This window comes from Salvia miltiorrhiza, chromosome 6 (genome assembly GCF_028751815.1).
Source record: "Salvia miltiorrhiza cultivar Shanhuang (shh) chromosome 6, IMPLAD_Smil_shh, whole genome shotgun sequence".
Lineage (NCBI taxonomy): Eukaryota > Viridiplantae > Streptophyta > Magnoliopsida > Lamiales > Lamiaceae > Salvia > Salvia miltiorrhiza.
Window position 1 is genome coordinate 23,179,508 of NC_080392.1, and position 72,089 is coordinate 23,251,596.

At 39.1% G+C, this 72,089-nt stretch overlaps 3 protein-coding genes and 1 long non-coding RNA gene across 6 annotated transcripts; all 4 read right to left on the minus strand.

Annotated features, from left to right (window-relative positions):
* Positions 1-771: 771 nt before the first annotated feature.
* LOC130990656 (uncharacterized) lies at positions 772-12,015 on the minus strand. Its single transcript, XM_057914883.1, has 4 exons — positions 12,005-12,015; positions 10,379-11,924; positions 9,358-10,302; positions 772-843 (listed from the first exon to the last, which is right to left on the minus strand). Exons 1-4 carry the CDS (start codon positions 12,013-12,015, stop codon positions 772-774), a joined length of 2,574 nt encoding a protein of 857 aa, XP_057770866.1.
* Positions 12,016-20,570: 8,555 nt separating this feature from the next.
* LOC130988953 (uncharacterized) lies at positions 20,571-22,624 on the minus strand. The gene is made up of 4 exons (XR_009090336.1): positions 21,643-22,624; positions 21,457-21,564; positions 21,188-21,326; positions 20,571-21,049 (listed from the first exon to the last, which is right to left on the minus strand). It is a non-coding gene; the product is annotated as an uncharacterized LOC130988953 (long non-coding RNA).
* Positions 22,625-25,385: 2,761 nt separating this feature from the next.
* LOC130988949 (ABC transporter B family member 26, chloroplastic-like) lies at positions 25,386-31,993 on the minus strand. 3 transcript variants are annotated; one of them, XR_009090334.1, is made up of 19 exons: positions 31,463-31,987; positions 30,970-31,097; positions 30,814-30,856; positions 30,682-30,726; positions 30,459-30,581; positions 30,271-30,374; positions 29,668-29,722; positions 29,512-29,582; positions 29,300-29,402; positions 28,950-29,160; positions 28,217-28,290; positions 28,061-28,117; positions 27,903-27,977; positions 27,734-27,808; positions 26,973-27,257; positions 26,831-26,895; positions 26,713-26,773; positions 25,832-25,962; positions 25,386-25,544 (listed from the first exon to the last, which is right to left on the minus strand). XR_009090334.1 is itself a non-coding variant. In XM_057912942.1 (18 exons), exons 1-18 carry the CDS (start codon positions 31,904-31,906, stop codon positions 26,041-26,043), a joined length of 2,106 nt encoding a protein of 701 aa, XP_057768925.1. In that variant the 5' UTR covers positions 31,907-31,993; the 3' UTR covers positions 25,768-26,040. The 3 variants fall into 3 exon arrangements, 2 of the variants coding, with proteins under 2 accessions (XP_057768925.1, XP_057768926.1); XM_057912942.1 differs by lacking the exon at positions 25,386-25,544 and having other exon boundaries at positions 25,768-26,127; positions 31,463-31,993; XM_057912943.1 differs by lacking the exons at positions 25,386-25,544; positions 28,061-28,117 and having other exon boundaries at positions 25,893-26,127.
* Positions 25,463-31,906, minus strand: LOC130990657 (ABC transporter B family member 26, chloroplastic-like). The gene is made up of 18 exons (XM_057914884.1): positions 31,463-31,906; positions 31,242-31,368; positions 31,040-31,097; positions 30,970-30,979; positions 30,682-30,726; positions 30,459-30,581; positions 30,271-30,374; positions 29,668-29,722; positions 29,512-29,582; positions 29,300-29,402; positions 28,971-29,160; positions 28,217-28,290; positions 28,061-28,117; positions 27,903-27,977; positions 27,734-27,808; positions 26,973-27,257; positions 26,831-26,895; positions 25,463-25,544 (listed from the first exon to the last, which is right to left on the minus strand). Exons 1-18 carry the CDS (start codon positions 31,904-31,906, stop codon positions 25,463-25,465), a joined length of 2,043 nt encoding a protein of 680 aa, XP_057770867.1.
* Positions 31,994-72,089: the final 40,096 nt, after the last annotated feature.

Sequence of the window (72,089 nt, forward strand, 5' to 3'; positions counted from 1 at the left end):
AGCTCCTGCTGCGTCACATGAGTGTTGTCCTTCCGTGCAAGCACCGTATAAGCCAAGATGCGGTGTGCCATCCTTAGGACAGGATTTCTGATATCCGCCGCATTCGATGTCCCCGACTCGAATGCACCAGCGCTCGGCAGGGCTATTTCTCTCCAAAATGCTCCAGCATTGAACTCGGTACCAATTGTGTGTACGGTGTAGCCCCCTATCCTGCAGTTGAGTGCATTGGTGATCTCGTTCACCGAAGTATCCGCCTCCCAAATATTATTGAGTTGGAAAGAGATGGTTCTCGGTCTGTTTTCCTTGAAGACCGACTGATCCAACGAGCTCAGAATCTCCAGCGTTGCTCGTTCATAGGTGGGCCATCCACCGTTGAAGATGTAGACCCACCCCACATGGTAGAACAAGTCTTTCACGTCGTCATAAATGCCCATCTTCCGGAGAAGGTCATGATCAGCATACCGTGTGATTTCGATCCCCTTCTTGGCAAGCTTCTTAAACCGGACCCTATCATCGTCGGATATCAGGACTACCCCATGAAACTCGGGGTCCTCCCGTGTATATTCGCCCGGTTGGCGTGAGCTTTCGCCCGGTTGGCGTGAGCTTGAGGCGCCGGCGGTTCTACGCTTCTTTGGGGCCATTGTACCTGGATTAAGTGCTAGTTAGAGATCATTTAAACATGTACAAGATTGTAAAACAAGCTAACTAGCACCCCCTTTCCATCTCTCATTGACAAAAATCAACTTCGTGCGTCTATCATAATCCCCCACATCATGCTAAATCTTTCAAAAGATACAAAGCCTCATGAATATTATCAATGCCACAATCAACATCACATATAATCTTCATATAAAGACCAATCAAAATCAAAGCAAAGACAATATCCCCTTGAGACTTAACAATTCTAGAACTAGCATGCTCTTGTGGATTCCATCACTCATCGACACCAACAATGATCTATCAATAAGTTCAAACACTAACACAAAGCAATTGATTCAAACTCCCTAAACAATTAAGCTCATAAAAAGTTCTAGCCTAAACCCTAGCTCTACTAACCCATCAAAAATTTCACAATCAAACCAAAGGAACGTAGTAATAGCATAGGAATGAAACTAGATTAAGAGTTAGAAGCACATACCTTGAGGATTTAGGAGTGATTTTCGAAAATTCAAGTGTTCTTGAGCAAAAATCCCAAATTCGTGAATCTCCCGATTTGGTGGATGAAAACCCGAAGTAATCGGATGGAATGGAAGATAATGATGTGGGTTGTGGATGTATGGAAGGAATTGTGAAGATTCAAAGCTGTTTGGGAGTAATTGGATGAAGAAAATTCGAAATTCTTACTACTATGTGTGCTGAGTGTGTGTTTTAGGTGAAAAGTGGGAAAAAAGGAGAAAAATCGCAACTTAAAACCTACCTGGGCAACTCGGCGACCAACTCGGCGATCGCCGAGTTGGTCGCCGTTTTTCGGAAAATTTGGGAAGTAATTCGGCGACCGCCGAAATTCTGCAGCATGTGTATTTTTCATCCAGGACTTTCGGCGACCTGGCCGGCGATCGCCGTTCTGGTCGCCGTTTTCTGAGCTGGGTCGTCGATTTCCGAGTTTAGTCGCCGTTTTTCGATTTTTCCTTTTTTTTTTTTTTTTACTGCAAAAACGAAACTCACTAGGAAAAACATTAAAAACGAACATAAACTGACAAAATAAAAACTAACAAAAGTGAGAGGAAAAACAACGACAAACGAAAAGCAATAAAAAATAGCAAAAACTAACAAAGCAATAAAAATTGGGTTACCTCCCAACAAGTGCTAAAATTAACGTCTATAGCTTGACGATACCTCCAATCATGGATCAATGAAATTTACCACTTCCACGTCGTGGTCCAGCTCTGCTTTGAAGTACGGTTTGAGGCGATGTCCATTAACAGTGAAAGTGGACCCATTCGATGCAAGCAACTCATAAGTCCCATTCCAATTGCTCTTGTGAACCACATATGGACCTCTCCATCTAGACTGCAGCTTGCCAGGAAAAAGTCGAAGCTTGGAATCATACAAGAGTACCTCATGTCCCGGCTTGAATTCCTTTGTGCGAATGCTCAAATCATGAAACTTCTTCGCCCTTTCTTTGTAAATACGGGAACTCTCATACGCTTCATTTCTCCACTCATCCAACTCTGTCAACATATCTCGCCTTGTATAACCGGCCTCCTTGAACTCCAAATTGATTCTCCTCGTCGCCCAATATGCCTTGTGCTCTATTTCAACAGGTAAATGACAGGATTTGCCAAAAACAAGTTGATAGGGAGACATACCAATTGGAGTCTTGTAGGCGGTGCGATACGCCCAAAGAGCATCATCCAAGTGTTTGGCCCAATCTTTCTTGTTGGCGACACTCTTCTCCAAAATCTGCTTGATTTCTCGATTTGCCAACTCTGCCTGCCCAGTAGCTTGAGGATGATATGGAGTCGTCACCTTGTGCTTTACTCCATACTTCGCCAAAACGCTTGCTAGCAGCTTGTTGTTGAAGTGCGAACCCCCATCACTAAGCAACGCTCTCGGTGCTCCGAATCGAGTCAAAATATTCTTTTGCAAGAATTTAATGACTACCTTTGAATCATTGGTGACAGTCGGGATCGCCTCCACCCATCTAGACACATACTCAACCGCAAGCAATATATAGGAAAAACCACATGAAGGAGGGAAAGGACCCATGAAGTCAATTTCCCAAACATCAAATAGCTCTACCTCCACAATGATGTTTTGCGGCATCTCATCCCGCTTGGTAATGTTGCCCATGCGTTGGCATCGATCACAAGACTTCACGAAAGCATGGCAGTCTGCAAAAATTGAAGGCCAATAAAATCCACTATGATTTACCTTCATGGCAGTGCGGTTGGCAGCAAAGTGGCCTCCACTAGGTGAGCTATGGCACTCCTCAATGATCTTCGGCCAATCATGCTCCCTAACACATCGCCGAATAAAGCCATCGGCGCATCTCCGGTATAGGTAAGGATCCTCCCAATAATAGAACTTGACATCATGGAGGAACTTCTTCTTTTGATAGTGCGATAACCCCTCGGGAAGAGCTCCAATAACCAAGTAGTTGCTATAATCGGCATACCATGGATCCTTAAATAGCACCGCCCAAATCTGCTCATCGGGAAAAGACTCATTGATGGCCATGTTCGGATCATCTCCCTCAATCGAATTCTCCAATCGAGACAAGTGGTCAGCTACCACATTCTCACATCCCTTTCGATCTCGGATCTCCATATCAAACTCTTGCAGCAATAAGATCCAACGAATCAAGCGGGGCTTTGAGTCCTTCTTTGTGAACAAGTAGCGGATGGTGGCATGATCAGTGTAGACAATTGAATGAGTTCCAATCAAATAAGAACGGAACTTATCAAAAGCATACACCACAGCTAGCAGCTCCTTCTCCGTGGTAGTGTAGTTCATCTGTGCAGAATCCAAAGTTTTACTTGTGTAGTAAATTACCTTGAACAGCTTATCTCTCTTTTGCCCCAACACAGCTCCCACGGCCCAATCGCTAACATCGCACATCAACTCAAACGGGGCACTCCAATCCGGCGTGATCAAAACTGGCGTAGTGGTCAGTGCAGCTTTCAACTTCTCAAAGGAGACGAGGCACTCATCGGTGAAGACAAACTTCACATCCTTCTCTAGCAAAGCACAAAGCGGCTTGGACAGCTTGGAGAAGTCTTTGATGAATCGCCTATAAAATCCTGCATGCCCCAGAAAACTCCGCACCGACTTCACAGACGTAGGAGACGGCAACTTCTCTATAGTCACTATCTTAGCACGATCCACCTCTAAACCTTGGGCAGAAACCTTATGCCCCAAAACAATGCCTTCTCGAACCATGAAGTGGCATTTTTCCCAATTGAGCACTAGTGCCGTCTCCTCACAACGCTGCAACACTTGAGCAAGATTGTCCAAACAATTATCAAAGGAGGAACCAAAAACAGAAAAGTCATCCATGAATACCTCCATAATGTTTTCAATCAACCCATGGAAAATCGTCATCATGCAGCGTTGAAAAGTGGCAGGAGCATTGCAGAGACCAAAAGATATCCTCCTAAAAGCAAAAACGCCATAGGGACAAGTAAAAGCGGTCTTATGCTGATCCTCCGGGGCTATCATAATTTGATTGTAGCCCGAGTACCCATCCAAGAAACAATAGTACTCATATCCTGCCAAGCGGTCAAGCATCTGATCAATAAATGGCAAAGGAAAGTGATCCTTACGTGTGGCTGCATTCAAAGCTCGATAGTCAATGCACACGCGCCATCCTGTGATTAGCCTCGTAGCTATAAGCTCATCGGTTGCAGCTGCCTTAACCACAGTCATGCCTCCCTTCTTAGAGACAACTTGAGTTGGGCTCACCCACTCACTATCAGAGATGGCATATATGATTCCTGCATCCAACCACTTGAGCACCTCCTTTCTCACAACTTCTTGCATCGCCGGATTCAAACGTCGCTGCGGCTGCACCTTAGGCTTGTATTCCTGCTCTAGTAAAATACGATGCATGCAAATAGAAGGACTAATTCCTTTGATGTCAGAAATAGACCATCCTATAGCAGACTTGTATTTCCTCAATACTCGCATCAACTTTTCCAACTCCAACGGAGATAAATAAGCAGACACAATAACAGGAAACGTTTCATTCTCACCCAAAAATTGGTACCTCAAGTGCTCAGGAAGCGATTTCAGCTCAAGTTTGGGTGCAGCTGCAGCTGCAGCTGGCGCAGGAAAATCAGCTTTTTTTTTCCGTGGACTTGCTTCCCCCATCAACAGGTTTGTGAATATCCATGTAAGGCACAGGATCGATGGGATGGCTCTCTACGGCTTCCAGCTCTGCAATATAATCTAAAATCTCATCACACGCCTCATCAAGATCGGAATAAGGATATAAGGACTGTGTGATGCACTCCTCCAAAGGATCCTCTACAGCTGCAGGAAAATCCACCATAGTATCAATTAGGTTGCAATCCTCAACTTGTGGCTCAGCTGGCTTCTTCATCGCATCATAGATAGACAACGTCATCTTCTCATCATTGACACGGAAAGTCAGATCTCCCTCCTGAACATCTATCAACGCACGGCCCGTAGCTAGAACGGACGCCCCAAGATCAATGGAGTATTCTTGTCCTCCGGCATGTCCAATACTACGAAATCTGCAGGAAAGATAAACTGCTCCACCTGCACTAGAACATCCTCCACAACTCCCTTGGGATAAGTAAGGGAACGATCTGCCATCTGCAAAGCAATGGATGTAGGCTTGATTTCTCCAATCTCCAACCGGTTGAAAATAGAGAGAGGCATCAAATTGATGCTTGCCCCTAAATCACACAGAACACGTGAGAAATTCTGCCCTCCAATCACACAAGCTATAGTAAAACTACCAGGATCCTTCTGCTTCAATGGTAGCTTTCTTTGTAGCACAGCACTGCATTCCTCGGAAAGATTGATCGTCTCATATTTCCCCAACTTCTTCTTGTTGGAGACTGCATCCTTGAGGAACTTGGCATAGCCTGGCATATCTCTCAAAGCATCAAGTAAAGGAATATTGATGTGTAGCTTTGAGAATACCTCCATAAACTTGGCTAACTTCGCATCCATCTTTGGCTTTCCCAGGCGATTCGGGAAAGGCGCTACAGGCTTGTACTCTGGCCTGGGAAACGTAGGAGTAGGATTGGGCTCCTTCACAGCAGCAGAACTCGATGCCTTAGAAGTAGGCGGCGAATCGCAAACAATCGTCTCCAAATCATCCTCCTCCATGATCTCTACACCTTTTTCCTTTCCATCCTGCAGCTCTGGATGATTCTGATACTGAGTCCCGCTCCTTAGATGAATCGCATTACACTGATTTTTAGGATTGATCTCAGTGTTGCTAGGAAACTTTCCTGGTGTGTGCTGCGCAGCTGCTTGGTTGGCAATTTGACCAACTTGAGTCTCCAAAATCTGCACTTGTTTGGACAGTGATGAAACATGATTTCCTATTTGACTCACTTGGTTCTCCATGTTGGTCTTCCACGCACCTACATTCGTTTCCAAACCACCTATCTTTCCCAACACCTGCTTCATCATGTCTTCCATCGAATCTTTCCTTGGCTCATTGATAACTCCTCCGCTAGACACAGAAAATCCAGGTGGAGGCTGCAAAGCATTGTTCGGATTGCCGTAAGAAAGGTTAGGGTGTGGGCGTGCTCCTGGCTGGAATTGCTGAGGACCCTGCTGAAACTGTTGATTTCTGCCATACATTCCTGGCTGTCCTCGCTGGAAATTCCCATAATTTCTGCCATTCACAAAATTTACATCTTCCATGACTGACGGATCTATCACAGCTTGCTCAGGACGTCCAACATTCAATTCACCAAGTTTTGTAGTCAACTCTGCCAGCTGTGTAGCCATTGCTGACTGCTGCGTAGCCATCGCTGACTGCTGCGTAGCCATCGCTGCTTGTTGAGTGACCATAGCTGCAATAGGATCAGAACTGGAAGCAGCTGCAACCTTCTTCAATTGTATCCGCTCAGATGGCCATTGGTAGCTTGTAGAAGCCATACTATCAATAATGTTCCATGCATCAGAACTGCTCTTCTGAAGTAGAGAGCCACCTGCAGCTGTATCCATGTGCATCCTTGTACGCTCCCCGCAGGCATTGTAGAACATTATTACTAGCGTGCCTTCATCAAATCCATGGCTTGGGCACTTTCTGAGCTTCTCCTGATACCGCTCCCAAGTCTCCGCTAGCTTTTCTCCATCGTACTGTTGAAACTGCACGATGTCCATCTTCAACTTCAATGTAAGGCCAGGCGGATGGAACTTGCGTAGGAATGCATGAGCCAAGTCCTCCCACACGACATTATTTCCCAGCTGCAGCGTATGATACCACGACTTCGCCTTATCCCGCAGTGAAAAGGGAAAAAGACGAAGACGGATAATGTCGTCAGGGACACCATTCATCTTCACCGTGCTACACAGCTCCAGGAAATGCGCCAGGTGCGCATTAGGGTCTTCGATCGCCTGTCCACCATATTGGCTCTGTTGAACCATCGTGATCAGACCCGTTTTCAGCTCAAAGTTGGTAACGTTCACACGTGGGGGCTCCTGGTACACATACTGTGGTATGAACGCTTCATTGATGGCTGGTTGTTTCGGAGCCTCTCTCGTCTCCTGTGCGTCAAGCAGCTTCTTCAACTGCTCTTGCAGAGCTCGAATTTGGATTTGCTCTGGAGTAGCCATCGTATTATCCTCAATTTGATCGTTCTGCTTCTTTAGATTGCGCAAGGTCTTGTTGATTTCAGGGTCTAACTCAAAGAGAGGATTCCCGTGAGATCGTGTGTTCATATGTAACCTACAGAAACAGCAAAAAGATCAGAAAAGAAAAATAAAAACAATAAAAAAAACTTGCAGTACTATAAAGTCCTATTGGAAATATTAAAGCAAAATCTAAACAGTCCCCGGCAACGGCGCCAAAAAGTTGATCACTATTTTATTAGCGACAAAAGTACCGCAACTAACACGGTGTAATCGTAGTATAAACAGCAATCAGATATCGTATCCACAGGGACTGTAAGACGAAATCACTCTATCTATCTCCTACACAGACTCTCACAATATGCAAGTAAAACGATTATGAAGGTGAATATTAAACTAAGATTAACTAAATAAAACTAAAGAGCATATAAATAACAATTACTTAACTCAAATATATGGAAAACTCTGACCCTAGAGATGTACTTTCACTAATCAACTATATGTATTTAACCTATTGATTCAATTACCAATTTTAATCCAACCCTGATGAAAGATCACTATATTATTCAAAAGCGTCTCTAACGACCACCTATGAACGTAGATTAATAAATCCCTTTTCGCATTCAAGACTCCAAGGAATAGATTAACTCCCAATAGCACATAAAGAATAGCTTCCTATAGCTTTACCTATCGCATTCAAGACTCAAGGCTAACACTATATCATGCATTCCTGAATCGGCTGAACAATTATCGCATTCAAGACTCAAACTGAACAGCTAAACATGTAAATCATTGATCAGATAATTCACAAGAGATTAAGCACCAGGAATCATGAATCATAAGTTGGAGGGCAAATTGATATCAATAAATCAAAAACACATAATCAATCAGCTATATACAAACCCTAGGTTCAGATTAAAAGACTAGCCAGACATAATATAATCAAACATAAACATAATTAAATTGAACGCAATTGTAAAAACAAATTGTATAAAAACCGAATTGAAACGATTGTAGCGGCTTGAATCTTCAATCTTGATCCAAGCCTTGAAAACTGGAAAGCTAAAAAGTTCTAAAGCTATAAAACTGAAATATGAATGTTGGAAACTGAAAAACTAAAACTGGGAACCCTAGATAGGTCAAAAGAAGACCTATTTATAGTCTTAGGGTGAAAAACCAAGTTCTAAACCGAAAATAACTTGAAAAAACGTAAAAACGCGAAAGGAAATAAAACACGCCACCAATTCGGCGACCCGTTCGGCGGTCGCCGAATTGATCGCCGAAATATGGCCGTTTAACACACGAAAACGGCGACCGCCGTTTTTTCCACCGAAGGCCAAAATCCATCCAGGTAATTCGGCGACCTGGCCGGCAATCGCCGTCTTGGTCGCCGTTTTCACCCTTTAAATCACCGAAATTCGGCGGTCAACTCCCTTTGACCGCCGAACTGCTCCTTTTCCGTCCCGACTCCAGAATCTTCGTCTTTTCTCGACTTTTGGGCTCGATTCTCTCAAAACTCTTCTCTTCAACATGTTCCTTACACTCCATGCTCCAATATCACTCAATTCTGCATCCAAACAGTCAAAACTACACCCAACCGTGAAATCACGAAATAATAGTAAATGAACTCCAAACAATAATTAAACGGGTGTAAAATCGACTTAAACTACAGAATATAAACCATAAAAACCATGCAAAATGAGTGTTTATCACTTCCCCTGCCTCTGCCCCTAGCTGGAGGTTGAGAGGTGCTTCCTCGAGTGATTCTACGCCCTTGGAAGTAGACATTTCCAGTTGGTAAGTTCGTGTACACTCCAACTCCTTTCTTGGAGAAATTTATTTCCCTTGAAATGGTGGCAGCTGCAACACTACTTTGAGTTGTGGATGGTGCTTGGTTTGGTGCTTGAGAGGTTTCTTGGGCTGGTGCTTGAGAGGTTGCTTGGGCTGGTGCTTGGGAGGTTGAGGGCTTGTTCTTGCGTGGCCTTCCTCTTTTCTTCTGTGTTATTATCAAGTGCAAAAAGTTTAGACTATATGTTGTATGTAATGGAAAGAATGATGCAGAAAATAGGAAGCTACCTTGTCAGGTTTAGGCATCTCGACTTTTTCATTCTTGCAAGTCTTGGAGTTATGGTCTTCCATGCCACAGTTCTTGCATCTTATCACTTGACCATGTCTTCTCAGTTTATGGGGGTTCTTGGGGTCAGATTCCTCGGCTGCTCTCTTCCTTTTTAACTTAGGTCTACCAGCCATCCTCCTAACCACTGGAGGCTTCACAGTGAACCCCTCTACTTCTGGCCACAACAAATGGCCATTAATAGGCTCTACCCCAACCTTATATGCCTCCAAGTATTTACCCACAGAATAGTAGTCATCAACAAAATCACTCACCTCTCTCCCCATATATTGGATGGCACAGATGCCATGTACACAAGGCAGACCAGTCAACTGCCACACCCTACAAGCACAAACCCTTTCTTCTACATCAACTACAAATCTATCCGCATGCAATTGTACCTCAAACTTACAACCAACAGCTGGAAATGCTATACAATTCCTGCTCTCAAACCTAAGTTTTTCAAGCTTTTTTCTCACATTTGGACAGATTCCTTCAACACTATCTTTGACTAACTCTAGCTTCTTCACTTGTCTACTCATAATATAGGTCCTAATCTCTTCACACATATGGATTATGTGTTTACCCCTTGCATTTAATATGAAACCATTAAAAGTTTCACTGATGTTATTATCAAGTGCATCAGACTTAGGGGTAGTAGAGAAGTAGGCCTTACAGAATTTGTGAAAATGCCTTGAGATGAAATCTTGAAAAGCCTCTGCACTCTCTTTCTTCATTGCAAGTAGTGCCATCTTGAAATCTGCAACGGTGGTAGCCCTCACTGTCCTCCACAAAATACTCTTCAAGGTTGAGCCTTTATGAATTTTTTTCCAATTCATGTAAATGTGCCTTGCACAGTTTCTATGAATTGAATTTGGAGCCAGGTTGGCTACTGCATTTTCCAACCCCTGTCATGTGTAAAGAGATGATTAAATGAAGATGATTAAATGGTAAAGTAAAGAGATGATTAAATTGAATTCTGACCTTTTGCTGATCAGAGATGAAGGTCCAACCTTCACCATCTTGAATACCCAAATCAAAGAACAAAAGTTTCAGAAACCAAGTCCAACATTCTTGGTTTTCTATCTCAACAATTGCCCAAGTAATGGGGAACATTTGGTTGTTCCCATCCTTGCCAACTGCCACCAAGAGGATACCTCCCAAGTATGTCTTTAAAAAACAACCATCAAGACCAATTATTGGCCTACATCCCCTTATAAACCCACCTATCAACTGTGAAATGCCAATATACAAGCCCTTGAAAATGTTTTCTTCCCCAACAAGCAATTCATACCTGTCATCCTTGTCAACCCTCCTAAGTTCAGCTAAGTATCTCCTTAGCATACCATAGTGCTCATCCACTGAGCCCCTCACCATCTCTCTAGCTAAAGACCTAGCTTTATACAGCCTATCAACACCAACTCGGGTACTAAACCTCTCCCACAAGTCAGCCTTCAATTCTTCAACTGAAATGTTGGGCCTCAACCGAAAGATATTGAGATACTTTGTGGCAATCCACTTCGAACCCACCAATTTGTTGTTCATATCCCTACTGCAAGAATGTTGTTTACCCAAAGTTTTTATCTTGAAAGTCTTTGTAGCACCAACAATAGACCCATAAACTCTCCATTTACAGGGAGGTTTGCAGATGGTTTCGCATTGATCAGCACTCACTCTCTTGAATCTAATATGCTTTCCATTCTCTATAGCCCATGTCTTCAATGCATCTCTACAAACCCAACCATTGTCAAACCTCATGCCTAGTTGGAATTCTAAGGTTTTATGATCACAAGTAGGATCATAAACCTTTATCTTAGACTTAAGCTTACTGGTCTCAGCATCACCCTCACTCTCATCAGTATTAACATACCCATCACTCTCTTCATACTCTGAAATATTCCCACTCACCTCTAACTCATTGAAATTTTGCTCTGGATCATCAATGTGACTAAAGACAGGATCTTTCTCTCTTATCTTCTTCCTACTCTCCTTTAACTTCTTCCTACTCTCATTTAACTCATCATCTCCTGAATTTGTGTCACCTAAACTGACTTCAGTATCCCCACCACCCTCACTCTCTACAGGATCATAGTCATCATCCTCACCACCCTCACTCTCTTCCCCATTATAATTGTCTATCAAGATCTCATCAGGGTCCCTGCCCTCACACTCCCTAGTTACATTTTCAAACTCTCTATTAGCAGCACTAACACCAGATATATCCCCACCCTCAATGAAAACATCTACGTGCCTGTAATCATCACTAACATCACTTAACATTGACATGACTCCTTTATCATCTACAATCTCTTCCCGGGTACTATTTTTTAGTTTCACATACCACAAGCCATTCCAGTTTTTTATACCTAGCTTATCTACTTCATCCTTGAGGTCAAAATAGCCGAATAAATCTAAGTCTAAGCCATACCTCCCAACTGCAAAACCTCCCACGTAGCAATCGATTCCATCCTTACCGCCATTGATTTCTTCAAATTGACCTCCATAGTAGAGCAATAGGTCGAAGGTGCTGCTGCAAAAAAAGGGGGGAAACAATAATAAAAAATCTACACCAAACAAAGCAAGGTAAAAAAGAATTCAATGAAGCCCTACCTATTTGCCATCACTCCAACGACCGAGAGAGAGGAATTCTCTTTGAGGGACCACCAAGTGACTGTGTACTTACAAATTAACTTAGTCAATGGTAAAAATTTAAGCTTTTACAGTGGTATTGACCTTGAAGATGAAATCTTGTAAAAAATCGCAAGAAATCCAAGAATTTTCGATGCTTAGGTGAAAGCTGAAAGCTGTGAGGGTTTTGGGTTGAGGTGAGGTGGAAAATTAGGTGTTAGGGTGAGGTGGAAAATTAAGGTTAGGTGGCAGCCACGTTGGATCGGACCTCCATCGGAGATCGTCGGAAAACGGACGCGGGGGAAAAATGCAATAAGTTGTTCAATTCATGGATTTCTGTTCAGGTTTTTTTTGTCATGGGAAAAAACCAAATTTTGAAAAAGTATATGGCTTTTCCGGCAATTAACCCTTTTATTTTTATATTAGTTTTCAAAGATTTTATATTGAAAAGTTTATGAAAATTGGGGTGTTACAACAAGGGACCGAGACTAGTCTCACAAGATGTCAGCTAAGTGAAAATTATAAGAGTTCAATATGTTATGATTCATTACACAATTGGTTATAACTGCTTGCAGTGTTTACCCCACTGAGTGTGCTTGTATACTCATACCCTATTGTTTATGTTTCTTTTCAGGTTAAGGAGTTGGCGGCGAGACGGCAGACATGGAGCTCCACATTCTCCCGTTCTATTTATATGATGAAGATATATATATATATATATACATATATATATATATATATATATATATATATATATATATATATATATATAGGGGGAGGTTCAAATAAGAACCACTAATAAAATAAGAACAGAGAACCATTTTAAGCCATTCGATCATCAAGATCTACGGTGGATGCATCATCTTGGTGGATGGATGCAGATGCTGGGTTCGAATCCTGAAGGGAGCAAAAAAATTATTTTTTTTGGATGCATTAAATTTAATAGCGGATGCATTAATTTGTATAGCAGATGCAGTAATTTTATTGGTTCTTATGTTCTCACGATAATTGTGGTTCTCACTATAACCGCACCATATATATATATATATATATATATATATTGTTATTCTGGTAAATATATCTTGCTAATAACCAACTTAGTCTCTTCTAATTTTTGGTGGGTCGAGACTTTATATATATTGGTTTATGATTATGCATTTGGATGACGGCTAAGACCGAATAATATATATTTTGTTTATCGTATGTGTAGTTACGAGCTGTGCCTCGAATAGGTTATGATGGTTATATTTTGTACGTATGTAACGCCCCCATCCCTTGCGAATAGGAGAAGCTACCAAAAAATATTCATTTCCTTTCATTTCTCTAATATTAATTTAAGTATAGGCTAATAAGAAATAATAGAAAAAGAATTTTTTTTTTTCGATTATCTAGTAATATAATAAATATTACTATCAAAAGTAATAATACTTAACCAACGAGTCATTAAAATATATATATGTATAATAGAAAAATTAATCAAAATTTTATCTTTCTCTTTTCCATTATAAAAAGGTATGTAACAGAAGCTGTAAAACTACAATAATAATCCTGCCAAAACACAATAGATATATATATATATATATATATATATATATGTATATCAAAGGCAACAGAAGCTATAAGTTAAATAAACGACATTTAATAATAAATTCATCTAAGCATCATATTTATATATATAAAAAGGTGGAGCACGTACAAAATCTAACCATCTGGTGAATTATAATTGAACGTATATAGATTTACTCGGTGGTTTGTTATCGGATTACGAATTATACCTAGTGTTGTTTGAAAAAAAGAGAGAGAAAGGTAAAATTGAGAACACCAGAATCTGATTGATGTTGTACTGCAAGTGAAGTAAGCGTGTATTTACAAGGTACATGGTAATGGCTATTTATAGATTACACGTTAAGGGTAAAAGGGTAATTTCATCGCTGGAGCACGCATCTCGCGTGGTCGGGGGCATAATAGTAATTCTGTCCTCAAGCGGGAGATTTTTCCGCTCTTTTGGTGATTCCTCTGGCGAAAACCATTTTTCTGGCGAGAATGACTTCTCTGGTGCAGACCGTTCCTCTGATAAGGCCCATCCCTCTGACTTCTCTGCGCAAGCCCATTTCTCTGATGAAGCCCGCTCCTCGGGCTTATATCATTTCTCTGCTCTGCACATATTACTCCTCATCACCATCATAATAACCTATTCGAGGCACAGCTCGTAACTACACATACGATAAACAAAATATATATTATTCGGTCTTAGCCGTCATCAAAATGCATAATCATAAACCAATATATATAAAGTCTCGACCCACCAAAAATTAGAAGAGACTAAGTTGGTTAGTAGCAAGATATATTTACCAGAATAGCAATATATATATATATATATATATATATATATATATATATATATATAACTTCAAATAAATAGAACAGGAGAATGTGGAGCTCCATGTCTGCCGTCTCGCCGCCAACTCCTTAACCTGAAAAGAAACATAAACACTAGGGTATGAGTATGCAAGCACACTCAGTGGGGTACACACTACAAGCAGTTATAACCAATTGTGTAATGAATCATAACATATTGAACTCTTATAATTTTCACTTAGCTGACATCTTGTGAGACTAGTCTCGGTCCCTTGTGGACCTGACCCCTTGTGGGCCGTTCAGCTCTTTGATCCCTTATGGATCCGACCCTTTGTGGGTCCCATTAGTTCATGTGAATGACGCACAACACAACAATGATTATAACCATGTAATAACTACGCTTACAGATAAAAGTAAACCCCACCTTAAGTGATTGAATTCAAACCTCTTCAAGCTTGCTTCGGTTGTCCTCCTCGAGCCTTGGATGCACCGCTCCTAGCACTTGAAACACTTTAAACTTAGTTTCATTACAAGCACTTATTCTTGAATAAGCTCTCATTTCTTTAAACAATATTTTTAATCTCTCTTGAATATATTCTTGAAAATTCTACAATACACTTGAAGCTGAAGACCATACTTGAAAATTTTATGAATCTACAAATTATAAATCCATAGTTTCAATTACTAGTAAAAATTATACTAATCTAACTTCATTATAATCATATAATTTAATTATATAATATACTAAGTTTAGATCACCATAATCCTTATAATTTATTTCAATTCTTGGCTAATAATATTAAAAGCAAATGTCTTGATTATCTATTTATGTGTTCAAGGTGAAACAATCATCAAAATCTAGTTCAAATTCCCAAATAAAAATTAAAATAAGCATAATATATTAAAACTCATATTCGACACATATGGAGCTACATCTCGACGTCTATTCCAGCCAATTCAACCTTAGATATCAAGAAGAAAACCTATGGTTAGAACGTCTACGACATGAGCTACAAAACCCCTAAACTTATTCTCCCTCACAGCATCGATTTGACGCCGGAAGGTTGACTCAAACTCGCGCAGAAACCTTCGCGCACAGACCCGACACCTTGACTTGATTGGCTCATAACGGATTGACAATCCGAAGGTACCGTTGGAAAGCCAACGACGATAGCTTTCTAATGGTACCTATATTGATGGGGTTTGATGAAAGAAAACCGATAAAAAACGGTCTGCAAGGTACGATCTTGCTGCTGTCAAAAACAGGGGAAATAAAAACACAGCAAAAGACATGCCGGCAGCCACCACGCCGCCGGAACTACTGTTCCGGTAATCCCTCCTCCTCACTCACACACAACAGACTCCATCCCACCAATATCTACTCAAGACCTTTAGCCATCGATTAAGAAGAACAAGAATGGAAGAGAAGTGCAAAACCCTTTCAAATTCAACAAGCAAAATCGAAGAAACAAGAATTAGGAGAAATTACCTTAGTATGCTGCTGGGATTTGAAGACGAAGAGAGGGATGAAAGAAAAGTGGTGAACACAGAGAAGATGGAGGTGAGCGAGCGAGAGAAGATAGAGATAGTCTTCTGCAATCTTTTCTTTTTTAGTTTAAGAATATTTAATTCCCTTTTGTATTTATATGTAACTATTACAATTAAAATAATCTAGATATTTAAATTATTTATTATTGTTTAAGAAAAAAAATCTTAGATATTAATTATTAAATCAATTCTAGAATATTCCATTTACTTATACTTTTATTATAAACAATTTACATATTAATATCTAACATATTCTAGAGTTTTCATGTATTTTATTTTACTAATCTTACTCTTTAAGATTTATTTATAACTAAATTTCAACTTTGCTAGGGCGGATCCTTGCTCTAAGTCGGACAACCTATAAAACATTTAAAAATCAAATCCGTTAGTTTTAATGACATCATAAAATAATTAATTTAAGTGTAAACATTTTTAATATATAATAAGCAAATTTTAAATAAATTAAAAAAGGTTTGAGGTATTACAGCAATGGTAGAGTTGTATCGACAAGCTGCCTTTGCGTATAAGAAATCTGACTTCACTAGGACCATGAACGCCCTAAGGGTTATGCAGATTGATGCGTATGATAAACTAATGGAGCTTGGACAGGAAAAGTGGGCTCGTTCGATTCGTCTGTATGATGGTACAGTTATATGACGTCATATCTCACAATATAAGAGGCAATAAGACTTCATATCTCACAATGTCAGAGGCAATAAGACTTGTTATTGAGAAATGGTTTAGCGAGCGACTGAGAGTTGTACAACAAAGTGAGGAATCCTTGTCTGTTAAGGCTCATCGAAGGGTAGCCGTTGAAGTCCAAAAAAGTCGTCGATACACTAAACAAAGGTTGAGTGCTCGATAGTATAAGGTGCAAATTGGGGTCAGGACCTTTAAGGTAGATTTGGAGAAGAAAAAATGTGAATGTCGAGCATTTCAATTAGACCAACTGCCATGTTCTTATTCAATCGCTGCAATAAGGTACGAACATTATTTCCTTGGTAGGTTCATCTAATTATAAATATGTTTTAATGTTCGATGTATTGACTAGTCTTGTTCTTATTTATAGTGAGGCAGGTGATACTGTTGTGGAGTATGTAGATGATTACTACACAAATGAATTTCTTATCGAATATTACTCTGGTGCTGTTAATCATTTTCCGTCGAGAGACCAGTGGTCGATTCCTGAGTACATCCTTAAGAGTTTTATATTACCTCCGATTGTCACTAGACAAGTAAGGCGCCCAAGACAAAGTAGACATCGAGGTGATGGTGAAGGCTGTAGCACACTAGCTGAGCAGTCTTCTAGTATCAGGCGTCGTGCACCAAAGAAGTACTGCATCTACGGTCAACCGGGACATACCCGTAGAACGTGCATTAGCAGGGCAAGTGAGAATATGGGGCAATGTTGAATTTGTGTGTTCTAGCATTGGATGATATAGATTGAATTATGTTATTATTGGATAATATGAAATGTTCAATTGGAATAAAGTCTTATTACTAAACAAAAAATACGACAAGAATCCAATATAAAAGACACTAGACAATTATGTTCTAAATCAAAAAACAAAAGAGATAAACAACACTAATGACCACAAAGTCTAGCGCGTTCATGTTGTCTAGTTTCACACAATCCAAAGATAGATCTAGCGATCTTTGTCACGACCGGACCTAATTAAGGATAATTAAGCTGGGGAAATCGTGACTAAGAGAGAAAAATTAGAAGCGGGGATAGAAAGGGGTAAATAAATAAGGAAGGATCATATTTAATCGTTGTTAACAAAATGAACATTTATAATATAACAGAGGTTTAGTCAAATTGACTCAAATAAACTAGTAAGTTCAGATAACTCCAACTTAGCCAAAATAACATAAGACTTCTGAGTATGCAGCGGAATAAGGGTTCTAATTACATGTATGAAGACATGTATCCCCAGAGTTCATTAATACATAAAACTAAGACAAAAGAGTTCCACTCGTCACTTCATCACCACCGGCAGCTGCTCAACCTGCACATTTAGAAATATATATAGGGCTGAATACAAAAATACTCAGTGGGCACGTATGCCTAAGTATAAAAAATACATGCTAAATAAAACTGTGAATTGTCATGCCATCATAAACAATACATCAAGAGATTTTTTGTTAAAAGGAGCCCAAGCCTACTGAAATCATTTGTGATTCTTAAAGTTCAACTGCAATCTAAGTTCTCTTGTAATCTATCATATCTGAAGGAAACTCTGTGCTGAAGAGGTGGCCACCTCTCACGGACACTTGACCAGCCAACCCGCTCGATGACTCACGGTCACTGGTGTACACTAGCCCTGATAGGATAGCTATCAACTGCTCAGGACCCGAATTTGATTACATAATTGCAGATAGATATCATACTAAAATTTAAACATTTATGGCAAGACAATAGTTGAAATAATTTTCAATTCAAAGATTTTGCAATGAAATAACTTGCTCAAATGTAACATTGAAATCATTTGATATATATAAAAATAAACTAACCTGATCCTCGGTGTGGGAGAGATGTGATCTTAAGTTGTGGTACCGTCCTATGAACCAATTTCTACGAGACGAATTCTTAACACTTAGCACATACCATAGATAACGAGAACCGTTGTATACTTAGGGTCTCCGGGTCAACCTATTCCCGCACTTACAATACATAATCAAGACTAAAGACTATGCATTCCTCATACATTAGCTTATCTTGATGCCTTATCTAGGTTAACTCACTTGTTTTCATGAAAATTATGCATAAAACATGTTTTAAACTCATCATGCACATATACATAAACATAATATTTCATAAATATCCCTTTCTAAAATCAACTTTCATACTTAGAAAATAATTCAACAACTTGAGCTCTTAAAGGGCTGTTTTGCAACAGACACCAAACCTGCCTCGGATCTTCAAATGAGGCTCCAAAGGACATTCTGGAAACTAGGAATTTCAAGGATCATTCTCCAATTTGAATCGAATGAAACAGAGTTCAAACGAGCAAGATGTGCCCTCTCAAAGATGGGTATTTAACAAGCAAAAATCTGGAAATTTCAAATTTTCCAGATTAGAACCAAGTCAGCGAACATTCTTTAAAAATTCATATCTCCCTTCACAAAAGTCCACTGGGAACCCCAAAGGTCAATCCGAAAACTAGGGAGATAGTGTAACACTCTCCAGTTGGATTTACCCCCAAAAGGTTCATGGTTTAGGAGATATGAGTGTCTAAAGTTCAGTGCACAAATAGGGTTCAAGTTCGACAGATTCAAAAAATAAATCGAAAAAATCATTTTAGACTTCACCAAAAATTCTAAAAATGAACACATAAGTTCCAACATGTCAATGAATTCAGTACAAAAATAAGTTTAAAACTCAAAGGTTTAAGTTGGCCTTTGCCACCTCAAAGTTGTAGATTTGTACAGCCTACTGGAGGATATATAGAATAAGAACTAAACTTCAAGGATTTATACCGGACATTTTCCTCATCCAAAAATAGTAAGGCTAGTGTCAAAAGAAAGTTAATGGAGTCTAGAGTAACATATTCAAGTTTCAAAGGTTTTCACCGATTGAAACTTAACTTATGTTCTCCAAAATATTGTTTACTAGAAATGTATTCCAGGCGGTCAATGATGTTTAAAAATTCATAAATAAATCACAAAACTCCAAAAATTCTGAAATTTTAACATAGTATAGAAAACATATGAAAGATGATACACAAATAATTTGGAAAATTTTGGGCACCGTTTGGATGGCAGGAATCGCCTTGCAAAATACTGCCGAAGCAGTGTTCTTATGGCAGATTCGCAGCTTTACCTTATGCACGATAATCATAAAACATATCCTCACACAATATAGCACACATATGTGTAAAAATCCATGGTCTTAAAGCATTTTCAGATGAGAAAACCAAAGAAAAACTCACCCTCGAAGCACAATCTTCGCTCTAACTTTACGCCCTAGGTTTCCCACGCTCTCCCTTGCTTTGATACTTCTCTTGGGGCTTCAAGGGATTTTATGGAGTGTGATAATGGTGGGAGAAAAGTTGTGGAGTGGGGGAAGAGAGGAGGGACGAAAATGGAGAGAGGAGAGAGTGAGAGCTTCTTCTTGCCTTAGCACTTTCTTGAAGTGAAAAAAATGAAGGGAATGGAGAAGTTTGCAGCCACTTTTACTTTATGGAGGAGGGGAGCACGAAAATGAAGACCTAGGGGAGGTAGGGTGGCTGCCACCAATCCATGGGTGCATTGGTTGTGTGGCTCTTACACTTCCCATACTTTTTGGTAATTCCCAATGCATGTAATGATCACTATTGTCTCCATTTAGATTTAAAAAGATGGCTGATGTATTAAGTGGGTTTTGGGGCTGAATTGGGCTTTAAAATAGGGCCTTAAAATCGGCCCAAGTCCCTCTAAAAATTGTCCCACCCTCGGCCCTCTATATGGGCCCGTAATCGCTCAAACCCGAACTAAAAATAAACTTGTATTAAAATAAATATGCACTTTGCTATTCATACTTTGAAATGAAAATATACATATATATATATATATATATATACACACACACATTTTGATTTAAATCAATATCACATGAAAAAATAAAAATAATAATAATCTCCTCAATAAGATCTATTTTCCGTTTTTCTTAAAAGAAAACCTTGGCATCAAGTCTTATTAAGTTACCGCAAGGATAATTATTCTTTTTAACCGGGAATTAAGGACCTATCACATCCTAATAATATCAATAAAACCATATGAATCCTAGGATCGAAAATCCGAGGTATTACAATCTTAGTCCTATCAGCCAACACGTTTTCATTACCCCACTCCATAGATAGAGAGCCAGATATCAGTCGTTTTGCATACACGCAGATGAAATCCCCACAACTGATGGCGTCCTGCTGTTGAAACTGTACCTCGAGGGGAGAGAACACCAACTCCATAACTGGCCACTTCATAAGCGCCTTTGTCGCATCAACCGACGAGCCTTCATACCATCTAGTGTGAGCAAGGATACGCGGCAACAATCTCAAAAGAGGATGTAGCTGCGTCACTCTCTGTAAGATCGACCAGCGGCATTAAGATTGTGTGATACTGGGTCATACACCTAGCAAACACCTTCGCCCATCCGAATACGACAGAGGAGAAAATGCGAGTCAACGAGATAAGGGATGATAACCCATAAATAATCACAAATAATTACTTCACAAATACGATATATCACAAATAATTACTTTATATTTATTTAATCATTACCTGTGACGCCTTCAACCATCCACTCTAACCGGGAGCAAGTGGTTAATCTGGAAGTGGAACTCCACGTATTACGAAGATCCAGTCTATGCGAGGCTGCCAATTATAAGCTGTATTGGGATGGGTCAATACATGATACTCCCTGGGAGTAAATTCACACATGAGTTCATGTAATAGAACACCCCGGCCCACTCCTTCCAGAAGTATATATGCAGTAATGACTAATTTATATACATATTAATTGAATTATAAAAATAAATCGATTCACTTACAAACCAATCTGAGTCTACTATGATTGTGTTATTACTATTGACTCCATCAAGTATGTCCCGGTCGTTGACAAGCCTATTTCTCGGCGACATCATGTATAAGTCAATAGCCTACAACAAAGTTAAAATCAATAGGTTATTATGTAATAATATAACAAAGAAAATACTTTATGCGTGTAGATTAGTTACCCCGGTCGTGAATTCTTTTCGCGGATTTTCCACTAGCTCGAAGTTCGCATACTCTAGTATGCCACCGCTCTCCTGAACAATCACTTGAAGCTTCCTCCCACCTCGACAAGCATCCATCCACTTGTCATATGCAAGGCTTGTTGCTAGAGGCACTGGACGTGCCAATAGGATATATTAACCCAAGGCGAGCTTTGGAAGGAAGACGAACGACGCTACTTCTGGCTGCGACAAGTAGCCTCCTCCGCCTATGGCGCTCAAATGAGGAGCCTCCTCGGTCTCTTCCACCTATGGCGGTTCCATAATACTCAAATGACGCTCATAGAACTCAATAGACGTCTGGGCCGCTCGTGATGAACTAGATTCACTCCGCAACAATGGTGGAGCAAAACTAAGAGGCTCAGCAAAGTAGACCGGACCATCTGGCATATACTCCGACATCGTTTATTGAGGTGGGTCCATCGTCAGTGAGGTGCTTTAACTCGAGCCGTAGCCTTGGTATGAAGAACGAGGATGGACAAAGGCAGATCCATCAAAATAGTGCAGAGACAGCGTCTAGTAGCTCTGACCTGGCCCATAGGTCGAATAAGAGGCATAAGAATTTCGGGCACCAAAATCGAGGGCACATAAATCGTGGGGACCATCTCTGTCCTCATCATCCGCTGTGTTCCTTGGTGCAGACTTGGCTCGACGGTAATCATCGGGTGGACCGTCAAGAAGATTTTCCCTTGCCCTTACATTTCAGTTTATCAAACATACTGTTAAAAAACTCCTTCATATTCTTGTGGATTTCCTTCCGGCCTAGCGTCTTCACCCATTTACGGTCGACCTCATCCTCGCTGGGACTGAATACTGGCCGAGACCCACTTGATGATAAAGAAGTTTGCACCCTAGGCTGTTTTCCCGGATCAATAGAATGACGAGGCGGCTCGAGCATCCCGCACAGTTAACTTCTGGCTGCAAGTCGTACGAGGTTGACTAGCTACCTCCTAATCTCTTGAGTCTTGTGATTAGGGTAGTATTTGAGCATGAACTTCTCACTCGCCTCCGCCCATGTGGTGATGGAGTTTGGCGGCAAGGACAGTAACCACGTTCTCGCCCGGTCCTTGAGTGCGTAGGGTAAGCACTTGAGTCTCAACTGATCCTCGGTGAGTTCCAGCAGTGGGAAGGTTTGCACTTGGGTGCAGAAATCACGGATGAACTGCAAGGCGTCCTCACTGGGCATCCCATAAAAGAGCGGCAACAGGTTTGAATCGTTAGGCTTCAGATTGTAATTCCGAACCGCAGTGGGAAGCACTATCGCTGAAGTGCTAGTGTTCCCAATGACCGGCCTGGAGAAATCCCCCATGTATTGGACATTCTGCTCCGCCATGGTTTCTTGGTCAGGATTAGGCCGAGCTCCTTCTTCTCCGTCAGAGTGCACAGAAGGTGTATCCTCAACGGCTTCCAGAATGGGGTTGGAAGCGATTCTCTCTTCACAGTCTCCCTCTCGAGACTGTGATTCCACAAGGATTCTCGAACTGGACTCGGACTCCACCTCCAGGCTTAAAGGGACCTCACGAGGTCGGTGAATGTTGTCGTAGTAAGGTGCAAGCTTTCTCTTCAAGCTTCTACGTCCTTGCATACACAACACGAACAAACAAATCAAACGCACCGGAGGGAGAAAAATAACCGAGTTAAAAGAAATAAACAAAAGTAAACACGGAAAATAATGCAACACAATCAAATGCCTAAAGCCTTCCCCGGCAACGGCGCCAAAATTTGACTCATCCAAAAACACCTAGCGGATAGACTCGAATTTATACGAGGTCGTCCTAGGGCGGTAAGGTGACTCAAGTCGTCTCTCAAGGAAGGCTTAGCAGGGCTTCGATCGTGCTACTCACAGGAAACAGGAAAGGAAACCTAAACACTCTAATCGGATAGTTGGGTCTGACACTCTCTCTTTAAATTTAGGCGTAATTAAATAAAGCTTGTAAAATTATCTAATGCAGAATCAACAAAAAGCATATAAATCTATCTAGGCGAAAATAGGAAGCAGATTAAGAACGTAGGAAAGCCAAAAACCTAGGGTTTTAACTAGCAATCTAGAAAGCAATAGTAAATCAACACTCATAAACATTAATTATCTAGGCGATGAAAACATCAAAAGCATAAATCAAAATATCATTATCTAAGTGCTCGATTATCTAGGCAATGCAATAACAAGAAAGCTTGTAAAGATTAACTAATCAAATGGAGAACTTACAATCGATTCAATGTAAACAACGATCTAGCGGAATTCACCAGTATCTAAAATGTTTCTATCTATCTAAACTAAGGGACAAAGCATAAAATCGCAGGTGGAGGCTACTGGGGTCGGAACTCCCTAATAAAACCCTAAAAATCGGATTTTATAAGGTGAAACGTAACTGCCGGATTTCGCAAGGGACGGCGGCCGCCGTGGGACGGCGGCGCCGTCTCCCCCTTTCGGCCTTTTGTTTGAATTGTGGGACTTTGGCTGGTAAAAGGCTGGCGGCGCCCGCCGTGAGACGGCGGCGCCGTGGGGCGGCGCCGCCGTGGGAGCCTTTCGCTGATCTTCTCTCCAAGCAATGCACGGCCCGCGCCGTGGGGCCGCGGCCGCCGTCTCTACGGCGGCCGCCGCCTGGCGGCGGCGGCCGTGAGCCTGACTCCAAATATTGCTCGAAATGATGCCAAACCGCTCATCAACTCCCGAATCCTGCACACGACACTAGAACACCCAAAAGGTCATCGAGCACGTGAAAAATAGAGCACAAAGGTACGAAGCGAGCTCGAATGCGTAGCAGGAAAACTCACAAAATCATCACAAAATAGGGCTAAACATGCGACAACAAGCACAAATGGAAAATAACCCTCACACCAGCGTATCAGCACATATACAGACCAAACAAGTTATTGAACAATTTCGTCGCTATGTGCCACTTAGGTTTGAAGAAAAAAGCAGGGCACTAACACTTGATAGTGGGTCGTGGAACTGGAGAGGATTTTGGAGTACATAAAGTGTGCTGATGCGCATAAAGTATCTTGTGCAATTATCCAATTCACAAAGGATACAAGCTATTGTGGAAGACTTACTAGAATGGAAAAATAGAGGTAAAACATCATGGGCTTACTTGGGATAGATTCAAAGAAATTATGATGGACAAATACTTTTCACACTCGTACAGTAATCGGAAGCAAGCTGAATTTTTCAAACTTGAATAAGGAAGTATGTCAATCACGGACTATAAGCGAAAATTCAATCAATTGACTCCATATGCTACTTGCTTAATGAGTGTTAATATCAGAAAGCTATCGATTTCTAAAAGGACTTCGACCTGAGATTCGTGGTATTCTCACGGTGCAAGAGATCGAAAATTATGGAATAGTAGTGAGACATTCTCCTGAGGTAGCAACCGGTTTAGAGGTTGACAGAGTGCAAATGAAAGTTAGAGACGTTAATGAAAAAAGAAAGTTAGAGACGTTAATGAAAAAAGAAAGTTTGACAACAATAATCAAGGAATGAGGAATTTTCCAAACAAGAGGATGGAGACACACCCAAGAGGTGTGCAATAACCTCAATGTCCGGAATGTAACAAGTTTCACTTAGACAAATGTCTTTGGAACAAAGAAGCTAGTTTTAATTGTGATGAACAAGGACACATCGCAAATGCATGCCCCAAGCAAAGAACGAATGAGCTAAGGACACGAGGAAATGTGTGGCTATTTGCCCTCACACAACAGGAGGATGAGAAAAATAGTGGATATTATTTATGATATCTATCTTTGGAGTACTTACATTAGTTTTGTTTGATTCTGGTGCTTCTCACTTATTCATATCTTCTGAGTTGTATAAGAAAATTGGATATCCCTTGAGATAGTGATCATAGATCTTCATGTAACCATCCCTACAAGAATAACGTTGAGCACTAATAGGATAGTCAAAAGAGTTAAGACTCCTGAGAAAGAACTAGAAACCAATTTGTTTGCACTAGAAATGTAGGATTTTGGCTTGATACTTGGCATGGATTATGTGTGGGGTGGCGAAAATATTAGAATTTGTAAAATGAAATGCATTTTTGTATGAAACTTTATGCATTTTTATTTGAAACTTTATGCATCTATAATATGTTTGTTTTGAGAAAATCTAAAAAAAAAATTATTTTTTATTCCGAAAAATATATTCCGATTTTACCTCTTTGCAGATTTTGCCTTGGAAGCTCCTTGCCACGTGTCACAGTCTTGATGCGCCACGTGTCACAAATGTGTGGTCAAGATTTGGTCCTATGGGACTACATTAAGCTTGAATACTACAAGAACCCAACCCTATATATATATATATATATATATATATATATATATATGCAATCAATTAAGGCGTACAAAAAATCTTGTTGCCTGAGGCTAGTTAAAAGGGGCGACATCTGTCTGCAATTTGAATAAACGGGTGAACTCTTCATTTTTGTTAAGGAGCTCTAAGTAAGTACCCGTCTGCACGAATGAGCTCTGCTTCAGCATATTGTACTAAAAAACAAATATAATTCGTGCCTAAATATAATAATTTTCTAAAACATTTTTGGATTTCATTAGATAAATTATTGGGTTATTCTTAAACAATAGTTCGAATTTTCATTTAATGGTAATTTTTTAATTTGAATTTAAAAATATTATAAATATAGGCTATATTTATCCTCATCGTTAACATATTAGCTCAAGTGATAATTTTCAGGTAGTATGCTTTTCCATCATTTAAATAAGTGTTTCGGTATTTTAAGTTGTTTGTACTAATTTTGATTCTAGTTTCTTGAAGAAACGTTAGTTTAAATTAACAGGAAATGAACATCGAAATAAGTACTTGCCACATTTGTCATATTTTTAAGTTCGGACTAAAATTCAAGAATATTTAACTAATTATCGAGTGAACATCGAAATAAGTACATGTCACATACTCACATTTGTCACATTTTTAGGTTGAGACCAAGAATGATTATATTTATATAGATTAATTATAATTTATGATCAGAAACATTCAGCTGCTTTCTTATAAACTTAGGACACAATGTGACAATGCCTTACCTCAACTACTTGCCCATCGTTCAGGACCACGATTCTGTCCGCCGCTTTTATTGTCGACAACCTGCGAAAGTTTAGGTCAGTTTTTGCTAAATAATGTTTACAATTGCAGAAAACTAACCTTTGTGCAACAATGATGATTGTCTTTCGTCTCTCTGCATCGTTTTTCAAAGCTTGAAGAATCTCCTGCAGCAGGACATTGCATAAACTAGTTAGTTCATTCTGGCAACAGGGCAAGATGAGAGAGAGAGGGTCTCTGTCACCTTGATGTAGCCTTCACTGTCTGCATCGAGAGCACTGGTTGCTTCATCAAAAATCAAGAAAATGGGGTCTCTGAGGAGAGCCCTTGCTATAGCTATGCGTTGCTTTTGTCCTCCGCTGAGAATATTATCGTTGATAACGGTGTGATAACCGTGAGGAAGGGCAGAGATGAATTCGTGGGCATTGGCGTTCTTCGCAGCAGATTCTATCTCTTCTTCTGCGATGATGCTTCTTGAGCAGCCGTAGCTAATGTTGGACTTGATATCCATGTGGAGAAGATGGGGCTCCTGCTCATTGTTTGTTCATATATATATATACAACTCTCTCATATTTCAACTGATTATCCACATGCATGGACTAACAAATGTTTTTTAAGATAGTAAAGTTAAAACTATTTATTAATATAAAAAGAAAAAAATAGTTAATCTTATTCTTTTATCCATCAATTCGAAATTAAGATTAAGTTTAGTCGTGAATTAGTTTTTAAATAGGATACTTCAATATTAAAAGTATATATGATCGTGAATTGTTCTCTAGAAAAGGGGTAACTTATAATTAAATTTATTATCGATTGTGAGTTGTTTTATTTGAAAGGTAATAATGAGCATGATTATGTATTTAATTTTGAATTCGTAATTAAAGTTAAGATGATAATTTTAATTAAAAGTAGCTATTTGTTATTTTTTTTATTTTTATAGTTACTTTATCTTGACAATATGAGAAGTCTATTTTTAAATTGTACAATATAAAAATGAAGTCAGACCTGTCCGACGTATCCGATGTTCTCTCTCAACCACCTCATGTCCATCTCCCTCAGAGGAATGCCATTGACAAGTATCTGGCAATGACAAATTATTGGGCATAATTAAGAGGAAATGATGTAATGAAATGAACTTACAAATGAAGCTGTGTCTAAGATCAGTACCGCTCACCTCACCATTAACAGGCTCGTAGAGGCGCAGCAAGAGATTGATCAAACTGCTTTTCCCGCTTCCACTGACACCGACCTTGTGCAGAGTGAAGCTTGTTATGGTGCCGCAAATATTACAAAAACAATTGTATGATGATGATAAATACTGGTATTGCTTACTATTGCAACCATTTCATTAGCTTCTATAGAGAAGTTCACATTTTCCAAAATAGGTACCTGCTCACATATTAAATACAGAGGCAAGCAAGTAAGTTGAAATTGTCATGATTATTACAGAGGGCAAAACAATTGTATTCTGAAGTCATTTATAGATACCTTCCTCCTCGAAGAGTAATGAAATGATACATTCACAAAGTCAACACATCCTGTCAGCCTCTGCAATTTCACTCCTGCAAACAGTAAGGTTCATTACGATCCAAGCTCATGGAAAAAGAGAGATTAAGACGCTGTTTGGCTAAGCTTATTATTTATTTATTTTTACTAGCAGACTAAGCTTATTTTAGAAAACTTATAAGATGTAATGTCTCAAGAATTAATAGGTATTCAAAGATTTTGGATAATTGAGCTAAGCTAAAGAAAGATTTGAATTAAAGACAGAAAATTTTAATTAGAGAAAGAAAATTGAAAAGAGATGAAACTAGAGAGGTATATTATGAAAATAACAAATCATGGTAAGATTTTATGAAATGATTGATGCTTATAAGATTTTGAAAAAATAAGTTTGGATTAATGAACTTATTTTGGGGGAGCTTATAAGTTGTAGGAGCTTATTTTTACATCTTATGTGTAAGAGCTTAATTTGCCAAATATTTCTCAAAAGCTTATAAGCTATTAAACACCTTATAAGTTGTTTTAAGGAGCTTATAAACTCAGCCAAATACCACCAAAGATAAACTTCGCAATCACTGCAAATCAAAAAACTGAGAATCACCCTGTAAGATCAAGTTTGAAAAATGTGGATCAAAAGTAGGAAAGAGAATGCAATGAGATGTGCAATTCATGGATGCAGCAGAGTTAGAAAGGAATAAGGCCAAGAAAAGTCTCCTGCCTTTGGACAAGAATTCGGTACTCGGTGGAAGATGCATCAACTGAAAAACCTTTTCACAGGCTCCAACAGACTGAAGTAAGGATGACATGCTGTCTTGCAATCTCCAGGCAGCATAAATCAACCACTCACAATACAAAACATACTTGGTCAGTTGCTCAGTAGAGACATGGCCACTGATAATAGACATCCCCCCTAAAAGAACTGCTAGCACCTGCAAAACATAACTTGGCATCCAGACAAGATCTCTTGGAGAGAGAGAGAGAGAGAGGATTTAAGTGCATATCGACTTTCCAATCTGCAGTCTTATAAACTTCAACATATAGGATTGAACACAGAAGATAGAGCAATACCTGCATTGATCGATAAAGAGTAGTGAAACTAAGGGTCCACAATCCATATGCAACATTTTCTCGCATGCCCACACAAGCTAATCTTTGGATCCATTGGGCGAACCTTCAAATATAATATGCAGAAAGTCTGATGTGATGACAGATGAACAAAATATACCAATATACTATGTTCTTCGAATTCAGCAATGAAACTCTAAATAAACTTCAACTACCTCTGAAATTCTTCTTTTTCTGTCCCATATGCTCGGATAGTTCTCATCAAAGAAAATGTCTCTTGTGCGATCTTATTTATTTCCAATAAGAAAATCCCAGTTTAACAGTATTAGCAGAAGAAAATGCATATTGAAATATTTTAGTTTTTGAATTACTTCATTGGAAGAAGCCACAAAATTTTGGGCAAGCAGTGCTGCTTTCTTCTGGTATCTGTCAAAATAACAAACATGGTTTCTCCACAATTCAAAACATAGTACTGAGAAATGACAACACTATTTTTTTATACATGTAACCTGCTAATTGAAGATTTACATAATAGATGATAGTTATCTTGTTTGATTGAAATTGAGATAAAAGTTTCTCTGTCACAAATGCGTAATAAATGCTGTCTCTGTGCTATATAGGCTCACTGTATATTTAAACATCATGTAAAATTACAGAATCATAGACAAATATTAATCATCTATTGCAGTTTCCCGAGCTATTACCACAAAGCAACACACTAAACAGTGATAACACAAAAGCATCTAATTATATCACGTAGTAGGAAAGATCTCCAATTTAATATGTATTAAACTAGACTCCTGTATTTCTCCTTCTCTCTCTTCCCACACCCTTCACCCTGTGAATACCTGACAGGATTCCAATTTCATGCATGAAACTCCAAGTTATTGTTGAGTGATGAACACATAATTTTCAGAACATGTAGAATGTGACTCAAAGGTATAGCGATGGCATTCACAAGCATCAAAACTTACTGTCCATAGAAAAGGAAAATCAGAGACAGAATACAACATATGACTAGCGATGAGAGTGCTAGAGGCCATGATAAAGTCATCAAGGCGATAAATGCACCTATCCCCTGCAAAATTACCAGTTAATCAGAGACAAGAAAGCAAGAACAAGAATAGGAATCTTTATATACATAAATTAACTATAACAGAACCTGGAAAGTATTGCGAAGGATCATGTGTATATCATTACCAACAGTTTGAGATAACCGCTGGCAATCTGTACTAATCCTGCTAGTCAGGTCACCAACTGCTTCTGTATCAAAAAATGATACATCCTACATTAAATTTATAGCTCGATGTTAAACAGAAACAGTGTATAAGAGATTGAGGAGCACCAGCCAACTCCAGTAAGCATAAGCTCGACAAAACTCAAACCTGAAGAAGAAGAGATTTGAATACAGCTTGCCTAAGGCGCTTAACCTGCAAGTATCAGTCAAATTTAACTGTTAAATATCAAACAAAGACATAAAAAGATGGATCAAAGAAACCATAACTTGTTCAACACACCAAAATCACGTTTGCAACAGCAAAACACCCACTTCGCAAGCCACTGCATTTGAAGAAATGACGAACATGTGGAATGAGATTAATCAGATTAAGTGGTGGCAGAAATAAAAAATAAAAAATAAAAAATAAAAATAAAAAAATCTAATGTTCTTTTACCTGCATATTCCTGATGTGAAGCATAATAAAATCAGAAGCCATGAGTTTTGATAGAACACCAACATCTCACCATTTTGAGCTGAAAAGACTGATGCTGCTAGTATTCCTGGCAATGATATCTCTGAGACCTGCACAAGATATACATCTTAAATTATATAATCTCAAACTTGAAATGATTAGAAAAAGATAGAGGAAACAACTCTTTTTGCGTGTTTTTTTAAGCACGGTAAAAATGCATCAATCAATAACACGAGCATTCATAGTCTATCCACCTCTGTTCTTAATCTCTGCAACTGAAGCATTTAAAAGTGCAACTATTAAAATCACAAAATCAACATGAACGAATACACTCTCGCCAATAAAAGCATCAAATTGAAGCAGTGATAAATTTGAAACCATCTAAGAATGCAGCTCCATCAAAATAGAATTCAATTCTTCAAACGCTAACGAAACGTAACTGAAAATAAGCCGTATAATTGAGCAGCACACTCACCGCCGCGATAATTAACGCGCCAAATGCTGTGTACAAAATCCATTTTTCATCAGCTACCAGAGCCCACATTTCTCTCAGAGCTTGCGAAACCGTAATTGACTCCGCTGCAATTGGCAAACCATCAACATTTTGCTCGAAATCTGTCAAGTTCCACCAACAACCGCCGGGGAAGACATCTCGAACTAGCTCAAACCATCTCACGATTATGTGTGGTGCATTTTTATTCCTTTCCTCCAAACAATTTTCTCGATCGTGCTTCACTGCGTGCCAAACAGGCACGCGTGGTCTAACTGCGTAGGCTGAATTTGGATTTCGGGGTAGGTTTTGAACTAAGGTTGAATTGCAGAATCTTAGACTCGTTTTGGAGGTAAATATCGGAATCGAGTTAGTATCCCGAGCGTTGAAGTAGGTATGGAGATGGAATGCCGTCTGAAGCGCGGCCATGTGGCGGAGGATGCGCGACGGCGATAGCCAGCGGCGGCGATTGACACAAGAAAGCCGTGTTCGGACTTTCAGTCAAATTGGTCACGTCTATCTATCTATCTATATCTATCTATACATATATTAAAGCAAAGAATTTTGGGGGAGTGTGTTCCCGCCAATTGCAGCATTGTTTAGCCCAGAGGATGCTGCTCGAATTGTCCGCTGGTTAACAGAAGCTATGCAGATTTGTATGCTATCCAGCTGGCTCCAGCTGGTTCCATTAATAAAGAATAGAAAAATTGGCGGCCAAATGAATATTTGAATTTTAAAATGTGCTCACTTTGGAGCCAATTTGTTAAACAACTCAGCCTATAAAAATCAGATTATTTCACAACATTTTTACAAAGCTGACTTTCTCTCTCTATCTTTGTTTTCTCTCTGTTGTAACTTTTTCTATCTTTGTTGTAATTTCTCTCTATTCTTGATTGTTCCAAATCTTTTGAACTCTTTTTACGGTTTTATGTTCTTCTGTGGCACTTTCATTTTAATTTTGTTTAGTTTTTTTGGCTATTTACAACTCTATGTACAATATTTGTTTATATTTGATGCATAAACTCTAAATCTGGAATATTAATAGCTAATATTTCTGAATTTTCTCTATAGATGAAGGATTGAATCTGGAGCATGGGAACCATTGAATCTGCAAATGAATCTGCAAAAGCAACAAATAGCATGTTATTAGATGCATATGCACATATGTTAAAGTATCAACCATTGTCATTTTTTTTTCTGTTCTATTTCTTTTGCTTATCAAAAGACATTGAAAATGAGCAATCTAACTACCAAAACAACAGTTTTATTCTGAACTATTAAAAAAGAAATGGATTTTTGTTCTTTTTCTTAAGCTTATCAAAAGACATCAATATGAGCTGCTAGCTGCGAAAAAAGTGGTTTTTTGCTTAAAAATAATTTCAGATTTTTAAGCATAATCATTAAACGAGAAAAAAGATATGTAAATAATAAATTGCATCAAAATGCAATTTATTGCAGAGGGTAAAATAACATTTCAGGATGAGCTAAAAACAGTGATTTGTTGCAAGATAATTTCGAATTTTCAAGCATCATGGGAAGAAAAAAGAATATCCCAAGAATCAATTGAAATCCTTATCCAAATGCAGGAAAAACAGATCTTGAAGTAAGCAAACAAAATATGAAGAAAACAGAAGCAGACAAAGATTGATGCACATATGAGAATACTTATCTGTAACTCTCTAAATCTGCACTAAAATGAGCAAAGTACATCATCCCAACTTGAAATAATATTTTACTTATTTAAAAAACGATTAAAAAAATTATTTATTTTAAAAAAACGATAACAAAGACTCATCTTACAAAAACCAATTGTTTTGGCAGCAGGTATCCCTATCGTTTTTCGCCAATTCTGAAGTAGAACCACAACGTTTTTGGGTTTGTTGCGGCAGCCGAGGTCCTGCTGCCAACGGTGGCGGCAGCTCTGAGCAAGGCGGCACTAGCGAGTTGTTAATGTCGGCGAGCCAACGGTGGCGTCGAACGTCAGCGTCTCAGGTGATGACAGCAGTAACACCAGACGGCAGCAGAATATCTATGGTTTCGAGAAGGGTGTGCAACTGCGGAGACAAGGCGCGGTGGTTAGATGGCAGTGGGTTTGGCAGGGAGTTGTGCGGTGTGGGTTAGTGGATTCATCTTGGGCAACGGAGGAGAAGTTTGAAATTGATGGTGGAGGAAGAAGATCTGAAGATTTAGGTTTGGAGAGATTGGGCGCCGCTTATGTGTTTTTGAGTAAAAACCCTAGAATGAGTGAGTTGGGGTATTTATAGTATGTATAATTGGGCTTTGTTTGTGTAAGAGTTCATGGGTGAGTTAGCCTATAAATTATAAAGAAGCCCAACACATATATAGATTTTCATATAATTGATTTAGTAGCATAGCATACCAATTACCAATCGTTTCCTTTATGCATTTAATAATCACGTTTGGAAGAATCCAGAGTAGATGATAATAATAATAATAATAATAATGATGAGAATAAGGCTTGTATTAATGGAAAACAAAAAGAGTAATTGGTATGTTCCATGCTTATAATAATAATAATAATAATAATAATAATAATAATAATAATAATAATAATAATAATAATAATAATAATAATAATAATAATAATAATAATAATAATAATAATAATAATTTGAAGGGTATGTTCCATGCTTATAAATAAACATCAAATACAACTTCAGTTCAAGTTTGCAAAATTTAACCAACTTACGAACAATAAAATCTCTTCTCAGGACTAAGGAAATCAACAAACATCATTGTGGAGCCATTTATCACCCACTTCAATTAATTTAATATTAAAATTAATTATTTTATAAATATTATATTACAAAATTAGAAATAATAAAGATTTTTATTTAATAGAAACCGTATAACATGAAAAAAGTAAAATAGGAATGCATACTAAATAAGAAAAATAGGAACTCACAAAAAAAAGTAAATTTAAAAAAAAAGTGTTACTATTTGGCAATAGGCACCTTTCGAAATAATAATAAAATTGTAAATCAAAAGAACTATTGCACAATTGTTGAGATTAATAATTAAAAATAATTATTATAAATTGAATAGAGAAAAACTATAGTTGTTCAGAGAAAAAAAAAGAAAAAAGAAAGAAGGAGAAGACATTAATATGATAAATTAATAGAAAGAATAAAACAAAAAATAGGAAATAAATTAAAGTAAAAAATGTCGAATGACCCCACTTTCTGCCAATTATAGGGGATGCAATATTGCATCTCCTTTTTTCCTAATCATACGTACTCAACATACAACACCCAATGAATTTTTATGAGGATGCATCTCCTTTGCAACTTTGCATTGGAAATGCTCTTATAAAAATGTAGGAATTATTTTTATAATCAATTGATCTTAATTTTTATAATTATTAATCAATTGCTCTTATATTTTTAGTTTGTCCAAATATACATCATAATTTAACTATAATATATAAATATTCTTTAGAAGTATAAATTCATTTTTTATAATTGAATAGATATTAATATTAGTTTTAAGAAATATTCATCAATATCATTATTAAAAAATGTTTAAATATTTATTTTTAAATAAATATCACTATGTGACCCCATTGTGAAAGTATGATCCGTTAAGTGACCAGCGTAGAGAGTCACTTGACGGTGTCGCATAGTACTATGCATATAGTTGAAAAAGAATATGCATAAAGGTGAGCATACATAAGAATGTCAATCGGGCTAATTCATGGGATTTCGGGCTAGCCCTATTGGGTTACGAGTTATTCGAGTACGGGCTGATTGGGTTGAATTTTTTTTTAGTTAGAAATTTCTAACCATAACACTAAATGTTATGGTTTTGGGCTCACCCATCGGAGTAATCGGCCTCAAATTTTTATTTTAAAAAAATAACTAATAATATATTAATTTCTCTTGATAATATTATATTTGTAATAAATAAATACACGCATAAATAACCAACATTTCAATATTTACTTACATAATGACTATTATGCAAGTCATAGAGATATAAAGATGCAATATTTTTACTAAATATTAAGTATTACTTTTTAATTTTTACATCTAAATATTTTATATTAAGTATTGAATTAAAAAAGTACAAAAAGTAAAATGATGAGTAATATTGAATTTCTAATATTGAATCAAAATACGTTTTTACAAACTTTTGAAACAAATATTTTATTATACTAATTTTCATAAGCAAAGTAATGAAATTGAAAATCAAATACGAATAAAATTTTCATATAATCAACCGAAGACATTATTTTCGGATCAGCACTATAGAATTTCGGGTTAAGTTCGAGCCGACCCTATCGGGTGTCGGGCTATTCAGATTGTAATTTTTATCGAGTTTAAAAATTTCAAAAAAGTTTCTTCCTTTTGCATTTTTTTTCTTCGGATTTTTAACTTTTGTTTTTAATATCTTTCTTAAATACGGTGTGAACATTGGAATAAACATAAATAACATAATCAGACTATATGTTTATTACTCCATTGGAATGAGTATAGATATATTAATTAAAAAAATAAGCATGATATTTGAATTAATATATATATATATATATATATATATATATATATATATATATATATATATATATATAGTGCCTATCATATAGTGATGAATTAAATTGTAAAATGAAATGAGCAATTACCTAATATCAAAATAGTTCATTTGAAATAAAATAAAAGCATAAAATACTCCTAATTTATGTTACAGTATTATCTATATCTTAAAATATATATTATTGGTTCTTACATTTAATTGATGGACAAATCAATATATTTTGTAGAATTTTAGTAGATACTGTAATACTTGAAATTTATCATATGGATATTTCGTTATACACAAAAAAATTATATAAAATATTCATATTGTGTAACACATTGGCACAAATTTATATTTTTAGCATTGAAGTTGTATAAGTTTAGTTACTATAGAATATAATTATAATCATATTTATTTATCCTCTTTTTTTCTACTTTGTTATATTAATAAAGTATATTTATTATGTTTAGTATAATCATTATAACCGGCATTATAAAAGTAAATTGATGGTTATTTTATAAAATTGTATATAAGAATAAAATAGTTATTGTTAATAGGGGTGAGCAGCGGGTTGGACACAAATCGATACGGACCGACTCACCGAGTTTGATGGACCAAAATTTTTGAAAATTTGGACCAACTCAAACCGAATTTTAAGAGAGGACCGATCCAGGACCGGACCGAACCCAAACATCGGGTCTGGTTTGGTCCGGGTCTGACCCGCCGAACTGTAAAATTTATATTTTTCCTATTTTACACTCAAATTTTAGATGTAAAACTTAAGAATTTATATACGAACACATGTCGTAGTCTCAAATATTCTCAATCCACAAATACCACAACCACAAGAAAAAAATATCACTGGTAATTGGTGATAGTGTTGTTTTAAATCATTGGTGATCTAAAGGATTGTCATAGTGTTGTTTTAAATCATTGATGATCTAAAAAATGGTCGTAGTGTTGTTAAAATACCAAGTGATATTTTGCTCGATTGTTTTTGTATAAGATATAATAAAACAGTAATCGTATTACAAATCTGAAATATTAAAACATAAATTAATACAAATATGAAATATTAAAAATCTGAAATATAAGATATAATAAAACAGTATATCACATATTTACTATCATTACAAACCTAGAGTTTTAGTACTAATATTTAATACAAAAAACTTACTTAATGCTAGAAAGTTGTTTGTTATGTTTTTCAAAATATGGATGATGTAGCAAAATATCTATTAATATATTATTTACAAAATAATATTGCCAATTATTATATAATATGGGCGGGCGTGTTTTTAAAAATGATGAGGAGTAGAGCACAACTAAGATGGGTGACCGACTGGGAAGTTCGTCTAACTTATGCAATACGGTATAAATAAATAAATAAATTTCAAAAAAATACCGGCGGTCATAGTCTCCGGCGGAAAAAACCGCCGCCGTCCGATGAAGATTACCAGTGGCAAACACGCCGCCGGTAATCCTCTAGCAGTTCTCCGCCGTTCACCGACGAATTCTAACGGCGGTAGCGCCGCCAGTAATTACCGCCAGCGTGTTTTGCCGTCGGTAATCGTGTTACCGACGAGAAATCTACCGGCGGCGTCACGCCGCCAGTAATGTTGCCGGTAGTTCATTTTCTGTATAAATAAATGTTGAAATTAATATTGAATTGTGTAAATTAAGGTTAAAATTAATGCTACACTTTGGGCGGGAAAACAATATAGGCATAGTGGTTCCACTTTTATATATATATAGATTATCGGTAAAATGGAATAAAAAAAATCATCTATTTGTTGATGTTAAATTGATGCATAAATAAAGCAACAATGGTTGGTTGATTCTCTTACTTTGCAAATTTGGATAGTTTCAATTGCTTCGTAGAGTATGAGAGAAGATAACACACAAAGAATTCAATCATCTCATTATTAACTTTTGTCGATCTTAATTAATTCATGTCTAATTTAAAATCCAAGTGAAATATGGAATGATCTGAATTCACATAGAGAAGGTCCTATGGTGAGACAATTGAGAGCATGAAACAAAAATCAAGAAGAAAAAAATTTGCAGAGACATGGAGAAAGGACAACAAATGCGAGAGAGTTAGGAACAACAATTGGGTAATTAATTGCAGAAAAAGGAGAAAAATAGAGATATAAGAGAATGGAAAAAAATAATTAAAAACGGCTAATTACGATTAGCGCTCACGGAGTCGCTTGCATTAGTCGCTCAGCATATCAAAATCCTAGGTATCTTTTGTATCCATACAATTATCTTTGCTAGGTATTAAATTAAGTTTAGGTATCTTTACGTGTTTATTAATATCTCAAAAATATGTGTTGAGATATAGTCTGTCAATGACCAATATGCTTAACAACAACTACTTTCATCCCTTAAATTACGAAGATCTTTGGTGGAATTATAACTTCAATTGCTGAATAAATTTTTGGTCCATAGTTTGAATTTCATAGGTTGATTTTTTTTTTTTTGAAGCGAAAAGTATACTTGATATTAAACCAAATCAGCAACAGCAATATCCGAGAGCCAGTCGGGAAAACCGGACTTCCAGATCATTACATCAGAGACAGAAACAGAAAGACGAGCAAGCTCATGAGCTGCTCGATTAGCTTCACGACGAGCATGAAGAAAATCCACAACAACAAACGTTCTAGCATGAGAAAAAACTTCCCAAAGATCATCACAGAGCGAATCCGAACCATGGTGTGAGTCTTGAAGAACGTGAATGGCGAGCAAGGAATCCGAATAAACAACCACAGGACCTGTATCATTTTCCAAACAAAACCCAATGGCAAGCAGAAGGGCGTGAAGTTCACCAAGCAGGACCGTAGCTGTATGGCCAATTCTCTGACATCCAGCTGCAACAATTTTCCCAAGCGCATCACAAAGAATAAAACCCATCCCCACTCGTCTACCCACATCGTGATAGGAGACATCCACATCAAGCCGAAGCAAACCTTGAGAGGGAGGCTGCCAAAGGCGAGAACCTTCCCTCGGCAAAAGGCGCTGCTCAATAAAAACTTGTTGACGAGCTTTCTGGAACGAGCTCAACATGCGATCCCCCACCAAAGATCCAGTTCAGAAACACCAGATTTGTTCTCATGTTTGATATCACAGAGGAATTTCCACACAAACCACAGCAAAAAAAGCCATCTCTCCAGCCCATCGATCCCTTTCTTATCCGCTACAAGACGGCATAAGTCCTCCATTGGAAGGTGTTTAAAGCAGCGAATATCTTCCCAGAAATCAGTCGCCTTCCAAGCTGGCCGCACCTTATCACACCATAAAAGACCATGAGATGTCGAACCCCACTCTTTCTTGCACCAGAAACAGAAACCCAAAGTCGGAACGTGATGAGAAACAGGATTTCCGTTCATAGCAAACATATTAAAGAGCATACGCCAAGCAAAATGAAGAACCTTGGGTGGCAGATTAAGAGCCCAAAAATTCTTCCACCAACTAGTTAGTTCATAAGAAGGAGAATTGAGATGAGGAGAATAAAAATTAGTAGCACATAAATAACCAGATTTCACCACAAACCTGCCTCTCTCATCAAAAGCCCAAAACCTAAGGTCCATCTTCTGTTCATAGAGACCTTCTATCGAACAGATAGAATCCACAACAAACTGGGGGAAAAAAAGAAACAGTTTATCCATATCCCACTTCGCATTTGTCGTAACAAAGTCCCCAACCATCATAGGATTAGAGTTATCCTCACCAAGGCTCGAATCCCAAATACCAGAGCCGGGAATCCATCGATCATGAAAGGCACGAATGCTTTTGCCGTTCCCCACTTTCCACCTTAAGCCTTGACCAAGAAGCTCTCTTCCCCAACAAATCGATCTCCAAACAAAAGAGCAATTTGGAGAGATCTTGGCTGTCATGACGTCTTCATCACGAAAATAACGTTGCTTGAGCACTCGGGCTATAAGAGAGTTTTTCACACCAAAATTATAATTTTACATAACAAATTCATACACAACTTATTTTATACGATAAATCTGGTTTAATTTGTATAATTATAGAAACTCCCTAAATAAGTGATACAATATCTATATATAGACACATGTTATATATTTGTATAAACTACATTAGTTATATTAATATATATCGCGTAGCAAAAAATAATTTTGGTATTAAATTTTAATTTTATTAGTTTATATTAATAGTATAAAATATATATATGCACATTTTACGCGAGTCTTAATTCACATTCAACCGCGCATTGCGCGGGAGTTACACTAGTTTATAATGATGGACGATGTAAAAAATTATAACTGGAAATCTTTGATAATGAAATATATGACATAAATAAAACGTATTCGTGCAAATTTGTAGCATAAAATTTCTCTCTTTTGGGGGATGGGGGGATTTGCGGCCTAAATTTAGACTAGGGCAAAGGTATAGATTAGTATATGAACTCGACCCCCTAGAGCGTTTAATCTCTCATACTCGGTCAAGGCGCATTGACCTCCCTGAACTCCTGAGAAAAAGGTGAAATTAAACCCACACACTTAACGGCCGATAAACGCCGTTTCTTCATTTTTTTTTAAAAAAAAATTCAATCTTCAAGGCTTTGAAACAAATTTGTTTGGGCCGGCAGCAGCTCCGCCCTTCCCTCGGCCCCTTCTGCCGCCGTGATCTCCGGCGAGGAGCGGCATCTCCTTCACACAAAACAACGCCGCCGGTTCAGTCCGTCTCGACCGGAAACAATAACAACAGCAACTTATAATTGTAAACACAAATTTTTGTATTTCAATTTCGAGAAAATACAAAATGCGTTACAAAGATAATTTGATAGAATTTGATAGAGTTTTGCGGGTTGCAATTTCTAGTTGATCCTCTGATTCTTCTCTTCCATTTGATTCTTGAACAATCTCGAAGGTTCTTGGAACATTTGATTTGATGACGATAAATCCAAAGGGCTTCAAGCCATGATTTTGAATTTGAACGTCGGAGTTGATTTGATTTGAAGAAGAACGTCCTTAAAATTTGTAAGAACACCTTGAAGCTTTTGATCTTGAAGATTTGAAGGATGCTTGATTGTTTCCTTGAAGATCTTGAAAATGCTTCAACACTTGAAGATTTGAATACTTGAACACTTGAAGAATTCTTGAACTCTTGAAGCTTTGGATAGAATCCTTGAACTCTTGAAGCTTTGAAGATTTGAAGACTTGAATGGAATTCTTGAACTCTTGAAGCTTTGAAGATTTGAAGGCTTGAATGTAATTCTTGAACTCTTTGAAGACACTTGAAGATCTTGAGTTGAATTCTTGCAAGACTACACTTGGTAGAATTCTTCTTAGCTCTCCAATTCTCCTCCACTTTCACTTATGATTTGTGAACATCCCAACACCCCTATTTATAGATGTAGGAGGTGGGCTTCATGGGCTTTGGGCCTCCATGCATGGGCCTTAGGGCTTTAAGTGGCTAATAGGCCCATTAGTTAATTATATTAAATATTAATTATATATCTATTTAAATTAGGAATAAAATTCCATTTAATAAAATAGAAAATATAATTGAATATTTAATTCATGGATTTACACGTGGCACGATTTAATTCGACGACAAATTTAATTGTCTACAAATTGCCCCATCGAGACTTGTTTATGGACAAAATGTCTTTGAAAATAGACGAGTCTCGAAATTCATTTTGATAGTTTAGACTCTTATCAAGGAGTTCTTCATTTGAATTTTAAAATTTTAAATAGTTTATTATTTAGGAGTTCTTGAATTTTTTCAAATTTATAAATACTTTATACTCGTATTTAGGAGTTCTTGAATTTTGGAATTTGTAAATAGTTGATACTCGTATTTAGGAGTTCTTCAATTTGAATTTGAATTTGTAAATAGTTTATACTCGCATTTAGGAGTTCTTCACTTGGATTTGAATTTATAAATAGTTTATACTCGTATTTAGGAGTGTTCGAATTTTTTGAATTTTGGAATTTTAAATAGTTTATACTCATGCTTAGGAGTTCTTCAATTGGATTTGAATTCTTGAAATATTAAATAGTTTATACTCGTATTTAGGAGTTCTTCATTTTGAATTTCTTGAATTTGCAAATAGTTTATACTCGTATTTAGGAGTTAATTTGGGCTTTAAATGACAAATTGGGCTATATACGCTTAGTATTGTAGCTAATATATGCATACTTCATTTAACAAGCCCATTAATTAAAGAAATTTGGGCCTAAAAGCATGTATATATGTTAAAGATGTTGGATTTGTATACTGAAAGCAAGAACGTTTTATGCTTGTATACAATGTTTCCTAAGTTCACTATTTAATCTCCTATCTGATTGTGTTCATGATTGCATATGTATGTCCTTTGTCTCTATATAAGTAGATTATATGGTGTGTTGTAGATCACAGAAGACCATATAATTGGAATAACCTTAAGAGATATAAACTGATCACAGCCGAGATGACTCTAGGACGAGTCGTTGGTTTAGGCTACAGTATAGATGGAAGGAGTTTGTCTTGACTACTTGTCTATACTGGTACGCTTAACGTATTGATAGGATCACAGTGAGATGTATTATTCTATCTGACATATGTGAAGGATCAAGATCTCGGTGACTTAATAAGATCTTAATACTAATAAGGTTTCAAATATATATGTTGTTTCGTGTATCACTTTGATTTACTATGGGTGAGAGTTATATATTAATTTGAGTACTCTGTATCTTGAGTGATAGCGGTTAATATATGATATTTGGTTATCTGTATTAATACCCGTATCCGGTATAGGATAATGACATCCCTTTAAGGAGCTCAAAAGGTTTATTGCGTTAAACCCTGCAGGTTGATTAAGTTCAGACGCAATAATAAGGGTTGAGTGGTACTACTTAAGGATTACAAAGAGATTAATTAATATAAGCTGTCAGAGCTTTAACTAATTAATGGATGTCGGATATTTTAATTACAGAGGTCTAATAAGTCTAAATACAAGCCCGACTCATCATCGGTAATAAAGGGGTAAGTCAATATTGATTCTCTAGTGGTGTTAGGTCCTGAGGGTCTCGAATAGGTGTATGGGGGGGGGGGAAATACACCTATGGGCTATTTTTAAACATTCCTCAATCAGAGGGATCTCAGTCAGAGATCAAAACGAAACTTTGCATGCAAACAAAGACGCTTGTTTTACTGAAATCAATTTTGACCAAACAGGGTTGACGACTGATACTGAAAGCTCTTTAGTAAAGAGTTATCAGTTAAGTTGCTGGAACTTAACTGATGCAAGTAAGGGCTTCAGTCGTGTTTGCTAAAACAGAGATGATATCACTCTTCCTGACTATCAGAGGATAGATCAGTCAGACTGATATCATACGTAGCGGAAATTAAACTTAGTTTCGCAATAGCCTCGATGGAGCACGTTGTTGGTTTTTAGGTTGCTCTTTGCCGTTAATCAGTATTCAGTTTATCAATTGAAATAACACAAGTAGGAATGTAAAACTGAAAGCTGTAAACAACACAGAGACTTTTACGTGGTTCGGAAAAACCCTTTCCTACATCCACGGTTGGTTGATCAGACCAACAATCCACTACGCAAGTGCTTAACAGGTGCACTGCAAATGAAACCGTGTGCTTACCAGGAAGAGGACGCCAGTGGAGTGATGGAGAGATGAGAAGAGAGACGGAGAAGCGATGGAGACGGAGAGATGAATAAGAGCAGGATGAAGGAAAGGAAAGTATGCATAACATGTTAGAGATAAACATGAGATGCAGCTATGCATACAATCCAGAGGGCGAATAGACAGACGAGAAGAGAAGAATTATAAGAGTGCGAGAGGTGGGGAGAAGAAGTGAAGGAAATGCATGGTGAGGCTTTGATGAAAGAAGTATATCAAAACGCGCTTCGTCATACATGGGGGAGGGAGGAGGTGAAGATGAAAAATCGAATCAGTGGTAGTCGTGAGGACTAGCACTGTCGATATTGCGCCGGATGGTAGTGAGCTTCTGCTCATTGCTGTTGCACCACATCGAAGCTTCACCAAAAGGCGATAGGCTTTCCTGAGAACCAGGTGAAGTCTGTCTTCTTCAGACAGGTACTTCAAGCCGATGTGCCGGGCATGAGGATGGAAGACACTCGCTTCGCTGGATACAAGTGAGGGTAGAGCAAACTTTGACGTCGGAGAGACGTTGAGATCCAGTGGAAGGGTCCGGTGAAGACCAGATATGTGAGCGTCATTCTTCCACTCCATGACTTTGCAGTCATAGATTTCTCCTTTAGTCGGAACAAATTTTCTCTGCAACTTTGGAAAGATTGAAATTTTTTCTCACAGTGAAGGCTGTGGAGAGTTGTTAGTTGATGCAGAAAAATCGTGAAGACAACATGGTATAAATAGACAAGATGTGAACCATGTAAGAAGATGAAAAGGTTTTTCGAAAACTGTGCCTAAAATGTAATTGAAGAAAAATTCACGTCCGCCGTCACTGCAAGGGACTGAGACGTCAAAAAGTTGAGAGACATCATTGCATTATGTCATGTCAATGAGCTTCTCAAGAAATTTTATTGCAGAGGCAAAAAGGTTGGAAGGATTTTTGGCAAAAGATCAGGACAAGTTCAATCAAAATAGATTTTCCCTTTTAAAAACTCTTGTCCTTCACGGATATTCCATTTTCCAACAATCAGTTAAAGTTTTTGAAAGAAACTGATCAGTTAGAGAAAGATTTTGAACTGAAACCCAAAACTCTTAACTGAAATAACTGATTTAAAAAGTAAGCTTTTAAAATACTTACTGATCAACTGAACATTGTAGTTAGTTGATACCACTTGATCCTGGTTGATTCATCAGGATGACTTCTTCTTCAGATGAGCGTTCTGACTTCATTGCTTTCCACGTCGGCGATCGTAGAATCAGCAGTTGGTTGACCACCAGTCATCATGACTGTTTGAGAAGATGTTCAAACATAGCATCACTCTTCAGGGTTGATGAGGCCGATCTTTCCACATAGATCAATGAACCTCTCTTCTAGAATAGCCTTGGTCAGCAGGTCCGCTCTCTGAACAGCAGTGGGAATCCATTCGACAGAGATATTCTTCTTTTCGACATGATCACGGATGAAGTGATGTCGAATAGCAATATGCTTAACTCTGGTGTGATGAACTGGATTCTGGGAGATTGCAATAGCACTGGAGCTGTCGCAATAGATAGGAACTTCCTTTTCGTCGATCCCATAGTCCTTCAATTGATGGACTAACCACAGGATTTGTGAGCAGCAGCTTCCGGCAACAACATATTCAGCTTCAGTTGTAGAGGTGGCGACTGAAGTCTGCTTCTTTGAAAACCATGAGATGAGCTTGTTGCCTAGGAATTGACATGTTCCGGAGGTTGATTTGCGATCAAGCTTGCATCCACCCAAGTTTGAGTCTGAATACCCGGTGAGCTTGATGTCGTCGTCTGCTGGATACCACAATCCTAAATTGGGTGTGCCTTTGAGATATCTTAGAATACGCTTTGCTGCATCCAAATGAGCTTCCTTTGGATCTGATTGATATCTTGCACATACCCCGACTGCAAATGCGATGTCTGGTCTGCTCGCAGTCAAATACAACAAAGATCCAATGATTTCTCTGTACTTCGTCGAAGAGACAGATTTTCCTTCTGAACCTGGATCAACTTTCCAGTTTGTGTTCATTGGGATCTTGACTGATTTCATGTGCTGAATACCGAACTTGACTATCAGTTTCTTGGCATACTTGGACTGACTGATCAGTATTCCTTCGTTAGTCTGCTTGACTTGCAATCCGAGAAAGAAATTCATTTCTCCCATCATGGACATTTGAAACTTGTTGGTCATGATGTCAGCAAACTTCTTGCACATGCGTTCGGATTTGGATCCGAAGATTATGTCATCGACATAAATCTGAACAAGCAAGAGATCTTCTCCTTCTTTGATAATGAACAGAGTTCTGTCCACAGATCCTTTCTTGAAACCTTGTTCAACAAGATACTCCGAGAGAGTATCATACCACGCTCTTGGTGCTTGCTTCAATCCATAGAGCGCTTTCTTCAGTTTGTACACCTTTTCTGGTCCAGCAACCTCAAACCCTGGAGGTTGTTCTACATAGACTTCATCTGTGAGCACTCCATTGAGAAATGCACACTTGACATCCATTTGGTGTACCTTGAAACCTTTGTGAGCTGCGAAGGCTAAGAAGAGTCTGACTGCTTCCAATCTGGCAACTGGAGCGAACGTCTCGTCGTAGTCGATTCCTTCTTCTTGACTGTATCCTTTAGCTACAAGCCTTGCTTTGTTTCTCACAACGTTTCCTTCTTCGTCTTCCTTGTTCTTGAAAATCCATTTCAAGCCAATCACCTTTGCATCGTCACAAGCTCCCAAACTGAATTCCGGTTGAATTCATTGAGTTCTTCTAGCATTGCGATGACCCACTGAGTAGACTTCAGAGCTTCTTCAATATCCTTAGGCTCTGTAGATGATAAGAAACAGCTGAAAATCTTATCTTTGTTGATGCAGTTCTGATTGATGTCTAAGACGAGGTTGCACATCGATCTCCGAGTCTTGACGCCATCTGATGGTTCTCCAATGATGTTCTCCTTTGAGTGGAGTTCAAACCATCTTGGATACTTCTTGATCTCTTCTGGAGATGGTGGGGCTTCTTCGGTCAGAATGGTTCTGAGGTGTTGAGCACCTTCTGGAGCAGGGGAGAGTTGAGCTGGAGCTGCTTCTGCACGTTCAACTCGATCTTCAGCAACTGGAGTTCCCCCTTGACTGATGCCATCTGCATTGACTCCAGTCTGAACTTCAGACCTTTGGCTGATCTTTTGATACTGAAGCATCTCAGTATCTTCATCTTTGCTTGGTCCCCACACCAAGACAGTAGAGGGCTCGGTGTTTTGGATTTCAGCTTTGGAACCTTCAGTGTTCTGGACGTACTTTTCAGCTTCTTGTTCCCTGAACTCATCTGTAGACTCATCAAAGATCACATGAGGTGTTTCTTCAACACAAAGAGTTTGAGAATTAAACACTCGATAGGCTTTGCTTGAACGTTCTGTTCCAGAGTATCCAAGGAAGACACCTGGATCAGCCTTGCTATCGAAGGTGTTTAACCTCTTCTTTTCATTATTGTGGATGAAACACTTAGAACCGAAAGCATGAAAGTAAGCAATCGAAGGCTTTCTGTTCTTCCATAGCTCGTATGGAGTTCTTCCATGTCTCTGAGTGAGGAAGGAGCGATTCTGCGTGTAGCATGCATTGTTGACTGCTTCGGCCCAAAACTTTAAGGGGAGTTTTGATTCGGCTAGCATCGTCCTTGCTGCTTCCTTCAAAGACCGGTTTCTTCTTTCTGCAACTCCGTTCTGCTGTGGAGTTCTTGCTGCAGAAGTTTGATGACTGATTCCTTGTTCATCACAATACTCACGAATGACAGTATTGAGGAACTCAGTCCCACGATCTGATCTGATGCTGATGATGTTGACTTCTTTTTCAACACTCAGTCTTCTCAGCAGCTTTGGCAGTTCCTCCAGCGTTTCTTTCTTCTTGAAGAGAAAGATGACCCAAGTATATCGTGAATAATCATCCACAACTACTAAGGTGTATTTCCTACCGTTGTAGCTTCTTGGAGTGATCGGGCCAAACAGATCCATGTGATGTAGATGCAGAATTCTTTCAGAGGAGTGTCCTGACTTTGACTTGAATGACATCCGCGTCTGCTTTCCTCTTTGGCATGCTTCACATTCTTGCTTATTCTGGAACACAATAGAAGGAAGACCTTCTACCAGTTGATGTTTAGCAAGTTTGTTGATCGTCTTGAAGTTGAGATGGTTGAGTCTCTTGTGCCACAGCCAGTTGAGCTCCGAGCTGCTTTTGCTGATGTGGCATGTTTCTGGTGGGCTGTCTTTCCATGAAACGACGTAGAGACTCCCTTGTCTGAATCCTTTCAGAACCACCTTCTTTTGATTGTTACTAACAGTTAATTCATCTTTCTTGATTTTCACTGTGAAACCGCTGTCACAAAATTGACTCACAGACAACAGATTATGTTTAAGACCAGAAACAAAGCTAACATTACTGATACTGGCGTTACCCATGTTGAGCACACCGTAGCCTTTTGTTTCTCCGATTGAGTTATCTCCGAATGCAACTTTGGATCCAGCTTTCTCAACATACTGAGACAGATATTCTTTGTAGCCCGTCATGTGCTACGAGCAACCACTATCCAGATACCACGTTCTGATTGAAGCTTTAACCTCTTCCTTCTTTTTGTGTTTCCTGACATTGACTTGCAAGGAAGAGTAGCTTCAGGCACCTAATCAAGCTTTGGGTCCTTCGATGTTAGTTCGAGTTTCCTTTGGAACCCATATCTGCTTCAGAATTGGTCTGGCTGATCTCTTGCGCTTTGTTGATTGTCTGATTGACGTTGTTGGTGCTTCAGTTGGCACACGAGCATTCTTCTGTTGAGAAATTCCTTTGAAGGCCTCACTCTTGTAGCAATTCTGTCTGATGAGTGGTTGAGGTCTTCTTTGCTCGGCGAAGTATCTTCCTTGAGATACTCGAGTCTTTGCAGACTTATGGTGACTTGACTGACGTCCAGTTGCTTGTTGTTGTGGATGTCGCTTGGCTCGACTGGACTCATCATTGTTTGGTCTCCATGGATGTTGTTCCTTCTGAAACTGAACTGATGTCAGTCTCTGACTGATGTGGCCTTTCTTCCCCCTGGATTGGTGAGGAAGATTCTTCTTGATTCCTGATGTTCCTTCCTCGACCTTTGACTGAAATCTGCTTTCCAGTCTTCTCAGTAAGATGATCTGGTTGGGGGCCTCCTTTGCTCGTCTATAGCTCCGTGGAGGTGGAACATTTGATCTTGCCATCAGTCTGCGTTTGCGAACTTAATCCATATCATGATCTCTTGATTCTTCTGATGTTGTGATTTCAGAAGGATCGTCATTTGAAATGATCATGATCTTCTTTCATTTGTCAGCTGCAACCTTTCATCCAATGCTTTTAACAAGGCCTTTCGATGGAAAGTTGCTCATCATGGGAGACTGCATCATGCAGTTCTTGACTGTTTCTTTCAGCTTGTGATTGAGCCTCTTGATCTCATGAGATGCTCTCTCACATTCTGAGTTGGAGTTTCTGAGCTTTTCCTCCAGTCGGCTGTTCTCCATGATTAGCTGATCAAGATAAGTTTCATCCGGAAAGTAGATGATTGTCTGATTCTTAGCTCGTTCATCATTGATCTCCTTGTCCAATTTCTGATTCTGCTTGAGGAGATCTTCGAACATTTTCCTCAACTGACAGTGATCAGTCATGAGCTGATCAAACTCGTCAGTTTCATCGGATGAGCTATCTCTAGATTCTGAGTGGTATCCTGAAAACATCAGGAAGTTATCAGTATAAGGAGTTTTTGAGTGAGAGATTACCTCTGAGCCATTCATTCCATTGTCGTAGCTGTTGTCAGCCACGCTTTCTGATTCATTGGCCATCAGAGCTCGGCTCTCATCGTCTGAGCTGGAACTGTCGAAGTCGGATGATTCTGATGTGTCTTTGGAAGAATCAGCATCATCAGCAACCATCGCTTTCTTCTTCGAAAAGCTGCGATCTTTCTTAGCTTTTAGTTATTGATCACTAAATTATTAGCAACAAATTACCGCAACTAACACGGTGCAATTGTAGCACAAATTGGTAACCAAGTATCGTATCCACAAGGACTGACACAACGAAACTACTTTAGCTATCTCCTAAACAGACTTAAAATAGTAAACAGGTAACAGAACATAGAGATTGGTTGACTTAAACTAAAACACAAATATAACACTAATTAAATCACGTAGGAAATATCAAATATAAAAGACAACTGATCCTAGGGTAGTAAATTCATTAACTAAATCTATGCAATAAATCTATTAATCCTATGTACCAATTTAATCCAGTTATGATGAAAGATCACTTAATTAATCAATTACTCTCGCTAGAGCAGCAACGATCGTAGATTAGTAAATTCTCTATCTCCGCTAGGTCTCAAGAAAATCTACTAACTCCCAATAGCTCCCTATGATCCACCTATCTCCGCTAGGTCTCAAGGTTAAAATCATATCATACATTCCTGAATCCGCTAAATAGTTATCTCCGCTAGGTCTCAAACCGAATAGCTAAACATGCAAACTATTGGCCAAATAATTCACAAGAAATTAAGCACCACGAATTATGAATCATAAACTGGAAGGCACAAAGGTATTAACAAATAAATCACATAAATTCAATCAACTATTTACAAACCCTAGAATCAGCTAAAGAAAATTAGCTAGACATAGCAAAATAAAACATAATCATAATTAAATTGAACGCAATTGTAAAAACTGAATTATATAAAAACCGAATGAAAACTGAAGTAGCGGCTTGAATCTTCAATCTTGATCCAAGCCTTGAAAACTGAAAAACAATAAAATTCTAAAGCTAGAAAACTGAAAATATGAATGCTAGGGTTCGGGTGGTTCCCTCAATAGGTCAAAAGAGGACCTATTTATAGATTTCAGATTTCCTTCGGATCACCATGAAAGTTGCCATACAAAGTAGAATTCTAAAGGTAATAGAATCGTGTGAAATAAGGCAACTCTCCAGCTGGATGCGCGCTCCGGAAAGTACTTCTACTCTCGCCGAATTCGCAGCTCTCGCCAGAGGAACGGATGTCACCCGGGGAACAGGTCACGCCAGAGGAATGGGCTTTTGCGATTCCGCTGTAATGGCCTTTTGCTTGGCTGCTTTGACTATTGACTCCTCTGGTGATGACTTCGCGCTGACTCCAGAGAAATGGTGATTTCTCTGACTCCACAGAAATGGTGATTTCTCTGGCGATTGATTTCCGCTGCACTGGAGACTTGATTTCGATGTACTGGCACTTCGCTTTTCTGACGCTGGCGCTTCTCTGCTCTGGACTTTGACTTCTCTGACTCCAGAGGAACGGTGATTTCTCTGACTCCAGAGGAACGGTGATTTCTCTGACTCTAGAGGAACGGTGATTTCTCTGACTCCAGAGACCAGAACATCTAGAAAACGCCAAATTCATCCCAAATTCTCCAAAATTGCATTCTTCCATTTCGAAAGCCTAAATCTCCTGCAAAGCATATAATACACCATAAACGCACCAATTTCCAGAAGATTATCTTAAAACACGCACAAACAAACCCTTAAAAATAGAGTAAATTAAGCATAAATCAACTCCCCCACACTTAGCCTTTTGCTTGTCCTCAAGCAAAATCTATATGAATCCTAGGAAGAGATTGATTTCAACAATGTTCATTTCCATCCAAACATTCACAAAGTCTATTCAAAACTTTACCATCAACATACATCTCTCGGTCATGCAAGTAACTCAAAGTTTAAGAAGCAACAAAAGAGTAATGCGAGTAATTCGATCAGACCCAATTCTCCGCTAGAAGTGAATTTCCCTAATGTGATCGTCTTTATAATCAATATCACCAATTTTCACACTTTGTGTGTTTGAGATTTCGACAGTTGAGCCATAATTCATGAAATAAAACCATTTGGATGTAATCCAAAGTCTTTTCACGTGGTTTCCCATGCTCATAGTTAGACTAGAGGAGCAGAGACTCAAAGCTATCACAATTCAGAACAGGCCAGATGTTTCAGAGCTGACAATTTTTAAAGTTGGCAATTCGTCCAACATTTTCACAGATAAGATACGATCGTAGGCAATCACAATGACAACACTCCTTCTAGTATCTACCGGACAAATCACGTTTTACTAACTTACAATGGTGTTGCAACAAAACTCATAATTCTTTGCATAAACAAGAAACATATATCAAAAGTAAAACAAGAATAACCTCCATTCATTCACAAACCCGAAATGCACATCGAAAACCATCTTCTCCTCCACAAATTCATAAAAATTAGCCAGATTCGAGACCAAAAACTAAGCATAGAAAAATCAATTTCGCCCAATTTTGAAAAATATAAGCAACAAAACACCACTCCCCCATACTTAAAATATGCCATGTCCTCAGGGCATAAAAGAAATACGAAGAGTGTAGAAAACTTCCCTGATTATCGGCAATGAAAAACTGAATCTTCGTGAGAGGCGGTGAAAAGGTGGGTTTGCGGCCTTGGGCAGAGTAAAGAGTGGCTGCGCTGGACAGGTGCAGCGTGGAAAAGTGGCTGCACTGGACAGGTGCAGCGTGGAAAAGTGCAGCGAAGAGAGTGGCTGCGCTGAAACATGAAGACCACCAGAAATCTGGCAGAGAAACACCTTCCCCAAACTAAACAAAGAAACAAAGAAAAACAAAACGAAACAAAACGAAACAGAAAGAAAGGAAAACAAAACAAAGAAAAACAATTGGGTTACCTCCCAACAAGTGCTTAATTTAACGTCTAGAGCTCGATGATACCTCAAACTCATGGGTCATTGAATTTGACAACTTCAAGACCACGATCCACGTTTAACTTGAAGTATGGTTTGAGACGATGACCATTGACAGTGAAGGTAGTGCCATCAGCGGCGAACAACTCATACGTCCCATTCCAATTGCTCTTATGCACCACATATGGCCCTGTCCATCTTGATTGCAGCTTGCCAGGATGAAACAAACGTAATTTCGAATTGTATAAAAGTACCTCATCTCCTGGCTTGATTTCCTTGCTGCGGATGCTCAAATCATGGAATTTCTTGGCCCTCTCTTTGTAGATGCGGGAACTCTCATAGGCCTCATTCCTCCATTCATCTAACTCCGTCAATAGATCTCGCCTTGTGTGACCGGTCTCCTTGAACTCCAAATTGATTCTCCTCGTCGCCCAATATGCCTTGTGCTCAATCTCAACAGGTAAATGACATGACTTGCCGAAGACAAGTTGATAGGGAGACATACCAATCGGAGTTTTGTAGGCAGTGCGATATGCCCAAAGAGCATCATCTAGGTGCTTCGCCCAATCCTTCTTGTTGGCCACACTTTTCTCCAAGATTTGCTTGATCTCTCGATTAGCCAATTCCGCCTGTCCATTAGCTTGAGGATGATATGGAGTCGTCACCTTGTGCTTTACTCTATACTTCGCCAACACACTTGCTAGTAACTTGTTGTTGAAGTGCGACCCCCCATCACTAAGCAACGCTCTCGGTGCTCCAAACCGAGTTAAAATATTATTTTGCAAGAATTTAATGACTACCTTGGAATCATTGGTGGTAGTTGGGATCGCCTCCACCCATCGAGACACATACTCCACAGCAAGCAATATGTAGGAAAAACCGCAAGAAGCAGGGAAAGGACCCATGAAGTCAATTCCCCAAACATCAAGCAGTTCCACCTCAACAATGATATTCTGCGGCATCTCATCCTTCTTGGTGATATTGCCCATGCGTTGACAACGATCACACGACTTCACAAAAGCATGGCAGTCTGCGAAAATTGAAGGCCAATAGAATCCACTATGATTTATCTTCATGGCAGTGCGGTTGGCAGCAAAGTGGCCTCCACTAGGTGAGCTATGGCACTCTTCAATGATCTTTGGCCATTCATGCTCTCTAACGCATCGCCGAATAAAGCTATCGGCGCACCTCCGGTATAGGTAAGGATCCTCCCAATAATAAAACTTGACATCATGGAGGAACTTCTTCTTTTGATAGTGCGACAACCCCTCGGGAAGAGCTCCAATAACCAAGTAATTGCTATACTTTGCATACCAAGGATCCTTAAATAGCATCGCCCAAATCTGCTCATCTGGAAAGGACTCATTGATGGCCATCTTCGGATCATCCCCCTCAATCGGATTCTCCAATCGAGACAAGTGGTCAGCTACCACGTTCTCACATCCCTTTCAATCTCGGATCTCCATATCAAACTCTTGAAGTAATAGGATCCATCGAATCAAGCGGGGTTTGGAGTCCTTCTTCGTGAACAAGTAGCGGATGGCGGCATGATCAGTGTAGACAATTGAATGAGTTCCAATCAAATAAGAACGGAACTTATCAAAAGCATACACCACAGCTAGCAGCTCATTCTCCGTGGTTGTGTAATTGCTCTGAGCAGAATCCAAAGTTTTACTAGTGTAGTAAATTACCTTGAATAACTTATCTCTCTTTTGCCCCAACACAGCTCCCACGGCCCAATCGCTAGCATCGCACATCAACTCAAACGGAGCACTCCAATCCGGCGTGATCAACACTGGCGTAGAGATCAGCGCGGCTTTCAACTTCTCAAAGGAGACGAGGCACTCATCGGTGAAGACAAACTTTACATCCTTCTCTAGCAAAGCACATAGTGGCTTGGACAGCTTGGAGAAATCTTTGATGAAGCGCCTATAAAATCCTGCATGCCCAAGAAAGCTCCGCACTGATTTCACAGAAGTTGGCGGCGTCAACTTTTCAATGGCCACGATCTTAGCACGATCCACCTCCAAACCTTCGGTAGAGACCTTATACCCCAAAACAATGCCCTCACGAACCATGAAGTGGCACTTTTCCCAATTAAGCACTAGAGACGTCTCCTCACAACGCTGCAATACTTGCGACAAATTGTCCAAGCAATTATCAAAAGAAGATCCAAAGACAGAGAAATCGTCCATAAATACCTCCATGATATTTTCAATCATCCCATGGAAAATCGCCATCATGCAGCGCTGGAAAGTGGCAGGAGCATTGCAAAGACCAAAAGAAATCCTCCTAAAAGCAAAGATGCCATAGGGACAAGTAAACGCGGTCTTATGCTGATCCTCCAGGGCTATCATGATTTGATTGTAGCCCGAGTACCCATCCAGAAAGCAGTAGTACTCGTATCCTGCCAATCGGTCAAGCATCTGATCAATAAACGGCAAAGGAAAAGTGATCCTTACGTGTGGCTGTATTCAAAGCTCGGTAATCAATGCACACGCGCCATCCTGTGACCAGCCTCGTAGCTATTAGTTCATCTCTCTCATCCTTAACCACAGTCATGCCTCCCTTCTTAGAGACAACTTGAGTTGGGCTCACCCACTCACTATCAGAGATGGCATAAATAATGCCGGCATCCAACCACTTAAGCACCTCCTTTCTCACAACTTCTTACATCGCCGGATTCAACCGTCTCTGCGGCTGCACCTTAGGCTTGTATTCCTGCTCCAATAAAATACGATGCATGCAAATAGAAGGACTAATTCCTTTGATATCGGAAATAGACCATCCTATAGCAGACTTTTATTTCCTTAAAACTCGCATCAACTTCTCCAACTCCAACGGAGATAAATAGTCAGATACAATAACAGGAAAAGTTTCATTTTCACCCAAAAATTGATACTTCAAGTGATCAGGAAGCGGTTTCAGCTCAAGTTTGGGTGTGGCTGCAGCTCTGGATGACTCCGCTAGTCTGGCTGATTTCCCTGGCCTGGACGATTCCTCTGGCCTGGACGATTCCGCTGGCCTGGACGATTCCGCTGGCGCAAAGAATTCTTTTTCTTTTTCTTTTTCCACCGACTTGCTTCCCCCATCAACAGGTTTGTGAATATCCACGTAAGGCACATGATCAATGGGATGTCTCTCTACGGCCTCCAGCTCTGCAATATAATCTAATATCTCATCACACGCCTCGTCTAGATTGGAATAAGGGTATAATGAATGTGTGATGCACTCCTCCAAAGGATCCTTCACGGCTGCAGGGAAATCCACTACAGACTCAATTGAGTTGCAATCCTCGATTTGTGGCTCGGCTGACTTCTTCATCGCATCATAAATGGACAACATCATCTTTTCATCATTGACGCGGAAAGTCAGATCTCCCTCTTGCACATCTATCAACGCACGTCCCATAGCAAGAAACGGACGTCCTAAGATCAATGGAGTATTCTTGTCCTCCGGCATGTCCAAGACTACGAAATTTGCAGGAAAGATAAACTGTTCTACCTGCACTAGAACATCCGCCACAACTCCATTGGGATATGTGATGGAACGATCTGCCATCTGCAATGCAATAGAGGTAGGCTTGATATCTCCAATCTCCAACCGGTTGAAAATAGAGAGAGGCATCAAATTGATGCTTGCCTCTAAGTCACAAAGAACGCGGGAGAAATTCTGCCATCCGATCACACAGGCTATAGTAAAGCTGCCAGTATCCTTTTGCTTCAATGGTAGCTTCCTTTGTAGCACTGCACTGCATTCCTCTGAGAGATTAATCGTCTCATATTTCCCCAACTTCCTCTTGTTGGAGACTGCATCCTTGAGGAACTTGGCATAGCCTGGCATATCTCTCAAAGCATCAAGTAAAGGAATGTTGATGTGAAGCTTTGAAAACATCTCCATAAACTTGGCTAACTTCTGATCCATCTTCGGCTTTGCCAGACTATTCGGGAAGGGTGCTACATGCTTGTACTCTGGCCTGGGAAACGTAAGAGTAGGAATAGGCTTCTTAACAACAGAGGTTTTCGACGATCTCTTAGAAGTAGGCGGTGAATCGCACACAATCGTCTCCAGGTCATCCTCCTCCATAATCTCTACATTTTCTTCCTTTCCATTCTTGCCATCTCGCTGCTCTGGCTGATCTTGCTGCTCTGGCTGACCTCGCTGCTCTGTATGATTTTGGTATTGAGTCCCTCTTCTCAAATGAATTGCATTACACTGATTTTTGGGATTAATTTCAGTGTTGCTAGGAAAGTGGCCCGGCTTGTGCTGTGCAGCTGCTTGGTTAGCCATCTGACCAACTTGACTTTCTAACATCTGCACGTGCTTGGAGAGTGCTGAGAAATTATTTTCTATGTTAGAAATTTTATTTCCCACATTTGTCTCCATATTAGTCATCCTTGAATTAACAGTTGTCTTCATACTAGACATCTCTGTTAACATCTGCTGCATCATATCCTCCATTGATGCTTTCTTCGGCTCATTTATAATTCCTCCGCTAGATACAGAGAATCCAGGTGGAGGCTGCAAAGCATTGCTCGGATTTCCGTAATAAAGGTTAGGATGCGGGCGTGCTCCTGGCTGGAACTGCTGCTGACCCTGCTGAAATTGTTGACCTCTGCCATACACTCCTGGATGTCCTCTCTGGAAATTCCCATAATTTCTGCCATTCACGTAATTGACATCTTCCATGGCTGATGGGTCTATCACAGCTTGCTCATGACGTCCAACATTCAACTCACCAATTTTTGTAGTCAGTTCTGCCAGATGTGTAGCCATCGTTGCCTGTTGAGTAACCATTGCTGCCACAGGATCAAAACTTGACGCAGCTGCAACCTTCTTTAATTGAACTCGCTCAGATGGCCATTGGTAGCTCGTAGAAGCCATACTATCAATAATGCTCCATGCTTCAGAACTACTTTTCTGGAGTAGAGATCCACCTGCAGCTGTATCCATGTGCATCCTTGTACACTCCCCGCAGGCATTGTAGAACATTATCACGAGTGTACCTTTATCAAAACCATGGCTTGGGCACTTTCTGAGCTTCTCCTGATACCTCTCCCAAGTCTCCGCTAGCTTTTCTCCGTCGTACTGTTGAAACTGCACGATGTCCATCTTCAACTTCAACGTAAGGCCAGGCGGATGAAACTTGCGTAGGAATGCATGAGCCAAATCCTCCCACACGATATTCTCTCCCAGCTGCAGCGTATGATACCACGACTTTGCTTTATCCCGCAGTGAGAAGGGAAAAAGACGAAGACGGATAATGTCATCAGGGACACCATTCATCTTCACCGTGCTACACAGCTCCAGGAAATGCGCCAGGTGCGCATTAGGGTCTTCAATCGCTTGTCCACCATATTGGCTCTGTTGGACCATCGTGATCAACCCCGTTTTCAGCTCAAAGTTGTTTACGTTCACTCGTGGGGGCTCCTGGTACACATACTGTGGTATGAATGCTTCATTGATGGCTGGTTGCTTCTGACCCTCTTCAGCCTCCGATTTATCAATCAGCTTCTTCAATTGCTCTTGCAGAGCTCGCATTTGAATTTGGATTTGCTCAGGAGTAGCCATCGTATTTGTCTCAACTTGATTGTTCTGCTTCTTAAGATCGCACAAAGTCTTGTTGATTTCAAGGTCCAACTCAAAAAGAGGATTTCCGTGAGATCTAGTGTTCATGCGCACCCTACAGAAACACACCTTAACAATTTAGAACTGAAAAATAAAAACAAATAAAAGCCTGAAGTACTATAAAGTCCTATCGAAAATATTAAAGTAACTTCTTATCAGTCCCCGGCAACGGCGCCAAAAACTTGATCACTAAATTATTAGCAACAAATTACCGCAACTAACACGGTGCAATTGTAGCACAAATTGGTAATCAAGTATCGTATCCACAAGGACTGACACAACGAAACTACTTTAGCTATCTCCTAAACAGACTTAAAACAGTAAACAGGTAACAGAACGTAGAGATTGGTTGACTTAAACTAAAACGCAAATATAACACTAATTAAATCACGTAGGAAATATCAAATATAAAAGACAACTGATCCTAGGGTAGTAAATTTATTAACTAAATCTATGCAATAAATCTATTAATCCTATGTACCAATTTAATCCAGTTATGATGAAAGATCACTTAATTAATCAATTACTCTCACTAGAGCAGCAACGATCGTAGATTAGTAAATTCTCTATCTCCACTAGGTCTCAAGAAAATCTACTAACTCCCAATAGCTCCTAAGAATAGCTCCCTATAATCCACCTATCTCCGCTAGGTCTCAAGGTTAAAATCATATCATACATTCCTGAATCCGCTAAACAGTTATCTCCGCTAGGTCTCAAACCGAATAGCTAAACATGCAAACTATTGGCCAAATAATTCACAAGAAATTAAGCACCAGGAATTATGAATCATAAACTGGAAGGCACAAAGGTATTAACAAATAAATCACATAAATTCAAGGGTAAATATCATATTAAACCTTGAACTATATCCGTTTTATCAAAAATACCCTGAAACTTTCAAAATGCTCTCTAAACCCTCAAAGTATTAGAGTTTTATCATATATATCCCGCGTCTCTTTTCCGACCACCAAAAATATGACGTGGCTCGCCGGATGCCACAGTGTAATTTAAAATCTATTTTTTAAAATCCATGTCATTTATGTATTCTCTTTTTTAATCCAGCCTGGAAATCAATTTAGGGCTCATCGAGTCGAAAGGGGGCAAGAAAGGCGCGGCATCTACTGCCGCTGCCTTGACGTCGAGACCGACGGATAAAGAGGTCGCCGGTGATGGCACATAGGATGCGGTGAGTCGACAGGAGATGACGTCGTAGCGTTGGACCAGAGCGGCGGCAGCCTCGACTTACAGAGGGGCCTCCGACAACCGCAAGGGAGGCGAGGGTCTCCAACAGAGGAAGCGCGGCGGCGCTGTGAAAACTCCAGCAGCGGCGGCGGAAATCTAGAACAGAAGAGAAGAGAGAGCAGAGTCGATGTTGACCTGAATCGAAAGGCTAGGGCTCGATCCATGAGCAGAGGGAGGACTTTAATGGTGCTGCGATCTCCGGCCAAGGGAGGCGCGGCAGCGTCAAGCCCGGGGCGGTGACCGACAATTTCAGACGAAGGAGCTAGGGCTCGACATTTTCCCTTCAATTGTGTGCTTCCAGTGAGGAATTAGAGAGGGAACTGGGACGAAGAGAGAGGCAGAAGGCGACTCAGGCTAATCCAAGCAAATCGCGCAGTTCGACGCCTACGGCAAGTCGACGAGGCAATACGCGACGCCGGGGAGAAGCGCCTTGAAGTCCGGCTCGGGATCCGCCTCGGCGGGGGGGGGGGGTGGAGGAGGCGGGTGCAGCGGCGGCTGAAGGTGTTGGACATGAAGAGGAAGTGGAAGAGCACGATGGCGGCGAACCCTAGGTAGAAGAGGAAGAGAGACATCACGATTTCTATGATTACGCATTTCAGGAAGAACAGGAGAAGCTTCCTCTGGCTCCGGCTCATCAGATTTCAGGAAGAAGAGGAGGAGCTTCCTCTGGCTCCGGCTCATCAGGCGTGACGGTGCGCGGCGCTGCTGGTGGAATTGGAATTAGAATTGGGTAGGGCTCCTCGCCAGATTAAGTTATTTATTCATTCATTTTATTTATTATTAGAGTGTATGTGAGTTTAATTTCCAAGATGGATTTCTATAAAAGAATGACATGGATTAAAAAAAGAGAATAAAAAAATGATATGGATTTTAAAAAATAGATTTTAAATTACACTGTGGCATCCGGCGAGCCACGTCATATTTCTGGTGGTCGGAAAAGAGACGCGGGATATATTTGATAAAACTCTGATACTTTGAGGGTTTAGAGAGCATTTTAAAAGTTTCAGGGTATTTTTGATAAAACAAGTATAATTCAAGGTTTAATATGATATTTACCCTAAATTCAATCAACTATTTACAAACCCTAGAATCAGCTAAAGGAAATTAGCTAGACATAGCAAAATAAAACATAAACATAATTAAATTGAACGCAATTGTAAAAACTGAATTATATAAAAACCGAATGAAAACTGAAGTAGCGGCTTGAATCTTCAATTTTGATCCAAGCCTTGAAAACTGAAAAGCAATAAAATTCTAAAGCTAGAAAACTGAAAATATGAATGTTAGGGTTCGGGTGGTTCCCTCAATAGGTCAAAAGATGACCTATTTATAGATTTCAGATTTCCTTCGGATCACCATGAAAGTTGCCATGCAAAGTAGAATTCTAAAGGTAATAGAATCGTGTGAAATAAGGCAACTCTCCAGCTGGATGCGCGCTCCAGAAAATACTCCTACTCTCGCCGAATTCGCAGCTCTCGCCAGAGGAACGGATGTCACTCGAAGAACGGGTCACGCCAGAGGAATGGTATCGCCAGAGGAATGGGCTTTTGCGATTCCGCTGTAATGGCCTTTTGCTTGGCTGCTCTGACTATTGACTCCTCTGGTGATGACTTCGCGCTGACTCCAGAGAAATGGTGATTTCTTTGACTCCAGAGAAATGGTGATTTCTCTGGCGATTGATTTCCGCTGCACTGGAGACTTGATTTCGCTGTACTGGCACTTCGCTTTTCTGACGCTGGCGCTTCTCTGCTCTGGACTTTGACTTCTCTAACTCCAGAGGAACGGTGATTTCTCTGACTCCAGAGGAACGGTGATTTCTCTGACTCCAGAGACCAGAACATCTAGAAAACGCCAAATTCATCCAAAATTCTCCAAAATTGCATTCTTCCATTTCGAAAGCCTAAATCTCCTGCAAAACATATAATACACCATAAACGCACCAATTTCCAGAAGATTATCTTAAAATACGCACAAACAAACCCTTAAAAATAGAGTAAATTAAGCATAAATAAGTTCTCTGCGCTCAGCTTGAGTCAGATCAGGGCATTCATTTCGAAAGTGCCCTTTCTTTCTACATCCAAAGCATTCCATGTCTTTGATGTCGTAAGCGGCTGACTTCCTTTCTCCGCTTCGATCTGTGGAATGTCTGGAGTTGCTTTCTCTTTCCTTTCCTTTGCAGTGCTGCTTGTGGAACCTTCTGTACTTCCGGAACTTGGACTCCATCTTGTTGAATCTTTCAGTCAACAAAGCATATTGACTGAAGAAGTCCTCAGGGTTGAGTTCCGTTGGTTCCTTGATCTGCTTCTTGCCTTCTCTTGTTGAGGCTTTCAGTGCTACTCCTCTTGAGGTTGATGGACCATCTTCGTCTGATCCTCCAGCCTTCTTGATTCCAAGATTTCTCAGAAGGTCGAACTCATTTGCCATGAGATCGGAGAAAAGCTTGTTTGTCGGGAGGTGACTGAATCCGGGCTTATGCTGATGAGCGACTGAGTAGATCTGCCATTCTCCTCGTGGCAGTGCTCGAAGAATCTTCGGGTTGATTTCTCGTTGAGTGTATTTGTCTTTGGAAATGGATTGAACTTCATTCAAGATCTGGTTGAATCTAAGTTCCATTTCCTCGACAGATTCATTCTTGAGCATGAGGAAGGAGTCGAACTTCTGGCAAGTTATGGATAACTTATTCTCCTTGATTTCCTCGGAACCTACGCACATTCTTTCCAGAATGTCCCACATCTCCTTTGCAGTTCCGCACTTGATGATCTTCATGACATGCTTGTCGGGAACGGTGCCAGAGATGATGCTTTTGGCGAGGTTGTCTAGCTCATCTTGCTTCCTTTCTTCTGTGGTGAAGTCTGCCTTTTGCTTGGGCTGGACCTTATCATAAGGATCTTGTTGTGGATCAACGGGAACCTTCTTGACGATTTCGGTGATGGTGATTGGTCCGCTGGTGATGACTTCCCACATTCGGCAATGTTGGGCGGTGAGGAAGCTTTCAAGCCGAAACTTCCATATGTCGTATTTTTTAATACTAAACATAGGTAGAGAAGATAATCAAAAAAGAGAGAACAGATAACAGCAGATAGAACAGATAGAAGGCACAAAAAGAAAGAGAACTTTTTCGAGACCTTTGAGAAAAAGGATCTAGTTCAATTAGAACCTAATCAGATACAGAGTGTTCTTGCGAACAACCTGCTCTGATACCAATTGTTAGGTCCAGAGGGTCTCGAATAGGTATATGGGGAGGGGGGAATACACCTATGGGCTATTTTTCAAATCCTCAATCAGAGGGATCTCAGTCAGAGATCAAAACGAAACTTTGCATGCAAACAAAGACGCCTGTTTTACTGAAATCAGTTTTGACCAAACAGGGTTGACGACTGATACTGAAAGCTCTTCAGTATAGAGTTATCATTTAAGTTGTTGGAACTTAACTGATGTAAGTAAGGGCTTCAGTCGTGTTTGCTAAAACAGAGATGATATCACTCTTCCTGACTATCAGAGGATAGATCAGTCAGACTGATATCATACGCAGCGGAAATTAAACTTAGTTTCGCAATAGCCTCGGTGGAGCACGTTGTTGGTTTTTAGGTTGCTCTTTGCCGTTAATCAGTATTCAGTTTATCAATTGAAATAACACAAGTAGGAATGTAAAACTGAAAGCTGTAAACAACACAGAGACTTTTACGTGGTTCGGAAAAACCCTTTCCTACATCCACGGTTGGTTGATCAGACCAATAATCCACTCCGTAAGTGCTTAACAGGTGCACTGCAAACCAAACCGTGTGCTTGCCGGGTGCACACAACCGTACACTTAAGAAAACCCTTCTTCAGTACCCACGCTTCACTCGCGTCGGATTTCTCTTGCTTAACACAACCCGTGCTAAGACTCTCAGAGACAGAAAACCCTTCTGACCTCCGAATCACTCAAAACACTCTTATGGGGGGGAGGTTTGAACGAGTGCCAACTATACTTACAAAGAACAAGTTCTTTGAAGCAAGTTTGACCTTTGGCTTCTGGGTGAACAGAGTTTTGCCTAAGGTCTAAGAGAATGTATGTAATCAGCAGTGACTGATTTTGGCTTTGGGATTCTCTTCTTCGATTCAAGCTTTGGGGAGTTTAAGCTTAAGGCTGAGTAGCAATTTCGACAGAGCTTCAGCTTATGTCGTTGAATCGATGAAGGTTGAAGTGATCCTCGAGCGCTATTTGTAGGAGAACTCTTGAATAGATCCGTTGGCGTAAATCGTCCTCAAGATTTCTTCCGTTGGAGAGCAATTCGAATTTGGGCTGAGGCTTCAATCTTCGAGGTTCCTTGTCTGAGTGGAAACGGCTCTCTTTGATGGACAGGAGATGTGACATCTCTGAAAAGTAACCACCAGATAGGAATGACCTCTGTAGAGATAAGATATTCTGAGATCTCTGCATTTAATGCGGCTGTACTTGTGCGTACGTGGCTTCCTCTGAACGTTGGAAGATCAGTCTTAGGAGGAATGTTCAACTGATACTTGACTTTAGTATCAGTCCTTTGCGCGCATTAAATAATCAGTCTTCAACTGATTCTTCAACTGATACTTCAGTTGGTATCTGCAGTCTTCAGTCTTCAGTCTTCGTTCTTCAGTCTTCAGTCTTCGACACCGCAAGCTAAACTAGAAACGAACTCTAACACTTGAGTTCAAAACAATTCTAGTCTATTACAATTAAGTCCTATGAATTTTGGTATCATCAAAACAAGGATTAGGATATTCCACAAGGTTCCCAACAAGTGGGATGAATTAATTGTGATCTGGGCTGATCATAAGAATTAATTCATTTGAGGCCCATCTTTATTCTTTATATTTGATCCCTGGACTGACCCAAAGTCTCCTGAGCCCAGTAGGAGTCGCCTACTATAGTTATTAAGGCCCTAGGTCTATGTTTTGTCTTTAAATACAGATATTTGCTCTCTGAATAAGACACACAAAAAATTAGGGTTTTAGAGAGTAGAGCAATAAGGAGGTGCCAACTGTAAGGGCCGAATTCTCTGGGAGTTCTCATAGTTCGTTGTCCATCCAACATTGGGAACTGAGCGGGATACAGTTCAGAAGATCTGAGCTGGAGTCAGATTTTCGCAGGAAACCAATTTCTGGCAGTCTCCAAAAAACAGCCATAACTTCCTCTACAAAACTCCGATTGAGGTGAAACAGGCGCCCACAGAAAGCTCTTTCGAATACAAAGAAGTTGTATTTCTGCGCAAAATACGATTGGAGATCGTTTGAGGAGTCAAACAGAGCGTTGAAGTTGGATGACCTGTTAAGTGACGAATTGGGTCAGAATTGGAGTCTTTTGATTCAATCGTCAACAGCCTCTGCGTTCAATTCACAAGTAAGTGATTCTAACTCCAAGGTGCAGCACTTAAATTAATAGGAGCATGCTAGGTTTAATCGATGTATGGTGAATTAAGATAATCCAAGAGACGATCCTCGGGCAAATCGAGTATTAATTAAATTTAATATTCCTTCAATTGGTATCAGAGCCCGGATTAGTTTTCTTGGCTCTGTCTGATAATTCTCGTTCGATTAATATGTGCGTGTTTTTATTTTTTTTATCTGCTGTTGTTCTTCGTGGCTTGTTGATTCGTGGGATACGTTGTTTTGACGTTGTAATCGTTTTTCACCACGAGAAAATCTGTGGTTAGATTAGAATTTCAATTGTAAATTGTTTTTCAGTTGTAATTTGTAATTATTGAAAAATGAGACGAAGAAGACGAGGCCTGGACGAAGCACCCGAAGGACTATGCGGGTTCAGTTTTTTCCGGGCGACCAGCCCGGCACCAGAATTCGATAGCCGCAGCCGCGCCTTCGACTGACGTCGCAAGGCCTAGAACGCACAAAAGGATAGCCGCATCCGGCGAGCACAGAGCTGTCTTGCACGGAAGCACCACAGATGGACGTTTCGGCCGATGGTTCTCGACAGTTGGGGGCTGGGTATGCTCCGGCAAACCTTGCCAGCCCAACGTTGTGCACGATCCTTGGCCGTGCGGCTTGATCTATTGCCGGCGGTGGTTTTCCCAGGGCGGAGTTGGCGTGCGGCGGCGTCTTTGCGTCCGGGTGATCGGAGGAGATGGCGAGTGGGGTCAGGAAGCAACGCCGCTCAGTGGCGGCGCGAAACCCTAGGCGTCGCAGCAAACCCTAGCAGACAGTGAACAGTAGCTCGCGGGTCTGGTTCCGGGTTTGGGGCGCGAACCGGGTCAGGGGCCTTTGACCGCGAGTCTGGGCTATTGACTGCGGGTTTCTGGGCCTGTTTCTTGGGCTGGAGGAAGAGGTAGCGGTTTTGGGCGTTTCTTGAGCCCAATTTCGAGTTTTTGGGTTTTTGTTCACCCAAGTTTTATTTTATTCTTTTCTTTTCTATTGTTTCTTTTTAATAGCTTAGAATGGAGTTCCACGAATGGGTCACGAATAATTTTTTATTTTATTTTATTTTTCTTCGCATGTCGTGGATGTTTAAATTATGCAAGAGCATGTAGTGGATGTTTAAGTGCTTTGGATATCGCAGTTGCATATCCTGGTTTGTTAATATTTGTTTATTAACTGCGCTTAGACGAGCATGCTAGGTTTTATCGCATTTATTAAGCATGTTTTAGAATTTCTGCAAGCATGTTTTACATGTTGAGTTCTAGAAAAGCATGTTTAGGATTATGTGATATTTTGCATGATCAAACCTTTTGAAAGAAAAAGACTAAGCAGTTTTATAATTTTATAGTTGATTAAAAATTATTTGGTTATTACCTAATAATTTTTATTCTTAAAATTATTTAGACCTCCAGAAGCGGTCTCAAGACAAAGTGATTAACAATTTGAGTAAACGTCCACACGAACGTGGCTTACTTCACATTTGTCTTTTCGTGGTTCGAAAAATACTTCCTACATCCACGGTCGGTTGATCAGACCAACAACTTCACTGGGCAAGTGCTTACGGGTGCACTGCAAACCTGAACGTGTGCTTACGGGTGCACACAACCGAATAACCAATCTTCAGTACCAACACACCTTGTTGGATTTCTCACTCCTAGCACACACTGGGTACTAGGATCTCACAGAGACATAATACCTTTCTGAACTCCTTTACAACACAAACACTCAATTCAGTCGGTTGAAGGGAGGTTTGAAAACTTACCAACTAAACTTCAAAGAACAAGTTCTTTGCAGTTAGTTTGACCTAGGCTTTGGATAAACGAGGTTTGCCTAAGGTCTAAGAGAATATATGTAATCAGCAGTGACTGATTTTTAGCTTTGGGATTCTCTTATTCGATTCAAACTTTGGAGAGTCTGGGCTTTAGCTGAGTAACAATTTTGGCAGTGTTTCAGCTTATGTCGTTGAATCGGTGAAGATTGAAGTGATCCTCGAGCGTTATTTATAGGAGACGTCTTGAATAGATCCGTTGGCGGAGAAGGTCTTCAAGATTTCTTCCGTTAGAGAGTAATTTGAACTTGGGCTGAGGCTTCAATATTTAAGGTTCCTTGTTTGGTGAGAACGGCTATGTTGAGGAGCAGGAGATGCGACATCACTGAAAGGGTAATCGCCAAAGAGGAATGACCTCTGCAAAGAAAGGACGATCCTGAGATCTCTGCACTTAATGCGGCTGTACTTCTGGAGTGCGTGGCTTCCTTTGAACGTTTAACTGATATTTGACTTTAGTATCAGTCCGCTGATTCCACGTGGCTCGCATTAAGTAATCAGTTAAAGCTGATTCTTCGACTGATGCTTCAGTCGGCAACTTCAGTCTTCAGTCTTCAGAACACCAACTAAACTAGAAAAAGAACTCTAACACTTGAGTTCAAGCAGTTCTAGTCTATTACAAAATAAACCTATTGATTTTGGTATCATCAAAACAAGGATTATGATATTTCACTAAGTTCCCAACACTAAACAATTGTCTTCGCTAGGTCTCAAACTGAATAATTAGATATGCAAAGTATTGGCCAGATAATCCACAATAAATACGCACTAGGAATTGTGAATGAGAAACTGGAAGATAAAAATATATCAACAAATCAATCATATAAATTTAATCAACTATTTACAAACCCTAGAATTAGAAAAGAAAACTAGCCAGACATAAATAAATAAAACATAAGCATAACTAAAAAGAATCAATAAAACTTGGAAAGAATCGTGAATGATCAGGTGAATCTTTTACTCTTGCAGAAAATAAATCTAAGTTATGGGAGCAATAAATTCTAGAGTCTAAAAATAGAAAAATATGTAAAGAGAGAGAAAAATGGTGAAAAGATATGTCTAATAGGTCAAGAAAATGACCTATATATAGGCACATGGGATAAATACAGTACATAACTCGAAAATACTAATAAAAGACCAAAAATCCGCAAAAAAATGAGAAATTAGAGAAATCGGCAACCGAATCGGTGACTAGAACGGTGATCGCCGAAATGGTCGTCGTTTTCCACGTCTATGCGCGATGTTTTTGTTTCAGTCATATCTCTCTTGTCTAAACTCTGATTCTCGATCCGTTTTCACCTATGAACTCATATCGAGATGATATACAACTTCTATGAAGACTATGCTTCCAAATTCAACCTTCAAATTTTTGTAAAATCCATCGAAGTTCAAGCAAGTATCATATTTCACAAGATAAAGCAATATAAGCACAAAACAGCTATCACACACTCAATTCCTAATAAAATTGACATCATAAGATCATTAAAAATCATGGAAAAGTAAGTGTTATCAATCCCTGGTGTTGGTTTGAAATATTTATTGGGCTTGTTGGGTGATTTGATAATCACTCATGCCGCTCCCATAATTGATTCGGCGTTTGTCATAAATTACCTCCCAAGCCTTCACATTCTTTTGCACACGTTGGAAGTACAACTTCATTTGTTTGTTTTCCGTGCTCCGGCATGCCGGGAGGACGAGAATCATGGTAGCGCTTCATGATTTCTCCCCAACAGTTGAGCACTTTTTGATCGACACCCTTGACTGTGTTGAGGGTCCAATTGAGTTTCATTCAAGTTGATAGCCTTAAGACCTTGAGGTTTAAACGTGTTGGATGATTGAGAATACGTCGGATTGCCGAGAGGAGATAAATTTAGGATCGATGGGGAACTCGTTTGACTAGCTAACCAATTGTTGAAATCACGATCCAATATTTTTGAAGAGAAAGAATAAGAACACAACTTAAATTTGAAGAATAAGTAGAAAAATAAAAGAAAATATTTGAATTTCATATAAAAATGAATGAAAGTAGAATATATTTATAGGAAAAATTAAAAAAATAATCAAAATTAAAAGTGGCATTCAATGGCTAAATTAAAAATTAAAAAAATTGCAACAATCGAATTTAGAAATTAAAAATCGATTTTGTAGTGGTTCCCGCAATGCGCACACCTGACATTCCACGCTTAGCACCAGACTCGTCCCATCAAACCTCCACTCAAACTACACACATTGGTGACACTCTTCACAAAGTCATCATAAAAGACAAAAAGAAAATAAACTAAAAATTTTGATAATTTGTGTACATTAGGTGGTTGGTCGCCCAAAGGCATGAAGAAGTCACTTGCGATGTGGCACCCTTTCATTGGGTGCCACTTAATTATATATATATATATATATATATATATATATATATATATATATATATAGGGAGAGGTTCAAAAAAGAACCATAAATAAAAAAAGACCGGAGAACTATTTTCAGCCATTCGATCATCAAGATCTACGGTGGATGCATCATCTTGTTGGATGAATGCAGATCCTGGGTTCGAATCCTGAAGGGAGCATTTTATTTTTATTTTTTTAGTGCATTAATTTTAACAGCGAATGCATTAATTTTTACAGTGGATGCATTAGATTTGATGGTTCTCCCGTTCTCACAAATAATGTAGTTCTCTCTAGAACCACACCCTATATATATATATATATATATATATATGGAATGGCTAAAATAAAAGCATTTCTTAAGATATAAAATAAGAATAATTTTCAACCCTTAAATCATCAAGATCTACGGTTGATTCGTAATCCTGTTGGATGGATTTATGCTCTTGAGTTTGAATCCCAAAGATAGCAAAAAATTATTTTTCACAATTTACACCTTTATACAGCGAATTGATACGTGTTCTACATAAAATTCATACATTAAAAATTGCTCTTATTTCTTATTTTAAGATGTGCTCTCACGGTAGCCCACCCCTATATATATATATATATATATATATATATATGTGTGTGTGTGTGTGTGTGTGTAATAGTAAATACTCTCTCCGTACCAGCTATCTTGATTCATTTTTTTTTTTTTGAGTCGTCCCAATTATCTTGATACATTTCCTTAGATGACAAAAGTTTTTCCTTTTATTCACATTTTTACCTTTCATCTACCACACTTAACACACTAAATACTAGTTTCTTAAATTTTGTGCCCAAAATTTTTGTCTCAAGATAGCCGAGATGGAAGGAGTATTAATTTTTAATTATATAAAAAAAATTCTATATATAGACTTCAAATTTAATATCATCAACACAAAATCATAAGCAATTTTTTTGACGCCTTTATTTTCTATCTCCATTTCTTTTTCATTTTGAAGCCATGGATCCAAATGACCCCAATTATTATTCAACTTTTGGATCTTCTTTTCACCCTCAAAAAATTTCAAATTCAGAAGATGTTCAAAATTCTCAGGATTATGAGAATTCTCAATTTTCTCCACACCTCAATCAAATTTCTACCTCTCACGAACATCCCATTTCACAAAATATCTCTCGTAATTTATTTCAAGATGTTGAACACCCAAAGAAAAATAAAAAAGCTACAAAAAATGTAGCTTGGTGCGTGAATGAAAATGTAGCTCTTATGTCTTCTTGGAACCGCATTAGTGAAGATCGCAAACACGGAAAAAATAAAAAATGAGTGACGATGTGGGCACATGTGCAGAAAATATATCATGAAGCTCAAAAAGAAAATCCAGTTGAGATCAGCCCAAGGAATATCGAATCAATGAAAGGTCGTTTTAAACGACTTAATGAAAATGCAAACAAGTGGATTGCTGCTTGCAAAGAAGCACATGCTAGGAAAAAGTGTGGAATGAGCCAAAAAGATATTGTGATAGAAGCTCACTCAATTTATGATGTAGGTGGCATTAATTCCAAGACTTGATTGTTTGCAATGATGTTATGAGTAAACATCTGAAGTGGAACTTAGCGATCAATGAAGTGGGTGATGATCAGGTAAGTAGTGGCAGCACAAAAAGATTTAAGACTTCTGAAGATGGTGATTACTTTATCTCTTCCAATTTAGAAACTCCAACTACTGGTGGTTATACTATGTCTGGTCCTACAGGCAGAGACAAAGTTAAAAGGAAATAAAAAGGTAAGGAAACGACTTCTAAATCTAATGAAATGTATGAAGAAATTTGTGCATTGAGATTTAGTAGAGATCATGAGAACGAGTTAATGACTGCTAAAATTGAATTGGAACGTAAAAACGCGTAAAATGAATTCTATGATGATTGGAAAGAAAATGTTGGTGGCATTGTTGGCGAATGATGATTTATCTCCAGAAGAGGAAGAGATGAAAAAGCACCTCATTGCAATTTTATTTTCGAAGTGAAGAAATTAGTTTATGTAAGTTTGATTTAAGTAGTTTCGAATTATGTAATTTAATTTATGTAATTTTTATTTGTGTAATTTTGATTTGTGTAAGATTGTACTCTGTTCAGTTTTGTAATTAATTTATGGAACTTGTCTTAACTAATATAAGTTCATGTCATTTACTCATTCATGAGAAAGCTGTTTAAGAGCTTATAAGCTCCTTAAAAGTGTTTGGCAAAATAAGATCCTCAATAGCTTATAAGCTCCAAGAGCTTATAAGTTCCCCAAAAAATAAGTTCCTCTAACCCAACTTATTTTTTTATAATCTCATATGCAACAATCTTTTTACAAATATTTTTCAACTATAATTTATTATTTTCATCATATATCATTTAAGCTCATTTTTCTTTGATTTTCTCTCTCTAAAAAAATATTTTCTCTCTCTAGCAAAAAAAAAATCTCTCTCTAGCTTATAAGCTCAATTATCCAAACACTTTGACAACTTATAAGTTCTTAAAAATGACATCTTATAAGCTCTTGAAATATCTTATAAGCTTCAAGAGCTTATAAGCTCTTTAAAATAAGCTTAGCCAAACACCCTCTAATTGCTTTACTTTATTGCTCTCTTGCTTACATTATATTACTAGTACTACTACTAAATACTAATTACTATATACTAATATATATTTCAATTACACTAGCACTACACACACTTGCTTTAATTTATTTTTCTTGCTTTACATTTTATTACTACTACTAAGTACTAAATACTATTATTATCTAATATACTATATATTTAAATTACACTATCACTACATTCACTTGCTTTACTTTATTGTTCTTGCTTTACATTTTTATTACTACTAGTACTAATACTAAGTACTAATTACTATCTACTATACTATATATTTTAATTACACTATCACTACAGTCACTTGTTTTACTTTATTGTTCTCTAACCTCTATTATCTATATACTACTTGTTTTATTGTTATCATGTCTCATGGTCGTGGTAGTCGTGGCAAGTCCCCTATTGACCCCGAGGAAGATATTGATAGCACTTCTCCCACTTCTCCTAATTTTCCTCAACATGTTCCTTCATCATCCTCGGGCTCTAGGAGACTAGCCCTCGTTGCACGAGGTCGAGGATCTTATGGCGGACGCCGGGAGGCTACCGAATTTTTAGGTGAACAATATGCTCAAGTAATTCAAGAGGAGGAGGATGCGGCCTTCGCTCGTACTTTGCAAGATGAGGAG

Bases quoted from the DNA above. Each gene is read 5' to 3' on its own strand.
- LOC130990656 (XM_057914883.1), bottom strand. The intron at 10,303-10,378 runs GTCAGAATTCAA...TACACATGACAG, and splicing joins TCATCTCTGATCAGCAAAAG to GGGTTGGAAAATGCAGTAGC. The intron at 844-9,357 runs GTAGCTTCCTAT...CTTTATATGAAG, and splicing joins AGATGCCTAAACCTGACAAG to ATTATATGTGATGTTGATTG.
- LOC130988949 (XM_057912942.1), bottom strand. From the start codon at position 31,906: ATGGCCGCGCTTCAGACGGCATTCCATCTCCATACCTACTTCAACGCT. The intron at 30,727-30,813 runs GTGTGTTGAACA...TGATACTTGCAG, and splicing joins CTGTTGCAAACGTGATTTTG to GTTAAGCGCCTTAGGCAAGC. The intron at 30,582-30,681 runs GTTTGAGTTTTG...AATTTAATGTAG, and splicing joins TCAAATCTCTTCTTCTTCAG to GATGTATCATTTTTTGATAC.
- LOC130990657 (XM_057914884.1), bottom strand. From the start codon at position 31,906: ATGGCCGCGCTTCAGACGGCATTCCATCTCCATACCTACTTCAACGCT. The intron at 29,583-29,667 runs GTAATTCAAAAA...GAAATAAATAAG, and splicing joins TTGTGGCTTCTTCCAATGAA to ATCGCACAAGAGACATTTTC. The intron at 29,161-29,299 runs GTATTGCTCTAT...TATGTTTTGCAG, and splicing joins CTCTTTATCGATCAATGCAG to GTGCTAGCAGTTCTTTTAGG.